Raw genomic sequence first — 72089 nt, 5'->3', positions numbered from 1 at the left:
TCTTAATATGCCTAAGGAGAATTGGATCAAGCATCATGAACCTTTTAAAGAGATTTGCAAAGAAAATGAAATTGTTAATGATATTTGCAACATGCATGATCCAATTCCTGATAATGAAGTTTTATATAAGCATGTTAATTTTTGTGGAGTGGATAGACCTTGTGAAAGGCCTATGATTAAAGAAGAGAAGTATTGTAAGCAACATAAGCATGAAAGAACAATCACTTGGGTTAGATATGTAAATGAAATTGCTAGAGAATTGTGTGACCTTTATCCTTTAACTTGTGAACTTGGTGGTATAGAGGTTTACTTTAATTTTCAATGCATGAATTTTCAAAACATAAGTGTTAACCAGTTGTGTGATAACATGATCACTTCTGATCTTTATGATGAACTTATGTTATTTTTGATGTGTGAAGAGTTATCACAAAAAACTTCTTGGCTAGATGATAAGGCCTTAGGAATAAACAACACTTTGCAAAAATGCCATCTCTATTGTGTTGTTAATTTCCATGAAAATGATTGCATAAGTAAGATTAGAAAGGAGGGAACTTTACCAAAGCACAAAAATGTCTCTTATGTTTCCACTAATAAAAAGGAGAGTTTCTCCCAAGTTTCCCCTTTTGTTTCTAATGATAAACCAGAATATTTGGAGAATCTTTCTCTCCAACCACTCCCTCCTAAGGTGAAGAAGAAGAAAAAGAAGAGGAGGAAGAGGGACAAGAACGAAGAAGAATGGGTATTAACCTGGCCTGAGCATATTCCTAGCATCAACTTTTATCCTAACAAACATAAATTTATGGAGGATGGTGAGCTTAATTGCATTGATTATTATCTTGATGATAAAGCCATAGGTACTATTGAAGATGATTTTGATTATGATATGCATGTTACTTATTGTGATTGGGAAGATGATGATAATGCTACTTATGATCTTGAAAATCTTTTTGGTACCAACTTTGAAAATGATGATATGGAAAGCTCTAAGATTGGGGATGATAGGATTGCAAGTCCTTTACCCATTAGTGATGTGATAATTGATAAATCTTTTGCTAGTAAGAATAAATACAACATGTTTACAAATATAGTTGCTAGCAATAATAATGTTTTTCTCTACCATGATGATGTTATAACTCCTATCTATAGTGATTCTAAAGATACCAATGACATAAGGAGAAATTATCCATATGAAACTTATCATAATCATGGAGGGAATTACTCCCTTGCTGAACACCAATTAATCTACAGTGTTCAGGTTGTTTATGATAGTCCTACTCCCACTATTACCAATGAGAAAGATTACGCTTATGTGGAGAGTAAGAGTACCTTTTTGCATGTGGATCATGGTAACAATGCTTTATGTGATACTTATATTGTTGGGTTCATTCTTGATCCCACTGAAAATTATTATGAGAAGGGAACATATGCTTATAGATATTTCAATAATATCAAGTTCCCTCTCTTTATGTTGAAGGTTTTGAAGTTGCACTTGTTTTGCCTTCCTATGCTTATTGCTTTGTGCTACAATGAATTATTCTATTGCAATATTCCTATGCATAGGAAGCATGTTAGACTTAAATGTTTTGGGTATTTTCTTCTTTATGCTCTCTTTTTTTCTACAACTCTATTCCTACGAGAGCTTCATTAAAATCTTAAGCTTATCTTTATGGCTATAAAGAAAGAGTTCTAGGGAGACAACCCTTGTTATCTTTACTTTGAGTTTTTACTTTCAGTTTTTAGTGGTCTTGATGTGTGTGTTACTACTGTAGCAACTTCACTGTATCTTTATTTTCAAGCTTTGTGCCAAGTTTTAGCCTCCGATTGCAAGAAAGTACAAAAGTTGTGACATGTTGTCCAGAAAGAAATTTTGTCTAATTGACGGAAAAATTCGCTAAAAATCACCAGATCATCTTTTTGATCTGAATATTTTTGACAGCATGATCTATATAATTGTATTTCTGGCTTTTGTACTGAGGTTTTTTATTTGACTTGCAGAAGTTCCCCGAAACAATTATTTACTACCTCTTGTTTTGTTTTTCACAGATTCTGCCACGTTTTGCGTTTTCATCGTTTTGCAAATCTTAAGCTTACTTTTTCCTTGCAAAAACTTTTTGGCAATCTTGAGAAACAGTAGCTCTTCATGAAAATATTTATTTCTAGTGGATAAAAATATATTTTATTATGGATATTAACCACTCTAATCAGCTTATGATGAGTTTCGTATGAAAGGAGTTTTCAAGCATGCGATGGAAGATGATGAAAGAAAATCCAGGAGTGTCAAACGCTCAAGCTTGGGGATGCCCCCACGCACCCCCTAGAAATATCCAAGGATACTCAAGCATCTAAGCTTGGGGATGCCCCCGTGCATTTCCTTCTCTACCAACAATCATCAGTTTGTCCATCTCCATGTTATATTTTTATCACTTCATATGTTATGTGCTATACTTGGAGCGTCCCGCTCTTTACTTTTTAGTTTGTTTTAGTTTTGCTTGCTGTTCATAACAAGTTTGAACCTAGCCTTCTTTGTTTGGGAGAGAAACACGCTCTGCTCCACGCTAGAACACAACATAGGTTCTCATGGTTATTTTTTGTGTGTTCTTTATCTTTTCATAGCTATTGTCATGCTTAGCTCTTATTTTTCATGCTTTATCTTTTTAAGAGCTATTATTTAGGTTGCTTTTGGAACTCTCTTGATTTATCATGCTTATCTTGTTTGGAGAGTTGGCTCGTTGGACTGAGTTGTGTGTCTTGCATGAGTAGGTAATTGAGGTTGCTATTTAAGTATAGTAGTAACTTGCAATAGTTTTGAGGTATTGATTTGAGTAATGTTTGGACTATTGGTACCAATAGATTGAGTCTATTAGTGATATATGTCGTATTTTGGGAAATCCATGTGTTTTTTAAGAACTAAAAAAATAGTTCAGAACTCTAGCTACTAGATTGATGGCTAACCTCTCGAGGGGTTGGAATATATAGAGTACCCTCACGTTACCATGGTTCGAGGCTGCGCAAGGATAACCAAACTCCCAAACACTCCTCCTCGGGGTGCTTGTATCTTTGTGAATCTCCTTACTAGATAGAGAGTTACCGATAATAAGAGTATGAGTTCTTCATACTAATGTGAGTATTCGATTGTTGACACTTCCACCATCCATATTTTGCTAGCCTCTTTGGTACCGTGCATTGCCCTTTCTCATCTTGAGAGTTGGTGAAACTTCGTCGCTGCACCAAAACCCTTGGCATGATACGCTCTGTCATCATAAACCTCATTATATCTTTCCTCAAAACAGCCACCATACCTACCTATTAAGGCATTTCCATAGCCTTTCCAAGATACATTGCCATGCAACATCCACCATCTCATGACTTGATCTTCATGTCATACATGCGTTTGCTTGATCGAGTAGCCGCATGGTAGTTGGGTCTTGCCCTTATTAATTCTACATGACGCGCTAGTTTCATTGCATATCCTGCTACACTAGCAGAGGCATACATTTGCATACATCATGATAGTTTTCATTTGCCTTTATGTTGAGTACTTCTTATAAAGTGTGATGATCTTCTTTTTATTCTTGTAAAACGTAGAGTGTTTCCCTTAAGTGAGGAAAAGATCCCAAAGAGGACAAATTAAAAAATCCCAAAGAGGACAAATTAAAAAACCCCAACTAGTTCCATTGGAGAGCTTACCTTAGCTCATATGTGCATCCGTTGCATGGCAATCCCTACTCCTCACATCATATCTATCAATTGCCTTTCTCTCGCCTATGATTTCCCTCATTTATGTGAGCCTTTCACACCTTTTTGTCTTCCTTCCCCATCATTATTCTCTTTGCCATCCTAAGTGCCAACATATTTTGCTTGCGCTCAACCAATGCATGAGTGCTCAAAGTCGAAAGGGAGAGGATCATTTTGACTTGTGCCTGACTAGTGGTCTGGGGATGAGTCAAAATAAGATTCTGAAGGAGACCAAGTGTGAAGTTTAGTAGATTGAGTTCTCAATTAAAAAATATGTTTATGCTCTAAACCCATCTCCCACTTCTTGCACGCAAACACCATTTGGAGACATTCGAGTCACGGACAGCGAGAGCTCTTGCACCTTCATGTTCTTACTTTGCTAATTTCAATACTAAATATAGACTCTTGCTTGTTATTGTCTTGACTTGAATTGCATGTCTTACTTGCTTTACTTTGAAGTTATTATATGTGTGTTAGCACGTCACCACAGAAATTATTTGTCTTACCATTTACCTACTCGAGGACGAGCAGGAATTAAGCTTGGGGATGTTGATACGTCCCAAACATATCTATAATTTCTGCTTGTTCCATGATCTTTTGGGTGACATTGTTATATGTTTTGCTACACTTCTGTACCTTTTCACACATATTTGGACTACCCTACTAACTCAGTGCAACCAGTGCCAGTTTCTGTCTGCTCGTGTCTTTTTTGCAGGGACTTTTACCCCAACTTAGCAACTCCCAAAAAATCCCATGAAAAATATATAAAAATCAGCATGACGAAAGCTTCCCCAGCACCAAAAGTGGGCCAGAGGGGAGCCAGGGCCTGCCCAAGCGGCCTCCCTGCGCGTCCTACCCCTGGTCGCGCCCACAGGTCGCTTGGGAGGGACCCACCTCCTCTGGTGCCCTACCTTGCCTCCTATTTTTACCCCCGTGGAGGAAATGCTCATTCCCGAACCTTTTTCTCCAGAAGCAATTCCGATCTCCGCCGACATCGCCAACAAGTTTCGGGGGATCCGTATTCCTGTGTCGGCACCCTGCCGAGACGGGGAAGTGCCCCGGATTTATCTCCATTGACGTTGCTTCCTCCCTCCATGAAGCGGGAGTAGTTCCTCCTCGGGGTTGAGGTCTTCTACAGTAGCTATGTGGTTAATTCTCTCTCCCATGATGTGATCTTGATTGTGATCATAGGCTATGTGAACCTAGGGTGATCCCATGATGTTTCCCCTTCTTTTATGTATTGGATTGATGTAATCACTTGATCTTAGCTAGTATAATCCCCGAGACCATGGTGACAGCGGTGTATTGGACATGGATTAGAAGAATATTTTCATGAGTGATTTCCTCTTTTGTGAATTGATTGAAGATTGAGAGTCTCTTGGTGCTTGTCTTTGACTATCCTTGAGATACGTTGTGGTGATTTTGGTACTCTCTTTGGATGGCCGCGGTGACATTGGGAAATCCATAGATGAGAACTACGAACTCTGAGGTGTTCTTTTCGAGCCCGGCATAATTCTCGTCCTCTCTTGGTCACAAAGGACTGACCTCTGAGTACGTCTCCATTGCATGTTTTAGTGGAAATATCATGTGGTTAGACTATGTTAATGTTGTTGGGAGTTTCCACTAGTGAAAGTATGAAGCCTAGGCCTTTCTCCTCACCATTGTTACACCATTTATGCTCACTTTTGTCACTTACTACCTTGCTGCCATTTTTATTTCAGATTTACAATACCTTGTTTTACCATCCATATCACTTGTCTTTTAACATCTCTTCGCCGAACTAGTGCACCTATACAACTGACAATTGTATTAGGTGTGTTGGGGACACAAGAGACTTCTTGTATCTTAGTTGCAGGATTGCTTGAGAGACAAATCTTCAACCTCTACTTCCCTGAGTTTGATAAACCTTAGGTCATCCACTTGAGGGAAATTGTTGCTGTCCTACAAACCTCTGTGCTTGGAGGCCCAACATAGTCTACAAGAATAGAAGTGTGCGTTGACATCAATTGTCCAATTAGACCGATTAATTAGTTGTCATACCAATTAATTGCTACTAGCTCATTAATTGGTGGGCAAACGAATCCCAAAGGTTTGGCACATAGCCCCTCCCAGCCCCTCTTGGTACTAAATACCTAAGGTTTGGCCCTGATCCCGCTTCCTTGTGCACCTTTATACCCTCCTAACCTGGATGGTGGCTAGCCAGGTCCTCACTGGTGCCAATCACCACACTTCACCTACAGGATCTAGTTGCTCCCCCATTCTGGTCGCCTCCTTGGACTCCACCCCCTTTGGCCACTCCCCATCCTCTCCCATGGGATGCTCAACAATATATTCCTCTAGGGCATCACGAGCACGCAAAGTACTACCATCTTCAGAATCCAGCATTGATATATTAGTAGATTCTGAATTACAATTTTGTAGATGAGTGGATTGAATTGTTGGTTTTGGTTGATAATTTTTGTATATTGTGTGATATATGGTCGCAAGTATATGGACAAGTTTAATGTTTAATTAATAATTTCGAATTTTGAGATAGATTTGGATGTATAATGATTATTAATTTCACCTCTTATTTATTTTTTATATGCCTACAATAAAATATTTTGGTATACTACATAGCTAGGTGCATGGAATTATGGTATACTACATAAAAATCTAGATATAAGCTAAAAAAATTGTATAATCTACTGATTGATTAATCCAGTTAATAGGACGATTCAACGATTAATCACTACTCCCAAGCCGACCGAGAAGCTACACGTTACCGATTTCTTAAACATTGGTTTTATGAATTACCTCTTATAAAGGATCCTAAAGCTAAGAATATAGCCACCCTTGTTCTTATGGATGAATTTAATCATATAGTACAACAAGCTTGGGAAATCTTTGGTTTTTATGGTATGAACCATGGAAAGCCGGTAGTAAATGAGATTCCCTATAATAGTGATTATGTTTTGATACATTTTCTCGGTGATAATCAAATATTTGTTGATAATCTTAAAAAGGACATTCATGTTTTAGATATGATCCAACAAATTTTCAACAATATTAATCAACAATATTCTTGGATTGTAGCCGGCAATCAAAGGGGATACGTAGATGGGCAACTTGATAATGCTAAAATTTGTACGGGTAACGTGTTTCAAGTTATTTTTGAGAAACCTCCTAATAAGAATGCATCTATGGAAACTAAGGATGACAATACCTAAATCTATGCAATATGCCTAGCTAGGGACATAAAATGATAGCGCTTGCTGGGAGGCAACCCAATGAATAAATTTTATTTTCACTTTTGCTTTTTGTTCTTGACTGTTTGCACAATTATGCTATTGTTATAATTGTGTTTTTTGGGGTTTATTTAGTGTTTGTGCCAAGTAAAGCCTTTGGGATCTTGTGGAGAGTTAGTTTCTTTAATCCTGTTGAAAAACATAAACTTTTGCGTCGAGTAGAAAATTTCCTAAAAATCACAGAAACGTCAAAAGTGTCTGATTTTTTTACAAAATTTATATACAAATTCCCTATGTTTTTATAAATTTTCAGAATCTTTGGAGTTACATAAGTATAAGTAAAATTCAAATCTTTACAAATTGTTCTGTTTTTAACAGATTCTGTTTTCTTTGTGTTATATGCTTGTTTTAATGATCCTATGGTTTATATAGGTGGAAATAATCCATGGTAAACTTAGAATACAATAGGTATAATAAAAAACAAAATTTTAATAGGTTTTCAACATTACTTATAGTAAAGTTCGGTTTACTTATACTAACGGATCTCATCATTTTTTTTAGTTTTGTGTGATTGAAGTTTTCAAGTTTTGAGTGATATCACGATGGATGAAGGAATAAGGAGGGATAAAAGCCTAAGATTGGGGATGGCCCATGGCACCCCAAGGCAATATCTAAGAAGTACCAAGCAACAATCCTTGGGGATGCCCTGGAAGGCATCCCCTCTTCCTTCTAAAAACCATCGGTAATCTTACTTGGAGCTATATTTTTTCGTCACATATCATGAGTTTTGCTTGGAGTGTATTGTATCATTTGTGTCTTTGCTTTATTTGTTGGTTAGTTTGTCATAACAAACCTTATTGTACACACCCATTTGAGAGAGCTAAATTGTGATATGATTTGTTAGAGTCGCTCTTTATGCTTCACTTAAATGTTTTGAGCCATGGAATTGCTCAAGTACTTCACTTATATCTTTTTGAGAATGGGGTGTTGTTATTTTGAAGAAAGTTGCTCTCATGCTTCACTTAGATTATTATGAGAGTTGCTGAAATTTTGAACAAATCCTCTCTTGCTTCACTTATAAAATTTTGAGAGTCGAAAATTTTAAAGAAACTTGTGCTCTCGTTCTTCACTTATATTTGTTGGAGAGCTTGTTATTTGTAATGGGAATTTTATTTAAATGACAATTAGTTCCAAAGTGATAAATATCCAGGAAAGATCTAATCAAAACTTTCATAAAGATCATTGTACATTAAGCTTGATTCTTTGCAATAGTTTTGTGATATGAAGATGGTAATATGTGAGTTATGTTGATGAGTTATTATGCTCTATTAAGAATATTGGTGTTAAGGTTTGTGATTCCCTATGCATGCACATGAAGTCAATAATTATGATATGAAATTACATCCTACTTGTGTTGCATTATTTCGTGTTAGTTATGTTTAATGTTCACTTATGATGATTGTTGTTCCTTGGTTGGGCGCTTCTTTATCTATTAGCTAGCCTTCACTTGTACTAAGCGCGAATACTACTTGTGCATACAAATATTAAACCCAAAGTTGTGACAAATGAGTCCACCATACCTACCTATTTGTGGTACTTCAACGCCATTCCAAGTAAATTTGCAAGTGCGAACTCTAATGTTCAAAATATATTCCCGTTTTGTGTGCCCGTATGATACGTCTCCAACGTACCTATAATTTTTTATGGTTCCATGCTATTATCTTGTCAAACTTTGGATGTTTTGTATGCCTTCTATATCTTTTTTGGGACTAACTTATTAACTTAGTTCCAAGTGCCAGTTCTTGTTTTTCCATGTTTTTGACCCTTTTCAGAGGAGAATGTTAAACGCAGTCCAAACGGAATAAAACCTCCGAAAAGATTTTTTCTGGAACAAAAGATGCGCAGGGAGCTTGAGAACCAAGGCACAGGGCACCAGGGGAGGCCACGAGCCCCCTAGGCGCGGCCAGGGGGCCGCGCCTAGCATGCTTGTGGGACCCGTGTGGCTCCTCTGCCCTACTTCTTCCGCCTATAAATCCCCGAAAAATCCAAAACCACGGGAGAGATCCACGAAAATACTTTTCCGCCTCCGCAAGCTTCTGTCTTCGCAAGATCCCATCTGGGGCACGTTCTGGTGCCCTGTCGGAGGGGGATTCGGATACGGAGGGCTTCTTCATCAACACCATTGCCTCTCCGATGATGCGTGAGTAGTTCACCATAGACCTTCGGGTCCATAGCTAGTAGCTAGATGGCTTCTTCTCTCTCTTGGATCTTCAATACAAAGTTCTCCATGATCTTCATGGAGATATATCCGATGTAATCTTCTTTTGCGGTGTGTTTGTATAGATCCGATGAATTGTGGATTTATGATCAGATTATCTATGGATCTTATTTGAGTTTCTTCTGATCTCTTATATGCATGATTTCATATCCTTGTAATCCTCTTTGAGTTGTGGGTTTTGTTTGGACAACTTGATCTATGATTCTTGCAATGGGAGAAGTGCTTGGTTTTGGGTTCATACCGTGCGGTGACCTCACCCAGTGACAGAAGGGGCAGCGAGGCACGCATAGTGTTGTTGCCATCAAGGGTAAAAAGATGGGGTTTATATCTATTGCATGAATTTATCCCTCTACATCATGTCATCTTGATTAAGGCGTTACTCAGTTTGTCATGAACTCAATACACTAGATGCATGCTGGATAGCGGTCGATGTGTGGAGTAATAGTAGTAGATGCAGAAAGTATCGGTCTACTTGTCTCGGACGTGATGCCTATATGCATGATCATTGCCTTAAATATCGTCATGACTTTGCGCGGTTCTATCAATTGCTCGACAGTAATTCGTTCACCCATCGTAATATTTGCTATCTTGAGAGAAGCCTCTAGTGAACACTATGGGCCCGGGGTCTACTTCACATCATATTTTCAGCCTTACACTTTTACTTTGTTGCACTTTCCGCCTTGAGATCTCACCTTGCAATCAATCGTGAAGGGATTGACAACCCCTTTGTAGCGTTGGGTGCAAGTTTGCTGTTTTCGCGCAGGTACATCGGTGCTTCATCTTGATACTCCTAGTGGATTGATACCTTGGTTCTCAAACTGAGGGAAATACTTACTGCTACTGTGTTGCATCACCCTTTCCTCTTCAAGGGAAAAAACCGACGCAAGCTCAAGAGATAGCACCGTACCGCTCATGAAGCGGCGAGGGGTGGCCGGTATCTTCCATGTTAAATAGGTTATTCTCAAGATGAGTGTTTATTCACTTATCATTGCATGAGAGTATGGCGGTAATATGTATGCCCAGTCCCAAGAAGAAAAAAATTATGTTGTGAAATAATAAATTCCTTGGGAAATGTTGGTATGGAAGGTACCCATGGATACGGCTAGCCGTGGAATGTGAAAGAATGGTGGAAAAAGGAATAAACTTTATTTTAAGTTTGCGAACCGCCTATAATTTGTTTAGCGTGGAGGATATTGTAAACTCTTTGTCGTTCTCATTGATAGGAAAAGCATGCCACCCTAAAAAAGTATCTATAAGTTTTTCACTTTGAGCTCTCGCACCTCCACAAATCCCTGTTGCCCTCTACGAAGGGCCTATCTATTTACTTTATGCAGTTTTTATTTTCGAATTTGAGTCTGCATCTTCTCTTATAAAGCACCAACTAAGGAACACCATTATCATACTTGAGCATTGGATGTAGTTAATATTTGAGTGTGTTGCATGAATGGATCAATGATAGAGCATGATGGGCTAGGAATAACGTTCTTTAGAAATGATATTTTGAATGACTTGGTTGCTTGTTGATATGCTTGAGTATTGAAATATTCATGTCAAACAATAGACTATTGCTTTGCATCATCTATAAGTCCATACGTCCTTGCTGAAAGAAAAAGAATATGATGAACATGTGAGGCAACATTCCACATCAAAAATTCTGTTTTTATCATTTACCTACTCAAGGACGAGCAGGAATTAAGCTTGGGGATGTTGATACGCCTCCAATGTATCTATAATTTTTTTATTGTTCCATGTTGTTATATTATCATTCTTTGATGTTTTATGATCATTGTATAGCAACTTTATATCATTTTTCGGGACTAACCTATTCACATAGTGCCTAGAGCGAGTTGTTATTTTTTGGTGTTTTTTTCCTTTGCAGAAAATCCATATGAGATGAGGTCCAAATGCCATGAAACTTTACGGATATTATTTTGGACCAAAAGGAAACTTCGGAGCCAAAATGAGCGGCAGACGAGGCCCACGGGGGCAATAGACATCAAGGCACCCAGAGGCACCTGGCGCGGCCTCGTGTCCACTGGGCCCTCGGGCACCTCCTCCACCACCTCTCAGCTCTATAAATACCCCAATATTCATAAAATCCTAGAGGAGTCGATGAAAAATCATTTCAGCCGCCGCAAGTTTGGGAGACACGAAATCAAATCAAGAGCTCGTTCCCGAGAGGAACACGATCACGGAGGGGTTCACCATCCTCATTGGTGCTCCTCCAATGATGCATGAGTAGTTCATATCAGACCTACGGGTCCGCAGGGAGTAGATAGATGGATTTCTCTCTCGTTTTGTTTCTTAATATAATGGTCTCTTGGAGATCCATATGATGTAACTCGTTCTTTTGCAATCTGTTTGTTGGGATCCAATGAATTGTGAGTTTATGATCAGATCTATGAAAACATGTTCATGCTAAATTATTATAGCCTCGTATTTCTTCTCCGATATTTCATTTTTTCTGGCCAACTTGATCTTTTATCTTGCAATGGGAAGAGGTGCTTTGTGTTGGGTTCGATCTTGCGGTGCTTTGTGATGGGCTCGATCTTGCATGTATCGTTGCTACCAAGGATAAAACGATGGGGTCTATTCCTACATGAATAGATCTTGTCTACATCATGTCATCGTTCTTAAGGCATTACTCCGTTTTTCCATGAACTCAATACACTAGATGCATGCTGGATAGCGGTCGATATGTGGAGTAATAGAAGTAGATGCACGCACAAGTCGGTCTACTTGTCTTGACCGTGATGCTTATATACATGATCATTGTCTTGAATATCGTCATAATCATTTGCTCTTCAATAAATTTCCCAATAGTAATTTGTCTACCCACTGTTTGCTATTTTCTCGAAAGAGCCCACTAGTGAAACCTACGCCCCCCGAGTCTACTTCGCATCATCTATTTGCAATCTCTACTTTGCTATTTGCATTTCTATTTTATTTGCTCTTTTGTTTTCGGATCTATATTATCAAAAAAACCCAAAAATACCTTAGTGTGTTGCATTTGCTATCACTCTTATTTGCATCTATCAATCTATCCTTACTTCACCCACGAGGAATTAACAACCCCTCCACGCGTTGGGTTGCGAGGATTTGCTATTTCTGTGCACGTGTTGCTTACATAGTCTTGTGGATCTTCCTACTGGGTTGATACCTTGGTTTATTAACTGAGGGAAATACTTGTCGTCTATGTGCTACATCACCCTTTAAGCTTGGAAGGAAACCAACGCATGAGCGAGGAGTAGCAGTTATCCATGCTATAATTCTACTGATTGGAAACTCGGATACATGTTTGGATACATAGACAACACAGATTCCCTAGTAAGCCTCTACTAGACTAGCTCGTTTGTCAAAGATGGTTAAGGTTTCATGACCATAGACATGAGTTGTCATTTTATAACTGGATCACATCATTAGAAGAATGATGCGATGGACAAGACCCATCCATAAGCATAGCATTTGATCATATGTACAAATTTATTGTTGTTGCTTTCTGCATGTCAAGTATCTATTCCTAAGACCATGAGATCAAGCAACTACCTGACACCGGAGGAATGCCTTGTGTGTATCAAATATCACAACGTAACTAGGTCATCATAAAGATGTTGTATAGGTATCTCCGAGGGTGTCTGTTGGTTGGCATGGATCGATACTGGGATTTTCCACTCCGTATGACAGAGAGGTATCTCTAGGCCCTCTTAGTAATACAACATCACAAGAAGCTTGCAAGCAATGTGACTAAGGATTTATTCACGTGATCTTTTATTAAAGAACGAGTAAAGAGACTTGTCAGTGCCGAGATTGAAGTAGGTATCAAGGTACCGACGATCGAATCTTCGACAAGTAACATACCGCTGGACAAAGGGAACTGCATACGGGATTGATTGAATCCTTGCCATCGTAGTTCGACCTATAAAGATCTTCATGGAATATGTAGGAACCAATATGGTCATCCAGGTCCCGCTATTGGTTATTGAAAGTACAGGTGTCTCGGTCATGTGTGCGTAGTTCTCGAACCCGCAGGGTGCGCAGGCTTAATGTTCGATGACGGGATAGTATTGTTGAGTTATATATGTTGGTGACCGAAGTTTGTTTGGAGTCCCGGATGAGATCTTGTACATGACAATGAGCTTAGGAATGGTCTAGAGGTAAAGATTCATATATGGAAAGTTGGTATTCGAGTTCTCGAAGAGTTCCAGGATTTATTGGTTTTGTGATGGAGGTGCCGGAAGTGTTCCACGGGTCCACCAGGAGGGTCCACGTGCCCTAGAGGGCCCCGTGGGTTATGAGAGGAAGCACACCATCCCCTGTTGGTCTGGTCATCCCTCCCACCAAGAGGCCCATGCGGACAAGGGCTAGGGCAAGCCCAAGGTGGGGCGCCACCCCTTGCCTTGGGTGGCAAGGCTCCACCTTGGCCGCCGCCCCACCTTAGGGGACGGCCTCCTCCGCCCCTCCCCCTATATATATGAGAGGACAGGGAGGCAGCCTACACACCAAGCCTTGGCGACACCCTTCCTCTCTCTCTCTCTCTACATAGTCTTATCCTCCGCCACCAGGCAAATCCTTGCTGTGATTGCACCACCAGCACCGTCACCATGTTGTCGGGCTGCGAGAAAACTCATCTACTAATCCTCCTACGCTCGCTCGATCAAGGAGGTGGAGATATCGTCGAGCCGTATGTGTGTTGAACGCGAAGGTGTCGTCCATTCGATGCTAGATCGATACAGGTCGTGGTTGGATTGCGAAGACGTTTGACTACATCAACCACGTTTCTCAATGCTTCCGCTTAGAGATCTACAAGGTTATGTAGATGCACTCCCCCTCTCATAGCTATACATCTCCATAGATAGATCTTGGGTGCGTGTAAGAAATTTTTTGTTTCCCATGCAACGTTCCCCAACAATGACATTATGAGCTAGGTCTATGTGTAGATGATATGCACGAGTAGAACACAAAGTGTTTGTGGGCGTTGATGTTCAGATTGCTCACTTCCTTATTCCTATCTTGATTCGGCGATATTGTGGGATGAAGCGGCTGGGACCAACCTTACTTGTCCACGTACAAGATACCGGTTCCATCGACTGACATGTGACTTGGTTGCATAAAGGTGGCTAGCGGTTGTATGTCTCTCCCACTTTAGTTGGGTCGGATTCGACGCAGGCAGTCCTTGTAGAAGATTAAATAGCAACTTCAATATCACTATTGTGGCTTTGTGTAGGTAAGAACAGTTCTTGCTAGTTTCTCATAGTAGCCACGTAAAACTTCCAACAACAAAGTAGAGGACGTCTAACTTGTTTTTGCGATGCATGTTGTGATGTGATACGGGCCAAAGACGTGATTTGATATATGTGATGTATGAGATGATATGTTTTGTATAGATTATCACTACTTGCATGTCGATGAGTACGTCAACTGCTAGAAGCCATAGGGTTATCTTTAATTTATGTGTCCTATTTGCTTTACTTTATCGCTATGAGTTAGCAATAGTTGTAGAAGCAATAGTTAGCGCGACAACCACATGATGACATGATAATGGAGATCATGGTGTCATGCCGGTGAAGATGAAGATCATGTCGGTGCTTTGGTGATGGAGATCAAAAGCACAAGATGATGGTGGCCATATCATGTCACTTATATGATCTGCATGTGATGTTTATCTTTTATGGATCTTATTTTGTTTAGGACGACTCTAGTATTATAAGATGATTCCTCACTAAAATTTCAAGATAGAATTGTTTTTTTCCAAAAGTGTGCACCGTTGCGAAAGTTCGTCGTTTTAAAGCACCTCGTGATGATCGGGTGTGATAGACCCTATGTTTGTATACAACGGGCGTAAGCCAGTTTTGCACATGCACGGCACTTGGGTTAAACTTGATGAGCCTAGCATTTACAGACATGTCCTCGGAACACAGGAGACCAAAAGGTTGAACATGAGTCATAGTAGATATGATCAACATGGAGATGTTCACCATTGAAACCACCTCATCTCACGTGATGATCGGACTTGGGTTGGTGGATCTGGATCATGTTACACTCGAACAACCCGAAGGATGTTGATTTGAGTGGGAGTTCTTTAGTAATATGATAAATTGATATCATTATCATGAACATAGTCTAAAGATGTCTTTGCAAATTATGTTATAAATCAATAGCTCATGTTGTAGCTCCCCTGTATTTTTGATACGTTCCTAGAGAAAATTAAGTTGAAAGAAGACGGTACAAATTATGTGTACTAGGTCCATGATCTGAGGATTGTCCTGAGTTGCTGCACATAAGGCTTATGTCCTTGATGCACCGCTCGGTGCGCTACCCCCTAAAGCGTCATCTGTGGGTGTTTAGAACATTAGACACACATGTTTTGATAACTACTTGATAGCTCAGTGCGTCATACTTTACGACTTAGAATTGAGGCTCCAAAGACGTTTTGAATATCATGGAGCATATGAGATGTTCTAAGAGCTGAAATTAGATTTTCAGGCTCGTGTCCGTGTTGAGAGGTATGAGACCTCCGACATGATTCTTTTCCTGCAAGATGAAGGAGAATAGCTCAAATAGTGAGCATGTTCTCAGATTGTGTGGGTTCTACCATCGCTTGAATCAAGTGGGTGTTGATCTTCCAAATAGGATAGAAATTGACATAGTTCTCCAAGTCACTGCCACCAAGCTACTAGAGCTTCGTGATGAACTATAACATGCCAGGGATGGAGAAGATGATCCCTAAGCTATTCGCGATGTTTTACACCGCGAAGGTAGAAATCAAGAAGGAGCATCAAGTGTTGATGGTTAGTAAAACCACTAGTTTCAAGAAGGGAAAGGTCAAGAAGGGAAACTTCGAGAATGGCAAGCCAGTTGTCGTTCCAATGAAGAAACCCAAGGTTGGACCCAAACTCGAGACTGGGTGCTTCTGTTGTGAGGGGAATGATCACTGAAAGTGGAAGTACCCGAGATACTTGGAAGATGAGAAGGCTGACAATGTCAACAAAAGTATATTTGATATACATATTATTGACGTGTGCCTTACTAGTGCTCGTTGTAGCCCTTGGGTATTTGATACCAGTTCAGTTGCTATTAGTAACTCGAAAAAGGAGTTGTAGGATAAAGGAATACTAGCTTAGGGCAAGGTGACGATGTGTGTTTGAAGTGTTTCCCAGGTTAATGTGATCGCCATGACATGCTCCATCTACCTTCGGGATTAGTGGTAAAACTAAATAAATGTTATTTGTTGTCTGTGGTTAGCATGAACATTATATTTATTTTGTTTATTGCAAGACAGTTGTTCATGTAAGTTAGAGAATAATGGGTTATTCTATTTACATGAATACTATCTTTTATGATCATGCACCCAATGTGAATGGGTTATTGAATCTCGATCTTAGTGATACACATGTTCATAGTATTGATAACAAAAGATGTAAAGTTAGTAATGACAGTACAACTTACTTGTGGCGCTGTCACTTCGGTCATATTGGTGTAAAACGCATGAAGAAATTCCATGTTGATGGATTCTTTGTACTCACTCGATTTTGAATCGCTTGAGGCATGCGAACCATGCCTCATGGGCAAGATGACCTAGACTCCGTTTTCCAGTAAGATGGAGAGGGCATGTGACTTATTGGAAATAATGCATTTTGTTGTATGCAGGACAATGATTTGAGTAGATATGGTTATATTTACTTGACAAAACACAAGTCTAAAATGTTGAAAAGTTCAAACAATTTCATAGTGAAGTTGAAGATCATCGTGACAAGAAGATAAAATGTCCATGATATGACCGTGGAGGTGAATATCTGAGTTACGTGTTTCGTATACATTAAAGACAATGTGGAAATTGTTTCACAACTCATACCACCTGGAACACCATGGTGTAATGGTGTGTCCGTACGTCATATTCGTACTCTATTGTATATGGTGCGTACTATGATGTCTCTTACCAGTTTGATACTATCGTTTTGGGGTTATGCATTAGAGACAACCACATTCACTTTAAATAGGGCACCATATAATTCTGTCAAGACGACGCTGCATGAATTATGGTTTGGCAAGAACCCTAAGCTGTCATTTCTTAAAGTTTGGGACTGCGGCGCTTAAGTCAAAAGGCTTCAGCCTGATAAGCTCGAACCCAAAGAGGAGTAGTGCATCTTCATAGAATACCCTAAGGAAACAGTTGGGTATACCTTCTATCTCAGATTCGAAGGCAAAGCCTTTGTTGCCTGGAATGCATCCTTTCTAGAGAAAGAGTTTCTTTCAAAACAATTGAGTGGGAGGACGGTTGAACTTGATGAAGTAATTGAACTGTCACTTGAATTAGAGAGTACCACAACACAAGAAGGTGTTTCTATGACGCCTACACCAATTTAAGAGGAAGCTAATGATGATGACCATGAAGCTTTCGATCAAGTTACTGCCAAACCACGTAGGTCGACAAGGACACGTACTTCTTGTGAGTGGCACGATAATCCTATCTTGGCGGTCATGTTGTTGGACAACAATGAAACTACGAGCTATGGGGACGTGATAGTGGGCCCGTATTCTAATGAATGGCTAGAGGACATGAAATCCGAGATAGGATCCATATACAAAAACAAGGTATGGACTTTGGAAGAATTACCTCATGGTCGTAAGGCTACTAAGTACAAATGAATCTTTAAGAGGAAGACACACGATGATAGTAAATGTCACCATTTATAAAGCTCGACTTGTCGCAAAGAGGTTTTCGACAAGTTCAAGGAGTTGACTACAATGAGACTTTCTCACTCGTAGCGATGCTAAAGTCTATTGGAATTATGTTAGTAGCTGCTACATTTTAAAATTATGAAATTTGGCATACGGATGTCAAAACATCGTTTCCTTATCGGTTTCCTTGAGGAAAGGTTGTATGTGATACAACTAGAAGGTTTTGTCGATCCTAAGGATGCTAAAAGTCATGCGAGCTCCAACGATCCATTTATGGACTCGTGCAAGCATCTCGGAGTTGGAATAAGCACTTTGATGAATTGGTCAAAGTTTTTGGGTTTATACAAAGTTGGAATAAGCACAAGAAAGTGAGTGGGGGCACTATAGAATTTCTGATAAATATGTGTGGATGATATATTGTTGATCGGAAATGATGTAGAACTTCTAGAAGGCATAAAGGGTTGTTTTAAAGGAGTTTTTTCAAACGAAAACCTGGATAAAGCTACTTAAATATTAGGCATCAATATCTATAGAGATAGATCAAGATGCTTGATAAAACTCTCAATGAATACATACTTTGCCAAGATTATGAAGGAGTTCAAAATAGACCAGTCAAAGAAGGAGTTCTTGCATGTATTCTAAGGTGTGAATTTTAGTAAGACTCAAAGCTCGACCACGACAGAAGAAAGAGAAAGGATGAATATCGTCCCCTATTCCTTAGCCATAGGCTCTATAGTATGCCACGATGTGTACCACACCTGGTGTGTGCCTTGTCATGAGTTTGTCAAGGGGTACAAGAGTGATCCGGGAGTGGATCACTGGACATTGGTCAAAATTATCCTTAGTAACTATAGAACTAAAAAAATGTTTCTCGATTATGGAGGTGATAAATGAGATCATCGTAAAGTGTTACATCGATGCAAGCTTTGACACCAATTCGGATGACTCTGAGTAGCAAATCGGATTCATATAGTGGAGCGGTCATTTGGACTAGCTCCAAGTAGAGTTTGGTAGCATCTACAGTATGACATAGATATTTGCAAAGTACACATGAATCTGAATGTTGCAAACTCGTTGACTAAAACCTCTCTCACAAGCAAAACATGATCAAACCTGAGAACCCATTAGTTGTTAATCACATGGTGATGTGAACTAGATTATTGACTCTAATGCAAGTGGGAGTCTGTCGGAAATATGCCCTAGAGGCAATAAAAAATTGGTTATTCTCATATTTCCTCGTTCATGATAATCGTTTATTATCCATGGTATAATTGTATTGATTGGGAACTCACATACATGTGTAGATACATAGACAACACAAAGTCTCTAGTAAGCCTATACTAGACTAGATCGTTGGTCAAAGATGGATAAGGTTTCCTAATCATAAACATGAGTTTTCATTTGATAACGGGATCACATCATTAGGAGAATAATGTGACGGACAAGACCCAACCGTAAGCATAGCATTTGATCATATGACTAAGTTTATTGCTATTGCTTTCGGCATGTCAAGTATCTATTCCTAAGACCATGAGATCATGCAAAATCCTAACACCAAAGGAATGTCTTGTGTGTATCCAATGTCACAACATAACTAGGTGATCATAAATATGCTCTACAGGTATATCTGAGGGTGTCTGTTTGTTTGGCATGGATCGAGACTAGGATTTGTCACTATGTATGACGGAGAGGTATCACTAGGCCCTCTCGGTAATACAACATCACAAGAATCTTGGAAGCAATGTGATTAAGGAGCTAGTCACGGGATCTTGTATTACAGAATGAGTGAAGAGACTTGTCGGTAACGAGATTGAACTAGGTATGGGGATACCGACGGCCGAATGTCGGGCAAGTAACATACCGCTCGACAAAGGGAACTGCATACGGGATTGATTGAATCCTTGGCATCATGGTTCGACCGATAAAGACCTTCATGGAATATGTAGGAACCAATATGGGAATTCAGGTCCCGCTATTGGTTATTGACTGTAGAGGTGTCTTGGTCATGTGTGCATAGTTCTCGAACCCGCAGGGTTCGCACGCTTAAAGTTTGATGACGAGGTAGTATTGTTGAGTTATATATGTTTGTGACCGAAGGTTCTTCAGAGTCCCAAATGAGATCCTGGACATGACAAGGAGCTTCGGAATGGTCTGGAGGTAAACATTCATATATGGGAAGTTGGTATTCGAGTTCTGGAAGAGTTCCGGGATTTATCGTGTTTGTGACGGAGGTGTCGAAAGTGTTCCGGGGGTCCATCGGGAGGGTCAACCTTCCTGAAGGGCCCAATGGGCTATGAGAGGAGGCACAATAGCCCTTGGTGGGTTGGTCGCCCTCTCACCAAGAGGCCCATGCGGCCAAGGGCTAGGGCAAGCCAAGGTGGGGCGCCACCGCTTGCCTTGGGTGGCAAGGCTCCACCTTGCTGTCGCTCGACACTAAGGGAAACCCTAGGGGACGGCCTCCTCCACCCCTCCGCCTATATATATGAGAGGAGAGGGTGCCATCCAACACACCAAGCCTTGGTGGCGCCCTCCTCCGTCGCATCGCGGTAGCGCTTGGTGAAGCCTTATTGTGATTGCACCACCACCACCATCACCACGTCGTCGTGCTGCCGGAGAACTCATCTAATACTCCATCTACGCTCGCTAGATCGAGGACGCGGAGACGTCGTCGATCCGTGTGTGTGTTGAACACGGAGGTGCCGTCCGTTTGGCGCCAGATCAGGACATATCGATTGGATCGTGAAGACATTCAACTGCATCAACAGCGTTTCTCAACGCTTTGGCTTAGCAATCTACAAGGGTATGTAGATGTGCTTCCCCTCTCATAGATATACATCTTCATAGATAGATCTTGGATGCACGTAGAATTTTTTGTTTCCCATGCAACATTCCCAACACAAGCTGCACCACCACGCACACCAACGACCAGAGATGGGGAGCAGTCCTTGATTATCACACAGAGAGAATGTTCGGTGTAGTGACCACAATTCCGCAACCCTGAATAATGTTTCGATAGATATTTCAAAAAAAACGTGTTATATTATATATGAATTCTCATGCTGACTAATATATACATGGCTACATATTGCTAGTGTCCGGTGCATGTTCAAGTTTATATGTCAATTGAATAGCATATGTATTTTGTATGGTCCGTGTCATTTGTAATGATATTATGAGGTCACTATCTATTTGGATGTATGCAAAATCAAAGTATATCATTGAATAGCATATGTGTTAACTATGAATCATCTATATTGTCATAATTTTCCTTTGCAAAATTATTGTTTCATCACTTAACAATGTATAGAGTGCCGCTTTATGGTCCATTAGCACATAAGCATATTCACTCAGGTCTCAGGGGCATTACATACAATTATATCGAAATCTACAGTTTTGCTTCATGGTCCATTAGCACATAAGCATATTCACTCAGGTCTCAAGAGCATTTCAGCCAAACAGCTTCCAACTTTTCAACAACTAAAAGTTTAGAACATATTTTTCACAGCTCACATATTACAACAGTATTTTCAGAATCTGCAGCTCAACCAAACACAGCCTAAGTGTGAGGGGTTTGTTGGATGTCCGTGCTGGTGGTGCCTTGACGAAGGAGACAATTTGGACAAGGCACGGCGAAAACACCTATGATGATTGGCAGCGACGACGATTGTGCTTGTGGTAGCGGTGCAATTTAACCGATGAACATCACATTTTCACATAAGCTGGCCTCGTCCAACAAGTGTCTCGCTTTGACACTCCTGCACGACCCACTTGGCGAGCGCCCCTAGCTTGATTCCCTCTCGCTAGCTCCTAATCCTAGTTATGAGCAAACTTGAAAAGATGGCCTTCTTACATTTTATGTGCAAGACATTTTCCCACATCTAGAGGCTAAAGCATAATGACGCCCTGCCGCGTTTGTGGCCATGAAAAAATGTATGAGACGACAGTAAATAATTTTAAATTTTCATCATTTTTAAGTTACTTTAGGTATTATCACTGTGATAGGAAAAAACATTCTTGTTACGTGATACTCTCTTTATTTTATATTTAGTACATCTATGTTTCTTGAAATTTAAGTGTGTGTAAAAATTATATCAACGTTATGATTAAATTTAAATCTTAAAAAATAACCGCATTATATTATGAAACGAAGGGAGTATTACGTATCACATTGGAAAAAGGAAAACAAGTTTTAAATCATGGATCAGACACTCGCAACGGGAGAAGGTGACCGACGCCCACACCCACTTCATCACTAGAAATGGTCGTTGCGCGTCGCGGGTGGATCCTTCTGGTCCTCATCGTACTCTGCTATAGTGACACGTAGATATCTCTCGAGATCAGTTACGCAACGGCCAACTCTGGATTCAAATGCTGCAACGAACCTACCAAATTGACCGAGTCAAACGTGGTTTGCCTTTTTTCGGCTGACATCCAACTGAACTGACATGCAACGGCTAGTGCAGCTCATGGAGTCATAGTTGTAGAGAGAGGAGTTGGCAATACAATAGTTGATGTATTGATGGGTGCCAAGGGCACGTATATATGGAGTATAAGTTGACCTCTATCTCAACTATACAAGATTAGAAGACGGGCCAGACTATACACAATATACATGCAACATATGTTCAACAATAGTCAAGAGGTAGCGTAGCATGCATACCGCCGCACGCCTGCACTGCACACCAGGGAGGAGGCGAGTAGCCAGCGGCCTGGCCGCCGAAGGATCTCTCGCTAGTCGCTACGACCTTGCATGCATGGAGAGGAATGGTGGCGGACGCGGCTTCGCCATTGTGGTGCCACTTATCGCCTTGGTCGTCATCGCGGCGACGGCCGTCGTGCTGCCGTCAACTGTCTCCAGAGGTGGAAGAGCAGGGAGCCATAGAAGAGAGTACGGGTACCGGTACCATGAGCACTTCGTGCAACACATCCCTGGCGAGCCCTAGAAAGCGGGGCAACTGCTACCCACGACTATTCAGGCCGCCAACAAGAAGCAATCTATTATAGCACACGCGCGTGCATGTACAACATGTAGTGGCGGTGATGAACTATTTGCTAGCTAGGTAGAGATGTAGGATCTCACATTGCATTTATATAGGTGGTTGATGACGAGATGACCTATATACTTCTCGCCCCTTGTTGGATACCCCAAGTGTAAGGTGGAGATGTAGTCAGCAGCAAATTTCCCTCACACAGAGAGTGTAAGGTTTATCGAACCAGTAGGACTCCTAGGATCAACAAGTAGGTGTCTTTCACCCTGGCGCTAGCAAAAGACGTGGACCTGCACACACAACAAATAACTTTCCTCCCAGCGAGTACAGAGAGGTTATCAATCTCTCCAGCCTTGTAGTTTGCAAAGGATCAAAACACAAGCGGGAAGGTAATAGTGATTGCAACGGAAGAAGTAAATGAAAGCGGTAAATGATAGAGGTGTAAACAATGATGGTGATATTGACCGGAGTCACATGATGTTCACTAGTGATGTCCCTCTCCCAAAAGACGATAAATAACTATGCTAGGGTAAACAAATCACAGTTGGGCAATTGACAGAATTATGATCGCACCGCAATGCTAATTATGCTCCTTGATAGTTAGAGGTTCAATAGTAATGGGCAGTACGCCAAGACAAGTAGACCGTTTATTCATCAGCATCTACTTACTAATCATCCACCTTGAGATATCTATCCAGAACATCTCGCCGGTATTAAGTTGCGAGCCCCACCCAAAGTGTAAACTCAAAGCAACGGACAACTGCATTAACGAACTATGCGTAAGGTAAACAATCCTTGCAACCATGCTCACAAGCACCGTTGTTTTCTCCCTGGTGGCAACAAGCACATCCCGTAGTCTCATGTTTCTGTCACTCAAGCTAGACATTGAGGGTCCCGAACCCACAATCATGCATAACGCTCCCTCTTGGAGTTACAATCTACTACTTGGCCAAAGCAATAAAAAGCAACGGAGAACATGCAAGAATCACTAAGAAACATAATATAAAAGGATAATAAAATATATAACTCATAACAATCTGAACATAATCTCATAATCCATCGGATCCCAACAAACCGAGCATAGCAATAGCAAGAGAATTACATAGATGCCTTGATCATGTAGGGTAGCTCACAAGGACTAACCATTGAAGCGCAAGATTGGAGAGAAGACATCACATAGCTACTGCTCACCGACTCATGGTCCAAGGAGGACTACTCACGGCATGTCCGGGAAGCGTCCATGGTGGTGGAGAAGCTCCCGGAGGTCAATCCTCCCTCCGGCAGGGTGCCGGGAAGAGGTCTCCTGACGCTCCCGATCTCGGAAGCGCTGCAGCGGCGGAACGGTGGAGAAATTCGCGATTCCAGAAAGTCTGTGAGGGTTTCCTCATGGATCTCTAAATATGGGCCAACGGAGGACACCGGAGGAGGTGGGACCCACCCAGGCGACCTCTTGGCGTGTCCTAGGGCCTGGCCGCGCCAGCAGGCCGCCTGGGAGGCCCCTCGCCCTCCTTCGGTGATCTCGAAGCTTCTGTTTCGCGGATTTTTTATATATTTTTTCTGGATTTTTTTGGGCTTCGGAGAATTGGGTAAAAGCCCCTACAAAATAGACATCAGCAGACAGAAACTGGCACTTGTTGCACCGAGTTAGTAGGTTAGTCCAAATATGTGTAAAATGATATAAAGTGTAGCAAAACAGATAACAATGTCACCCAAAAGATCATGGAACAAGCAGAAATTATTGATACGTTTGGGACGTATCAACATCCCCAAGCTTAATTTCTGCTCGTCCTCGAGTAGATAAATGATAACACAATAATTTATGTGGTGACACGCTAACACACATATAAGAACTTCAAAGTAAATCAAGTGAGATATGCAATTCAAGTCAAGACAATAACAAGCAAGAGTCTATATCTAGTAAGAAATAAAGGTGCAAGAGCTCTCACTGTCCGTGACTCGAATGTCTCCAAATGGTGTTTGCGTGCAATAAGTGGGAGATGGGTTCAGAGATAAAATATATATTTTTAGTTGAGAACTCAATCTACTAAACCTCACACTTAGTCTCCTTCGGAATCTTATTTTGTCTCATCCCCAGACCACTTGTCAGGCACAAGTCAAAACGATCCTCTCCCTTTCGATTTTGAGCACTCATGCAATGAATGAGCGTAATCAAGATATGTTGGCACTTAGGATGGCAAATAAAATAATGATGGGGAAGGAAGACAAAAAGGGTGTGAAAGGCTCACATCAATGAGGACAACCATAGGCGAGAGAAAGCCAAATGATAGATATGATGTGAGGAGTAGGGATTGCCATGTAACAGATGCACATATGAGCTAAGGTAAGCTCTCCAATGGAACTAGTGGGGTGCATCCAACTTGTTTGCTCATGAAGACCTAGAGCTCATTTGAGGAGGCTCATCATTGGAATATGCAAACCAAGTTCTATAGTGTAAGGGTCCCCACATAGTTATGCATGAATGATGATCTCTATGTAGTACTAATATAGTAATGGAGTACAAGTGTGGATCTTTCAAAAGGAGTAGTAGTGTTTCCCCCTTCTCTATTTTTATTTCTTTTTTTCTTTTTCTCTTTTTTGTGGCCTCTTTGGCTCTTTCTTTTAATCTCTCATTTGTCCTCTTTGGGATCTTTTGTTTTGTCCAAATTGGGATATTTTCCTCTCTTCAGGGAAGAACTCTATGTTTTACATGAATAGAAAGAAAAATCATCACACTTTATAAGAAGTACTCAACATAAAGACAAGTGAAAACTATCATGATGTATGCGAATGTATGCCTCTCCAAGTGTAGCAGGATGTGCAATGATACTAGCATGTCATGTAGCAGTAATGAGGGCAAGGCCCAACTAGCATGCGGCTCTATGATAAAGCAAAAGCATGTATGACATGAATATCAAGTCATGAGATGATGGATGTTGGATGGCAATGTATCTCGGAAAGGCTATGGAAATGCCTTAATAGGCAGGTATAGTGGTTGTTTTGAGGAAAGATATAATGAGGCTTATGTATGACAGAGTGTATCATGTCATGGGTTTGGATGCACCGGTGGAATTTGCACCGACTCTCAATGTGAGAAAGGGCAATGCACGGTACCGAAGAGGCTAGCAAAATATGGATGGTGAAAGTGCCAACAATCGAATACTCACATTAGTCTGAAGAACTCATACACTTATTATCGGTAACTCTCTATCTAGTTAGGAAATTCACAAAGAGGCAAGTGCCCCGAGGAGGAATGTTTGGGGGTTTGGTTATCCTTGCGCATCCTCAACTCATGGTAACGTGAGGGTACTCTATATATTCCAACCCCTCCAGAGGTTAGCGATTGTCGTGGGTATAAGTCTGACAGTAAGGGTGTAGGGTACGAAAGGATGGGCAGAGCCTTAGCTACGGCGAGGTTGTATGAGTTCAGGCCCCTCTACGGTGGAGGTAATAGCCCTACGTCTCAGTGCTCTGGGAGCTTGTTGTCGAGTGGAATATGGATTACAGTGAATTGCCAACCCTTGCACCAGTGGGGGAGGGCGGCTTATATAGAGTGCGCTACCCTCCACAACGGTTTGGTGCACAGGGGTGGAGTAGTGGCGCATAAATGCCTACGTTACAGGTAACGTATGTCTTAAATGCTAATAAAGGCACATGGAAACGTACGACCGTTTCCCTCCAGGGGGGTTACGATGCACAGAGTGGAATCCAGTCGGTTAGTTTGTTACACTCCGAATGCTCATCTCCGACTGGATGGTGGAGGATTTGTTACCGACTGGATGATGGGAAGTCCATAAGACAGTTGGAACTGACTAAGGATCTTATCCCTTATGAAGGGTAGCCCTTGGGTAGGACTTATAGGGCAGGCCTATGACCCTACCCTAGGACTATAACCCCATCATTAGTCCCCGAATGGATTGGGGTTGGAAAGACGAAGCGATGTTTGAAGTATGGATCCGACTGGTACGGATGCGACTTTGGCGTTGCTTGCCTCGATACATTTTGTCTTCTTTGTCCAACGATCCGAGTGGAAGTATTTGTGAAACGAACTGTCGGGAACCGAGTGCTTCTGTGGTATCTTCTGACGTGACCAGTCAACTGACAGCGGCGGATTTTCCGGGATCCTCAAATTTCGGTTGCCGCGCGCTCAGCGGGGATGACGACATCGCGCTCGAGTAGTACCTGACGCCTCGATTCCCGTGCCTTCATATTCTCCACTGATATCGCCGCGACCGGTCGGGGGATAAGATTTCGGGGCCACTTGCCAGTGACCCAGTCGGAACCTTATTTAAACCTCAGCGGCGAGGGTTTTTTCATTACACTCGCCGGATATCTAGCACTTGCCTGCCCCGCTTCTCTCGCCACCTCCTGCACATCCCAAGCTCCTTCCTTCTTCTTCTCCCTCGCAGATCCGCAGCCTCCGCCATGACAAAGGTGCAGAATAGCAAGCTAGAGGCGAAGAAGAAGAAGGGGAAGGCGGTGGCTCCTGCCCAGCGGCGGCAGCGAACGCTACCGGCGGGGTGGACCCAGGGGGATTTCCTCCCCTCCACGATGACGGAGGAGAACCTGCTGGAGTTGGTGGAGCATGGGATGATTGCGCACAAGTCGTGGAGGTTGCCGGCGGAAGGCGAGACCGAGCCGGCGCCCCGGGAGGGGGAGCGTGTCTTGCTGTTGAGCCATGTGTACAGAGGTTTCTCTCTGCCTCCTCACCCCTTCTTCAAAGGTATCATGAACCACTTCGGGGCGCAGCTCCACCATTTTCCTCCCAATGCCATAGCTCATCTCTCTGCCTTCGTTGTGCTGTGCGAGTGTTTCATCGGCTATCCTCCCCATTGGGGGCTTTTCAAACATATCTTCTCTGCTAGATCCCAGACCATCAAACAGCTTAGCCAGTCGGATGACAAAACCCACCTTCTCCAGCTCTGCGGAGGCTTAGGCTTCCAAAAGAAAAGTACAAGTAGCTATCCTGCTCTGCAGTTGAGTGAATCTGTTAGGAACTGGCAGTCGACATGGTTCTACTGCCAGGACGTTGCTTGCCCGAATGCTACCACTGGACTCCCTCCTTTTAGCTTAGACCGACCGGCTCCTCCTAGGCAGCTCGCGCTCACGAAGGCGGAGAAAACCCAGATCCAGCCTCTGGTCGATGCGCTTGTAGAGGTCGTCCGAAGGGGGGTCATTGGCATAGATTTGCTGGAGGTTTTCCTGGGTCGGCGTATCCAGCCTCTGCAAGCTCGAGACCATGCCATGTGGCATTACACAGGGCCTGAGGACTCCACTCGGACTAACGTCGAGTGTGCGACCGGGGAGATGGTGGCGTCGTGGGTTCTCAACATCACTGACGCCTGCGAAAACCCTAGAGGAGCTCGGCGAGTGAAGGCCTTCCGGGCGGACAACCCTCCTCCAAACGCAGTGAGTACAACTTGTCAAGTGCACCCAATTGTCTTAGGTTTATTGCTTTCTTGAATCATCGTCTGACGTCTGATGTCGTCGACTATATCTTGTGCAGGAGTGGACTAACTGGTTTTCTCCCGTCTCGAACGGGAATCCGGCCGAGGAGGAGGAAGGCAGCCAGGAGGGCAGCGTGGAGAGCGGCGAGTACGTCTCCGACAGTGGGGAGACGGAAGAGGAGTCCGCAGAAGAAGAAGAGGCAGATGAGGAGCAGACCTCGCCACCTCCACCGCCAGAGCCTCGGACTAAGCGTCGTCATGAACATGTGGCTCCTTCAGCTCCTCCAGTATCCTCGAGTGTGCCGCCAGCTCCGCTAGCTACTCCTGTGGTACCGAGTGCTTCGCCAGCCGTTCCCGTGGCTCCGAACGTTTGGAGCACAAAGAGGTCCACGGACTCTGCTGCTGAACCTGCGGGTCAGCCCTCTAAGGTGGCTAAACCGAGTGGATCTAAAGCTTGGAAGGTTCTGCCGCGGATGAGGGTCACAGTTCCCGTCACCTCAACGTAAGTGCATGGTTCTTCTATCTTCTTTCAGTATTTGATCGAATCTCTGCTTATTGGTCGAATGAATGGCACTCGACAGAGCTGCTACCTCTGCCACCTCTCCGGCACGCGGAGGGGACGGTCCCATGGACATGGACAATGTTGTCACATCCCAGCCAGGTGCGTCGCGGCGATTTCAAGACTTTATATTACTAGATCATGAATTCTGTCTTTGGTCTTGTCTTTTTCCTGTGGTCTCACGCCGTTCGGTTGGGTTTTCCTCAGAGGTGACCTATGTGGAGGAGGGCGACCACTGGAGGTCCGAGCAAGCTGCGGTGCCTGTCATTGAGGCTGTTCCACCGGTTACCACTCTCGCCATGGACGCGCCGCCGACTAAGACGATGCCGTCGACTGAAACGGCGCCGATCGTTGCTGAACCGACTGGAGCAAGCCTTGGGATGCCCAGGAGCCTCCTACGATGCCAGGCCCGTCGACTGTCGAGTAAAACGTCCAGCGCCTCCCAGAAGATCAAGTGGGAGCTGCCAAGGGGGCCATGGTGCAAGCGGAGCTGATGGCTGGAGAGGCCAAGAAGGCGTACGACTCCATCACGTCCTTGTACAAGCGAAGCTTGGAACTGCGGGACGATATCCAAGTAAGTGGGATAGTAAGTATTTACTTTCCTCTTGTAACCCAGTGGGTGTGCTCGGATAGCGTATGATTTTTTGCAATGGGTTCACTCGTAGTGAACCCAGTGGGTGTAGTCCCCGAGACTTCTGTCGAGTGCTTGCACCGGCAGTTGTCTTTATATATGTTCTTTAACTTGATTAGATCGAAAATTAATCTGTTCGAATGTTAACAGTTGGGGCACTCGGAGTGCACCTACTGGATGAGTCCCCGAGAGTAATTTTACTCAAGTCGGGTAGTAGTAGCCTCATAGGCTTATTTGTTGTCATGTAGCTCAATAGGGCGGACCTGTTTGAGTTTCATGCCAGTGGAGTCACTCTTAGTGAACCCACTGGGTGTAGTCCCCGAGACCGCTGTCGACTGCTTGCGTCGGCAGGGGTCTGAAGAACTTAGAATTTTTATTGTTGTCCTTGTTGAATTTGTATGATCGTCTCTTGGCGCTGACTTGCAGAAAACTTGCGAGATGGGGACAGCGTACGAGACTCTGAGGGCTGAAAAGGTTCAGTTTGCTGGTGAACTGGATGCAGCAATGGTTGCAATGGCTGGTATGAAGGATGTTTTGGTGGAACGAGAAAAGTCCTTGGAGCAGGCCCGTGAGGCAAACAAGGCATTGACTGCTGAAGTGGAGAAAATGGGGAAACAAAGGACGGAGCTGATGGGGCAGATGAAAATGTTGAACAGGCGTTGCATAGCATAGGAAAATTACGTCAGTGACTGGGCCCGGAAGATGATAGCGCTTCTGGGTGGTAAGTTCTGTTTTTCCGAGTGCTTGTGGACTGTGCATTTCATTCGGCGCTTGGTGGTTGCTCGTCCTGTCTTTGCAGACTTTTGCATGGACGCTGAGGTTGAAGCAGCTAACGTTGAGCGGTCGATTCTTGAGAACATTCCACTCGGCGAGGACGCCAATCGAGACCTGCTCCGAGCGCACATTCGTCTGGGCAAAGTTGGACCTTTCATCGGTCGACTAAGAGAAGTCGTTGGCCGAATCGACAAGGAGCTTTGGCCTGAAGACGAGTCTCGGCACGAGATGGAAGGCTTGATGACTCGGCTGGAGGAGGTCCCGAACCGAGTGCAGTCATGGAAGAAGTCTGCGGCTCGCTGTGGTGCGGACGTCGCTCTGTCTCTGGTCCGAGTGCATTGCAAGGAGGCGCGCGAAGAGAAGCTGAAGGCGTTGCAGGTCGCCAACACGAAAAAGCTTCGATTCGAAGACTTCATGGAGACTTTCCTTGAGAGCGCCACCCGCATCGCCGACGGGATCGACCTCAAGACGTTCGTAGAGCCTGCCAGTCCCAGCGCCAGTCCTGACGACGTTCGAGAAAACTTTTACCTCGGTATGCCGAGTGCTGGTTGTAAGAAACTTTGGCCACTGCTGTTGGCCGTCACATTCTTGGTTCGGTGTGGATAAGCTTGATCTACACCGAGCCAACTATTCTTAGGTGAACTTTGAATTCGAATCGAATCTTTTGCTCTTCTTTTGCCAAAGAGTTGTTGATACGATTTTGGCTCGTGTTTTTTGTTTGGCGTTTCTTGGTGAAGCCAATGGCAAACATGCGAAGCGTGTAATTGTCAGTTGTCTTGACATCTGCATGAGCCTCAATGAGGTTCTGCTACTCATGTATTTGTCAGTGGTCTTGACATCTACATGAGCCTCACTGAGGGTCTGTTGAGTCCCCGAGTGTATCTGTAGGATAAAGTCGAAGGCATTTGAGTACTTAGGCGATTCGTGATCACGGCTAAGTCTTCGAGTGCGACTGTCAAGTCGTACTCGGAGCGAGTTATTACTCATGTAATTGTCAGTGGTCTTGACATCTACATGAGCCTCAATGAGGTTCTGCTACTCATGTAATTGTCAGTGGTCTTGGCATCCACATGAGCCTCAATGAGGGTCTGCTACTCATGTAATTGTCAGTAGTCTTGACATCCACATGAGCCTCAATGAGGGTTTGCTGAGCCCCCGAGTGCATCTGTAGGATACAGTCGAAGGAAGCTTTCTATTTAAGCGATTCTTGATCGCAGTTAAGTCCTCGAGTGCGACGGTTAGTGCACGCTCGGAGAAAATTTGTACTTAGGCAATTCTTGGTCGCAGCTAAGTCCCTGAGTGCGACGTGAAGTGCACACTCGGAGAAAGTTAATACTTACGAGATTCTTGATCGCAGCTAAGTCCCTGAGTGCGACGTTTAGTGCACACTCGGAGAAAGTTAGTACTTAGGCGATTCTTGATCGCAGCTAAGTCCCCGAGTGCGACGTTTATTGCACACTCGGAGAAAGTCAGTACTTAGGCGATTCTTGATCGCAGTTAAGTCCCCGAGTGCGACGTTTAGTGCACACTCGGAGAAATTTAGTACTTAGGCGATTCTTGATCGCATCTAAGTCTCCGAGTGCGACGTTTAGTGCACACTCGGAGAAAGTTAGTACTTAGGCGATTCTTGATCGCAGCTAAGTCCCCGAGTGCGACGTTTAGTGCACACTCGGAGAAAGTCAATACTTAGGCGATTCTTGATCGCAGCTAAGTCCTCGAGTGCGACGTTTAGTGCACACTCGGAGAAAGTCAGTATTTAGGCGATTCTTGATCGCAGCTAAGTCCCCGAGTGCGATGTTTAGTGCACACTCGGAGAAAGTTAGTACTTAGGCGATTCTTGATCGCAGCTAAGTTCCCGAGTGCGACGTTTAGTGCACACTCGGAGAAAGTTAGTACTTAGGCGATTCTTGATCGCAGCTCAGTTTTTTTTTTTTTGAGACCGGAGTCTGCGACCGCAGAAGAATTTTGAATCTGCAAAAACTCAATCTGCTTAGTATTATTTCACCAATACTTGTTCTTTACATTGCTTCAGTCCACGGTCACGTGTAGAAGCGCTTCAGGAGATCTCCGTTCCATGCTCGCGGCTCGTCTGTTTCCCTGTCGATGTTGTAGAGTATGTATGCTCCGTTGTTCAGCACCTTGGAGATGATGAAGGGTCCTTCCCAGGAGGGAGCCAACTTGTGAGGTCTTTGCTGATCCACTCGGAGCACCAGGTCGCCTTCTTGGAATGTACGACTCCTGACGTGTCGCGCGTGAAAGCGCCGCAGATCTTGCTGATAAATCGTTGAGCGAGTCAGTGCCATCTCGCGCTCCCCCTCTAGAAGGTCCACTCCATCTTGCCTTGCTTGTTCTGCTTCAGCTTCGGAGAAGAGTTCGACTCGTGGAGCATTGTGAAGCAAGTCACTCGGAAGGACCGCTTCTGCTTCGTAAACGAGGAAGAACGGGGATCGCCCCGTAGATCTATTCGGGGTTGTGCGGAGACCCAAAAGCACTGAAGGTAGCTCGGTGACCCATGCGCCAGCGGCATGTCCCACCTCTCGCAGGAGTCGGGGCTTCAAACCTTGCAGAATAAGTCCATTCGCCCGCTCTGCTTGTCCGTTTGTTTGAGGATGCGCCACAGATGCAAAATCCACTCGGATACCTTGGCTTGCACAGAAACCTTTGAATCTGTCCGAGTCAAAGTTTGTCCCGTTGTCTGTGATTATGTTGTGAGGTACCCCGAATCTGGAGATGATGTTCCTGACAAACTTGATGGCCGTTAGGGCGTCGAGCTTCTTGATGGGCTTGGCTTCAATCCATTTTGTGAACTTGTCGACTGCCACCAACAGATGTGTGTATCCCCCTTGACCTGTCCTGAATGGACCAACTGTATCTAATCCCCATACTGCAAACGGCCAAACAAGAGGGATTGTCTTCAACGCAGATGTTGGCTTGTGGGACTTGTTGGAATAGAACTGACAGCCTTCACATCGGTCGACCATATCTTTAGCAATTTCGTTCGCTTGCAGCCAGAAGAAGCCAGCTCTGAATGCTTTGGCGACGATTGCTCTTGAAGAGGCGTGATGACCGCAGGTTCCCGAGTGAATTTCTTCCAGGATTAACTGTCCTTCCTCAGGGGAGATGCATCGTTGAAGAACGCCTGAAACGCTTTCCTTGTACAACTGGCCATCAATGACAGTGAACGACTTTGACCTGCGGACGATCTGCCTTTCCTGGACTTCGTCTTCTGGTAATTCCTGCCTCAGGATGTATGCAATGATCGGCACAGTCCAATCGGGGATGACAGCAAGAATCTCCATGATCAAATCAACCATAGCAGGTACGTCGACTTCAGTCGGATCTGTTGAGCTCTTTGGTTGTACTGGTTCCTCTGTGAAAGGATCTTCTTTAACTCAGGGAAGGTGGAGGTGCTCGAGGCAGACGTCACTCGGGACTGGTCTCCGAGTGGATCCGAGTTTTGCCAACTCATCAGTTGCTTGGTTCTTCAGTCGCGGAACTTCTTCTCGAGATTCCTCACTGCATTGCAGTATGTGGTCATGGTGGGGTTCCTGACATCCCACTATTTCATCACTTGATTAACCACCAAATCCGAATCGCCATAGACCATCAAGCGACGGACGCCGAGTGCGATGGCCATGTGCAGTCCATAAAGGAGAGCTTCATACTCTGCCTCATTGTTGGAGGAATCAAAGTGTATCTGCAGCACATACTTGAGTTTGTCGCCCTTTGGCGATACTATCACAACGCCAGCGCCAGAGCCATTCAACATCTTGGACCCATCGAAGAACATTGTCCAATGAGCCGAGTAGATGTGGGTCGGTTGCTGTTGTTCTACCCATTCTGCTATGAAGTCAGCCAGAGCTTGAGACTTTATAGCTTTCTTGGCCTTGAACTTGATGTCACAGTACAACATCTCCATTGCCCACTTCGCCACTCGGCCCGATGCGTCCCGATTGTGGAGGATTTCCGACAACGGAGCATCAGAAACGACAGACACCGAGTGGTCTTGGAAATAATGAGCCACCTTCTTCGCAGTCATGTAAATCCCGTAGATAAGATCTCGATAGTGGGGATACCTCTGCTTGGAAGGAGTCAGGACTTCGGAGACGTAATACACTGGCCGCTGAACTTTGTATCTTTGCCTTCTTCTTCTCGTTCGACTATGAGAACAGTGCTGGCGACTTGATTTGTAGCCGCGATGTACAGAAGAAGGGGCTCTTTACTGAGCGGAGCAGTAAGAACCGGCTGGGTGAAAGTAGGACTTTGAGGTCGTCAAATGCAACTTGGGCTTCATCTGTCCACTCGAAAGTATCTGATTTCTTCATGAGTCGGTACAGAGGAAGTGCTTTCTCGCCGAGTCAACTGATAAACCTGCTCAAAGCCGCTAGGCAACCTGTGAGCCGTTGAACATCGTGTATTCTGACCGGCCACTCCATTCGGACGATGGTCCCGATCTTTTCGGGGTTGACATCGATCCCTCGTTCGGAAACGAAGAAACCGAGTAACTTTCCGCTGGGAACGCCGAATGAACACTTGGCGGGGTTGAGCTTGATATCGTACCTACGAAGGTTGGCGAATGTTTCTGCCAAGTCAGTCAGCAGGTCGGAACCTTTGTGTGACTTGACTACGATATCATCCATATACGCCTCCACATTCCGACCGATCTGGTCAAGGAGGCATTTTTGGATCATGCGCATAAAGGTTGCTCCTGCATTCTTCAAACCAAATGGCATAGTGATGTAGCAGAAGCACCCGAATGGGGTGATGAAGGCGGTTTTTAATTCATCGGGGCCATACAGACGGATCTGATGATAGCCCGAGTAGGCATCAAGAAATGACAAATGCTCGCAACCCGCAGTCGAATCGACAATTTGATCGATGTGGGGGAGCGGAAAATGGTCTTTCGAGCAGACCTTATTGAGATGCTTGAAGTCGATGCACATTCGGAGCGACTTGTCCTTCTTGGGCACCATGACAACATTGGCGAGCCACTCGGAGTGGTGTACCTCGTGAATGAAGTTGGCTGCCAAAAGCTTGGCCACTTCTTCTCCGGTTGCCTTCCTCTTGTGCGCGGCGGACCGACGCAGGCGTTCTCGGACAGGCCGAGCGGTGGGATCCACATGCAGTCGGTGCTCAGCCAACTCCCTGGGTACACCTGGCATGTCAGAAGGCTTCCATGCGAAGATGTCGCAGTTCTCACGGAGGAATTGGATGAGCTCGGCTTCCTATTTAGGATCGAGGGTGGTTGAGATGTTCGTCGGGGCAGCGGTGTCGTCCGTCGAGTGGATGCTGACCTTCTTCGTCTCTCCCGCCGCCTGGAATGCGGACTCTGAAGCTGGCTTCTTCGAACGCATCAACTCAGCGGGGTCGACCGTTTTCTTGTACTCGTCAAGCTCGAGGACAGCCATCTGCTGATCGGCGATTCTTGATCCCTGCTGCAGACACTCCTCGGCCCGCTGTCGATTGCCTGTGATAGTGATTACACCTTTTGGGCCTGGCATCTTCAACTTCAGGTACACGTAACATGGGCGGGCCATGAAACGCGCATACGCCGGGCGACCCAGAATTGCGTGGTAAGCGTTGTGGAAGTCCACCACCTCGAACGTCAGCTTTTCCTTGCGGAAGTTCTTGTCGGAGCCGAAAACGACGTCCAACGCGATCTAGCCGAGTGACTTGGCCTTTAGTCCAGGGACGACTCCGTGGAACTGCATGCTACTCTCGCTGAGTTTGGACATCGGAATGCCCATCCCCTTGAGAGTGTCAGTGTACATGATGTTCAAACCACTGCCACCGTCCAAGAGGACTTTGCGCAGTCGGACTCCTTCCACCACCGGGTCGACGACCAGAGCTTGCCTCCCTGGGGTGGGCACGTGTGCTGGATGATCCAACTATTCAAAGGTGATCGCAGTCTGAGACCATTTGAGGAACGTGGGGTTGGTCGGCGTGGCCATGTTCACCTCCCTGTTCACCAGCTTCAGTCGACTCTTTCTCTCAACGTCAGCAAAAATCATCAGTGTTGCATGGACTTGGGGGAACGGATCCTCCTTGTCCTCCTCATCTTTCTCATTGCCCTTTTCACTCGGTTGCCCTTCGCCGAACCCCTGGATCAGGAGGCGACATTGCCGAGTGGTATGCTTCGGATATATGGCATTGCCCTCTTCATCTATCTTTGTGTGAATCGTACATGGCTGGTCCAGGATGGGGTTGTTGAACTGCTTCTTCTTGGGGGTGAACTGAGCCTTCCCCTTGCCCTTGAACTTGGCATTGGTAACAGCTGCGGCTTCTGCCTGCGGAGTGGACGGAGCTTTCTGCTTCTGCTTCCGAGTGTTATTCCCTTCTCCGTCGGCGACTGTTTTGTGCTTGCCGCTACGGATGCGGTCCTCTTCTTTTCCATTTGCATAGCGTGCCTCTATCTCCATCATCTTGCTCATGGAGATGTCGCCTGTTCGATCGAACTTCACGTACAGATCCCGGTACCGCACGCCTGCCTTGAAGGCGCAGACTGCTTGGTGTTCTGTGACGTTCTCCACCGTGTGGTAGAGGGTCGTCCAACGTTGAATGAAATCGCGCAGGGGCTCATTCTGCTTCTGGACACAGTGCTGGAGCTCCACGAGGCCAGCAGGGCGCTTGCACGTCCCTTCGAAGGTCCTGATGAACACTCGGGCCAGATTTGCCCAGCTGTAAATGCTTGACGGGGCCAATTGGTTCAGCCACGCTCGCGCCGAGTCGTCGAGCATCAGAGGGAGGTGCTTCATGGCGACGTGGTCGTCCCCTCCTCCGATCTGGACTGCCACTCGATAGTCATCCAGCCACGTTTCTGGCTTGGACTCTCCTGTAAACTTGTTGATCCCCATCGCCAATCGGAAGTTGGGAGGGATGTCTGCCAAACGGATGGCTCGACTGAAACACTCGGGACGAGAAACGATGGTCCTGCTTCCACTCGGACGGTCAATATCATGACCATCGCGATGGGCTCGGCCCCTGTCGACCCTCCGCTGGGCGATATGCCCTCTCGTGTCGGGCCTTGGATCGTAAGTGTCACCGACTGAACGCCGATCATCATGATGTCGGGGCCCGTAGGGCCCACCCCGCGGAGGGGTGCGTGAACGGCGACGATCTTCGGGGTTCATGGAACGACTGCCTCCCCTGGGTCGCTGATGAGAACCAGGGCTGTGAACTGACCGATGCGTGTTCGCATGGACATAACTATTGTGGATCCTGTTGTGCGACTGGGAGACCGCCGAGTTTTGCTGCTGCGTCATGTGCAGCAGGGCGCGGATTTGCTCGATCCCCCTGAAAGCCTCTGAATCAGTCGGCTGAAGGGAATCGGCTATCTTGGCAGCGGCAGCCAAGTTGAGGATGGGTGTGCGGAACAACTCCACGTTGCTCCGCCGAGTGTGCCGACTGGCAGAACGGCGAGGTGGACGGCGAGCGCCGGATGTTTCGCCGATCTCGTGCTCGTTCCGGCCAGTTTGGCGGGGACTTTCGTGGGAGTTGGCCATGTGTACTTCTGCTGCAGGCCCGCGACCCAAGTACTCGGAAGGAAACTCAGTCGGAACCGAGTCCGAGCGCCGGGACGGCGGGGCAACCACAACCGACTCTAGGACCGCCACTTGTGAAGAAGCGTTCTGGCGCGCCTGGGCGTGTTGCACCCAACGCTGGAGCCGCGGACGGCGGGACCGCTTGTTGCGACGCGTGATGGCGGTGTAGGTCGACACCGGAGCTGACTGCTGGAGAAGAAGAATGCCACGGGCGCCGGCACGGAAGTGCGTAGCTCCGCGACGGGGAAGCGCCTCGACGTCGAGAGGGGCGTCCCGAAGCCATGCCGAATCATCGACGATGAAGGAGAGAGCGCCGAAGAGGATCCCGTGACCCATGCTCGAATCTCCACCAGATGACATGACGAAAAGATGTAGTCGCAAACTCGCCGAAAGTCGCTTCGATGCCTGCCCCACGGTGGGCGCCAACTGTCGTGGGTATAAGTCTGACAGTAGATGTGTAGGGTACGAAAGGATGGGCAGAGCCTTAGCTACGGCGAGGTTGTATGAGTTCAGGCCCCTCTACGGTGGAGGTAATAGCCCTACGTCTCAGTGCTCTGGGAGCTTGTTGTCGAGTGGAATATGGATTACAGTGAATTGCCAACCCTTGCACCAGTGGGGGAGGGCGGCTTATATAGAGTGCGCTACCCTCCACAACGGTTCGGTGCACAGGGGTGGAGTAGTGGCGAATAAATGCCTACGTTACAGGTAACGTATGTCTTAAATGCTAATAAAGGCACATGGAAATGTACGACCGTTTCCCTCCAGGGGGGTTACGATGCACAGAGTGGAATCCAGTCGGTTAGTTTGTTACACTCCGAATGCTCATCTCTGACTGGATGGTGGAGGATTTGTTACCGACTGGATGATGGGAAGTCCATAAGACAGTCGGAACTGACTAAGGGTCTTATCCCTTATGAAGGGTAGCCCTTGGGTAGGACTTATAGGGCAGGCCTATGACCCTACCCTAGGACTATAACCCCATCAGCGATCAATTTAGTAGCTAGAGTTCTCAGCTAATTTTTTGTTTTTGAAGAACACACGGATTTCCCAAAATACGACACCTATCACTAATAGGCTCAAGATCTTGGCACCAATAGTCCAAACATTACTCAAATCAATACCTCAAAACTATTGCAAGTTACTACTATGCTTAAATAGCAATCTCAATTACCTACTCATGCAAGACACACAACTCAGTGCAACAAGCCAACTCTATAAACAAGATAAGCATGATAACTCAAGAGAGTTCCAAAATCAACCTAAATAATAGCTCTTAAAAAGATAAGCATGAAAACTAAGACTTAAGCATGACAGTAGCTACAAGAAGATGAAGAACACACAAAAAGGATAAGCATGAAAAGCTATGTTGTGTTCTAGAGTGGAATGGAGCGTGTGTGTCTCCCAAACAAGGTAGGCTAGGTTCCGACTTGTTATGACCAGCGAACGAAACTAAAATAAACTAAAAAGCAAAGAACGAGATGCTCCAAGCATAGCACATAACATATGAAGTGATAAAAATATAGCATGCAGATGAACGAACTGATGATTGTTGATAGAGAAGGGGATGCACAGGGGCATCCCCAAGCTTAGACGCTTGAGTCTCCTTGAATATTTCTAGGAATACATGGGGGCATCCCCAAGCTTGACCGTTTGACACTCCTTATCTTCTTTCATCATCTCTCCCATCGCATACTTGAAAACTCCCTTCATACAAAACTCATCATAAGCTGATTAGAGTGGTTAGTTCCCTTAATAAAATAATTCAATACCTACTGGAAATAAAGATTTTCATGAAAATCTACTGCTTCTCATGATTGCCAAATGGTTTTTGCAAATAAAAAGCAAGCTTAGGATTCGCAAAACAATGAAAACACAAAACATGGCAGAATCTGTGAAAAACAGAGCATTAGGTAGTAAATAATTTATTAGGGGTACTTCTACAACTCAAATCAAAAAACTCAGAACAGATGCCAGAAATTCAATTATATAGATCATGTTGTCAAAAAATCAGATCAAAAATATGATCTGGTGAGTTTTGGCGAATTTTTCTGTCACGCAGACAGAATTTGTTTCTGGACAGCATGTCACAATTTTTGAACTTTCTTGCAATCGGAGGCTAAAACTTGGCACAAAGATTAAAAATAAAGATACAACAATGTTGCTACAATAGTACCACACATCAAGACCACTAAAAACTGAAAGTAAAAACTCAAAGTAAAGATAACAAGGGTTGTCTCCCTAGAGCTCTTTCTTTATAGACATAATGATAGGCTTAAGATTTTAATGATGCTCTTGTAGGAATAAGAGTTGTAGAACAAAAGAGAGCATCGAAAAGCAAATACCAAACACATTTAAGTCTAACATGCTTCCTATGCATAGTAATATTGCAATAGAATAATTCAATGAAGCTCAAAGCAATAAGCATAGGAAGGCAAAACAAGTGCAGCTTCAAAACCTTCAACATAAAGAGAGGGAACTTGATATTAATGAAATATCTATAAGCATATGTTCCCTTGTCATAATAATTTTCAATGGTATCATGAATAAACTCAACAATATAAGTATCACATAAAGCATTGTTACCATGATCCACATGGACTTCATGAAGAGGATAAAACTTGGACTAAAAGAGAGACTGAATCTCATCCCAATCCCATAGGTGAGAATGATCTAGTAGCCTATACCATTCGAATGATTTTCCTTTCAGTGACAAGGCAAATAATTTCCTCATGACTCCATCTCTTGTCAAACCTGAAATCTTAAACAACTCACAAAGTTCTATAAGTTTCAACAAATGAATACTAGGATTGACTGTTCCATCTCCTGCATAACAATCATTCCTAATTATTTCAATTATCCCAAGTAGTACTTTGAAAGGGATACATTCAACAGGTGGCGGAAACTTATCTACCACGGGTGTGCTAGAGTGGCCTTCCCCAAGCGTCGAACTAAGAGTGCAATTTTTCATAAGCCTAACTAGTGAAGTCACACAACTTAGTCTTCATAGTGGAACCCATAGCAGCAGCAAAAAGCAAGAACAAAGCAACTAATTTTTTGTTGTTTTTGGTATAAGACTCTAAAGCAAGAACTAAAAAAGCAAACTAACAAGACTAAAAAGCAAAGCTAAAAGATAGCATGCAACTCCCCTATCTTGAAGAATGGAGTCCCCGGCAACGGCGCCAGAAATTCTCTTGATGACGAGATGATGTATATACTTCTCGCCCCTCGTTGGATACCCCAAGTGGAAGGTGGAGATGTAGTCAGCAGCAAATTTCCCTCACACAGAGACTGTAAGGTTTATCGAACCAGTAGGACTCCTAGGATCAACAAGTAGGTGTCTTCCACCCTGGCACTAGCAGAAGACGTGGACCTGCACACACAAGAAATAACTTTGCTCCCAACAAGTACAGAGAAGTTGTCAATCTCTCCGGCCTTGTAGTTTGCAAAGGATCAAAACACAAGAGGGGAGGTAATAGTGAGTGCAACGGAAAAGTAAATGAAAGCGGTAAATGATGGAGGTGTAAACAATGATGGTGATATGGACCGGAGTCACATGATGTTCACTAGTGATGTCTCTCTCCCAAAAGATGATAAATAACTATGCTAGGGTAAACAAATCACAGTTGGGCAATTGACAGAATTATGATCGCACTATAATGCTAATTATGCTCCCTGATAGTTAGAGGTTCAATAGTCATGGGAAGTACGCCAAGACAAGTCGACCGTTTATTCATCAGCATCTACTTACTAATCATCCACCTTGAGATATCTATCCAGAACATCTCGCCGGTATTAAGTTGTGAGCCCCACCCAAAGTGTAAACTCAAAGCAACGGACAATTGCATTAACGAACTATGCGTAAGGTAAACAATCCTTGCAACCATGGTCACAAGCACCGTTGTTTTCTCCCTGGTGGCAACAAGCGCATCCCCCAGACTCATGTTCTTGTCACTCAAGCTAGATATCGAGGGGCCCGAACCCGCAATCATGCATAACGCTCCCTCTTGGAATTACGATCTACTACTTGGCCAAAGCAATAAAAGGCAACGGAGAACATGAAAGAATCACTAAGGAACATAATATAAAAGGATAATCAAATATATAACTCATAACAATCTGAACATAATCTCATAATTCATCGGATCCCAACAAACTGAGCATAGCAATAGCAAGAGAATTACGATGCCTTGATCATGTAGGGCAGCTCACAAGGACTAACCATTGAAGCACAAGATTGGAAAGAAGACATCACATAGCTACTGGTCATGGACTCATGGTCCAAGGAGGACTACTCATGGCACGTCCGGGAAGTGTCCATGGTGGTGGGGAAGCTCCCGGAGGTCAATCCTCCCTCCGGCACGGTGCCAGGAAGAGGTCTCCTCACGCTCCCGATCTCGGAAGCGCTGCAGCGGCGGAACGATGGAGAAATTCATGATTCCAGAAAGTCTGTGAGGGTTTCCTCATGGATTTCTAAATATGGGACAAAGGAGGGCACCGGAGGAGGTGGGGCCCACCGAGGCGACCTCCTGGCGCAGCCTAGGGCCTGGTCGCGCCAGCAGGCCGCCTGGGAGGCTCCTGGCCCCCCTCTGGCCCTCCTTCGGTGATCCCGAAGCTTCTGTTTCGCTAATTTGTTATATATTTTTTCCGGATTTTTTCGGGCTTCGGAAAATTGGGTAAAATCCCCTACAAAATAGACATCAGCAGACAGAAACTGGCACTAGGTGCACTGAGTTAGTAGGTTAGTCCAAATATGTGTAAAGTGATATAAAAGTGTAGCAAAACATGTAACAATGTCACCCAAAAGATCGTGGAACAAGCAGAAATTATAGATACGTTCGGGACGTATCAGTGGTCGGAGGCTTGATCGAGGAAGGATTGGCTCGGTTTGTTAGAAATATAGGATTGTGGTCTACCCCTATTCCTCTGCGCTTATCCATGGTGTCGTTCACAATTCGCATATGTGAGGTTAGGGGGTAGGGACCTTCTTATATTGTCTTTTCAAAGAGTCCACCTCTTATACAAATAAGTTTCCTAGTCTTTTTAACTAGTTTTCTGGACTAGATTCCAGAGCAAATTACCAACCACGATCATATTTATATGTTAACGAATTCTATCCGTTTATGTCCTCCGAGCACACGCTTGTGAGCAACGTGTCATAATAGAGTGTATATTATCTAAATATGTAGATCAATACTAGGGTTGTACTCTAACTATACGATCTAGCTCCTTCCGATATCATTGTATCAGGGTAGTCTTTCCAATATATATAAATAGTATATTGTATTTCAGTGATAATCGACCAGCTTCCTTAAGCATATAACTTAAGTATGTTCCAACAAGTGACAATTCCATGATAATCATGTAAAATAATTCCATGTATAATTACATAATGAGGTATTCCGAATATTAGCAAATCCTGTTAATTTGAATATAGTTGCAGGACACATAATTCCAACATCTCCCACTTGTCCAAAACGATCATTCAAATATTCGTAAACCCATAGCCTTAATATGATTACCAAATACCTCATGACTAATAAGCTAAGTCAAGGGACCATCAATCATATTAGCACTACGTTGAAAAATCCCACAAAAATGTGATACTTTCCCTGAATATGTTTCCTTGTTGTGAGACCTAAGATCATTAGAGACCTTAGTTTCCGCCTAATTATTCCAACATAGCTGTCCTCGGCTTCTCGAGTATTATTTCCTCGAGTGCAATTCCACCTTTACACGCACCTTGAGTATTGTGTTTCCTCAAGTAAAATTCCGCATCATTTATTTCTAGTCACATATATCAATAATGTGAATAATTCCACATTGAGTCAAAATATATGATAACCATGTTGAATAAATTTTCAGAAACACATAAATATCAAATCCAATCAGTAAATGAAGTGTCATGTGTAACCTTGTTTTGAAAGAAATTACTGACTTTAGTTAGTGCACCTGCACCATATTAGTACTACAAAAATAAAATTGAATATGCGTACCTGGACTTATTTCTCATCTCGTAGATACAATAATAGCTTCCTCAATGTGTTTAACAAGTGACATGTTGTGATGTACTTTCCACAATCTAATATGATGTGTGACATTCTCTTAGCTTCTTGTCTTTCCTTCCACTACTTGAATGCAGCTATAAATTCTCGAAGCTAAGGTATGATTGTATAACGAAGATACAGTAAATTTCAACACCATGTATTATCCTTTTTTCCTCAGGAGTTCAAACGTAATTCCTCACTGAGTTTGGTTTCACGTACTTTAACAAGTTTGCAATTTTCCAAAGAAAACATTGCAAAAACATGTCCTATGTGGTTCCACTCCTAAAATATTGGAAGCTTCAAATGTTCCTTTCATACGAAAATTAGAAAACACGACCAAGCTTTCACTTCCATCAATGTGTTTTCGTCATTGCAAACAACAAAACAATTGTCAACGTATACAATAATAATGCAAAATATTTTACACTTACATTTGTAGATGACCTCCTTGCTTTATTTAGAAAACCATATGACATGCTATTCCATTGATGTGAAGCTTGTTATAAAACCATACAATAATGTATTCAATTAGCAAACTATGTTATAGTTCCTCTTTTCCAAAATTCCAGGAGAGAGAATTTCCACAAAGTATATTTCCCTTTGTGTGAAGAATTGAATAACAAGAATGATGTCATAACATTCCACTGAGCCAAATTTCCTCACAAATGAATAAAAAAACACTTACAAACAATGGGCTTGCAGTTTCTTGGTACGATAATAAGTTCCCAGACTATATAATTCCTCATTGAGTTTATTCCTTCCCGCATTTCCACCCCCTATAGTTGAAACTCGTGATTTTTTTAGCCTTCTTAAGAGACTTCCTCTAAAATATAGAGTGAGTTTTCCCCCAAAACACATAACAATTATCCATAGATGACATTCCAAGTTAATTCCTCCCACTTATCCTAAGCATGTCGGTCTTGGGAGTGTCACTTGTAGATTCCTTGAGGTCAAGATTATATTCCGGTGTGATTGTCAACAATTCCACCCTTGATCATATAAATAATTGTGTTCCTACTCTCCACCAGTTTTTTTATTTTTCATTTAACAAATAAAACATCCTTTGAACCAATAGAATAACAATGAAACATTGTTGGTGTTTGCTTTGTAGTATCTAATAATTTCCTGTCAAGATAGAATATTTCCTTCCAGTCTAAAAGACAAATAATGGTTGTGCTAGATGAAGAATGATAACAACAAATGGCAGTTTGCTATGCTCCTTCAAAAATGGAATATAAAAGGCATTCACTTCCCCCACTCAATTGTGGAGTGTGCAGTATATTACAATGATGAACAATTCCATGCTCTTTTCATGTTCAATTGATATATTCCTAAAGCGTACTTTTCCCCACCAATCATTTGTTAAAACTTTGATATATTTTAATCAACTGATTTTCCACTTCAGTACGTAATGTGACAAGCACAATAAAACATTCCGACTTGTATTTCAAATAGTATAAACATAACCATATCAAGTGCAGTTATCAATGAATGTGATAAAATAAATAATCTAGCCTCTAGTGAGAGTGGGAAAAAATACCGTAACTATATAAAAAAAATATGATGTGAAGTTTCCTTTTGTAATCTCCTTCCACCTTAATAAAAGGTGTGCCGGTAAAAATGTCCAGTATATATGCTTCACAAAATACCAAAGTCCTCCCACTAAAGTTTAGAATTTCAGAATAGATAAGCCAATCCATCTAGTTCCAAGATATGTGTCCAAGTCGTTGATGATGTAGATAATAAAATTACAAGCATGTGTTCCCATTGTCGGTATTCCCCCATATAGAGTTATCTTTTCTAAATAAACAAATTTGTTTGCCAACTTCCAATGGACATCAAGAAAGATAGACCATTGTGTGAGAATCCATAATGCACTAATTTAACCATTGAGCAATATTTTCGCTCTTTCTTTTCCAAATAGTATGTCATAATCAATAGATTACAAGATATAAAAAATAAATCAAATCCCTTCTTACGGAAGTTTCACAGAGTGTTGTATAACAATAATAGTTTTCCTTCACAAGGAAGTTTCATGGCATAATTTCCAATCCAAAGTACATCAATTTTCTTTGAGATTGTTGCATGCCAATAAAGTTACTATGATATTCCAGCAGTAAATGATGTATATGAACCAACATCTTAATTCAACTATTTGAAAAAGTGTCCACAAATAATATATATAATGCAAATATTATCATTTGACATACCAGCAAATGAAAAGCAAATTTCTTTGTCCTCGGAGTGGCTCTTGTATTCCTCCGTACACAAGTATTGCTCAATAATAACAGTTGTCGTGTGCAGTCCATCCAAAAATTCAATCCAGAGTTCCTGCTTAATTTCTTCCAAGGATATGTATTTTCCTTGTCCTCGGGTACCATTAGACTGGTCGTAATGGGAGTATCATAAGGTAGTATCATGCATACCAACTAGGCATATTTGATGAGGTGACATGAAATTAAATGAAAAAAGAGATGGTTGAGTATCATATTAGATATTATGATACTATGTGCCATGCATGACAATAAATGAACTGTTTTATAATAATAGCACATGATACTATGCATTACGGATGTAGTATCATACACTAGTATCATATGCATGATACTGGTATATGATACTCTCCATTACAACCAGCCTTAGCAACCATGCAAATTAGAGCATCAGTTAATAATCTAATAAATAAATCAATGGAATGATGCAAGAGTATTCCCTCCTTGATAACATGTGCACAGGTGCTCGGCGTTCATGTAGATTCCTCCGACGAGCAAAAAAACAGTCAAAGTACAAACGGCGGGCGGGGAAGTCTCAGCTACGGATGCAGTGCCTTGGACATCGAGCGGCAACATCGGAAGTAGTAGTCAGCCGCCAAGGTATACTAATGTATACGGTCCTGCGTGATTATACGCCTAGCCAAAAAACTTGCTTGTATTCTGGTCGAAAATAAATAAATAAATCCAAGTACGATCACGATTCCAATCTTTACGAGATTTCCGTGGTTTACTACTACTCCTGCGTGGATTTCCCTGGTTTACGTGGTGAAGGACTTCCTCCTTGGAACACGTAACAAGCGACATGGTAAATCAGCCTCCGGCATGCATGCAAGCACACATGCAACGCGGCATTGAACTGGAACGTCTTTGGTCGATTGGAGAGGCACGGGAGCCCACGGGATCGGCGTGGCTGCCACAGGAGTCACGACGTCCGGCCCAATGGAGCCGATGGGCGACCAACCACGTCGATGGTTTGTTTCGCAGTCAACTGGCGGTAGAGTACGCACCGGATCCGGATTATGAGCAACTCGGCAGAGTTGCACAGCGGATAGGTAATTCGGCGATTGCACCGATGATAACACTATCGCGTAGGTGTTGACGAACGAACCTTGCTTTGGTTAGGCTGTGGTCTACCCCTATTCCTCTAAATTTATCCGTGATGCCGTTCATAATTCACATATAGGTTGGAGGATAGAGATCTTCTTATATTGTCTTTTCAAATAGTCAATCTCTTATACAGATAAGTTTCCTAGTCTTTGTTAATTAGTTTTTTGGGATAGACTTCAGAGCAAATTACCAACCATGATCATATTTGTTTGTTAACGAATTCTATCCGTTTACGTCTCAGAAGCACACGCTTGTGGGACGTGTCATAATAGAGTGTAAATTCCTCTAAATATGTAGATCAATATTAGGGATGTACTCTAACTATACGATCTAGCTCCTTCAGATCATCATTGTACCCGGTAGCCTTTTCAATATAAATAGTATATTACATTCCAGTGATAATCGACGTCCTTAAGCATGTAACTTAAGTATGTTCCAACAAGTGACAATTTCATGATAATCATGTAAAATAATTTCATGTAAATATAAATGTATAATTACATAATGAGGTATTCTGAATATTAGCAATTCATGTTAATTTGAATATCGTTACAGGACACATAATTCCAACACGATCTTGGGCGGCCATCCGTCGGGCGGCTCGCGCGCCCAGGGATGAGAGCGTCCGCCGGATCGGGAGCTTCAGGGACGTCGCCGACGCTTTTGCGCCGCCGAGGTGCTATCTACCGCAATGCCATGGTCTTTGACAGGTATGTGCGTACGTCGTACATGTGTATCTAGCATTTTTTGTCGTCATTTTATAAAAGAATTAGTTAAGCGACTGATGTTTTTGCGATGGATCACTCAGGAGCTACGTGGAGATGGAGAGGAGGATGAAGATATGGACGTACGAGGAGGATGAAGATATGGGCGTACGAGGAGGGGGGGCCGCCGCTGGCGCACCTCGGCTCGGGCACCGACATCTACTCCATCAAGGGCTAGTTCCTATACGAGATAGAGGCACTACGGGACTGATGGGCTACGCCACGGCCTAAGGCTGCCGACGTAGGTCTATATTGCGCCGGGGTAGGACCGTCGGGATCGCAAACGTCGGCATATGTGGCCGCTTTCGTCGGCATAGGAATGTCGTCGGCATAGACACCTACGCCGACGGTCGTCGTATAGCCGTCGGCATAGATAGACCGTCGGCAACCGTTGCCACACGATGACAGATGACGGCGTCGTCGGTGGACGCCATCAAAACCAGAGCGAGACGCGTGGCGTACCTATGACGGCGGTGGAGGGCGTCGGCGTAAAGAAGCCACGTGTCGACTTCTGGTACATGGCTACGCCGGTGGCCGTCGGCATACCCCCTCCACGTGGTGCTTGCCTGTTCTTCCTTGCGCATGGCTACGCCGACGGCTATATCCCCTCCACGTTGCGTCTTCCGGTGCTTACTAGCGCATGGCTACGTCGACGGCCTAGCCGTCGGCATACCCCTCCATGGGGCGTCTTCATGTGCTTCCTGGCGCATGACTACGTCGACGCTGACTGTTGACCACACGAATCTACCCCTTTGACTTTCACCGGACGGGGGTTGATCGAGGGATATTTTCACCTAGATGTGATAGGCCACACCATAGGTACACTTCGGATCAAGGTCCGGACCCAACCCACCGCAAGATTCCCTCTGTGTCTCCCCGACGTGGCCGTTTCCACCCTCCGTGTGACGACGGAGCCACGTCCGTGAGGAGGGTCACACTACGGAGCCGCATGTCGGGTGCTTGCACCGGCCACCACACTTCCAGAGGCGTAAGAGGGCCCTGACACTGTTGACCGGTTGGATCTACCACTTTGATTTTCACCGGACGGGGTTTGACCGAGGGACGTTTTCACCTGGCTGTGATAGGCCAGCCCATAGGTAGACTTCGGATCAAGGTCTGGACCCAACCCACCAAAGATTTCCTCTGTGTCTCCCCGACGTGGCCTTTTCCACCCACCGTGTGACGGCGGCGACGACGTCCGTGAGGGGGTCACGCTACGGAGTCGTGTGTCGACTGCTTGCACCTACCATCACACTTCCAAACGTGTCAGAGGGCCCACCCCAAGACCTGGCGGCATTGCCACCTCCCAAGTACCTCATCCCATCTAACCCTGACACTGTGTACCGGACGAATCTACCCCTTTGACTTTCACCGGATGGGAGTTGACCAAGGGTTATTTTCACCTGGATGTGATAGGCCAGCCCATAGGTACACTTCGGATCAAGGTCCAGGCGCACCCACCGCAAGATTCCCACTGTGTCTCCCCGATGAGGCCGTTTCCACCCTCCGTGTGACGGTGGCAGCTACGTCTATGAGGAGGGCACACTACGGAGCCGCGTGACGGGTGCTTGCACGTGCCACCACACTTCCAAATGTGTAAGAGGGCCCAGCACAAGATGTGGCGGCATTGCTACCTCCCCCCCCCCCCCAAGTAACCCGTCCCGTCTAACCCTAACTCCGTTGTACATGACCTAAGTAAATGAAATTTTAATAGACTTTTATATTACATGGACATGTGATATAGACTGAAGTTGTCTAAACGGTTGTACATGCCCTAAGTAAATCAAATTTTAATTTAAGCAGGAAGAAGAAAATGTGCATGCATAGATATGCCGACGGCTATGGCCCGGATGTCGCGGATCAATGACATGGCACCTGACGTGGATTGATGACGTTGACGAAACAAGGTATGTCGACGGCTAAGGTATGCCGACGGCTAGGCCGTCGGTGTAGATACGACCCGGATCGGGGAATGGCGTGGATCGATGACGTGACACCTCCCCGCGGATTGATGATGTGGACAAAAATAGCTACGCTGACGGGGTCCGTTAGGGCCGTCGGCATATGCTTGACGGCGTCTATACAGTCTTGAACCGTCGGGGGCCATGCCCACATCTATGCCGACGGGGTGGCTATGCCGACGGCCATCATCGGCGTAGATGTAGGCGTAGCCGTAGCTATGCCGACGACCCAGCATACACCGACGGCGGCCGTAGGAAAAGAGGAAGGTACGCCAACAGTTGTATGCCGACACTTTGTTTGGCGCGTCGACATACGTCCATGTATGCTGACGGTGGCCGTCGACATCCACGCTTATTTCGGTATTGAGGACCCCCAGAACCGCTTCGCCGCGCGCCGCCTTGATGAGGCCAACGTATTCCTGCTACCCATCAGCGTGTGCAACCTCGTCCACTACGTCTACCGCCTCAACACCACCGCCTACCTCGCGCCACTGCGCCGCCTGGCTGCCGACTACGTCCACGTTATCGCCCAAAGGCACCCGTACTGGCACCGCTACGGCGGCGCCGACCACGTCCTCGTGTCATGCCACGACTGGGCACCGCTGGTCTTGGAGGGTAACCGGCAGGTCTACGGCAACGCGATCTGGGTCCTCTGCAACTCCAACACTTCGGAGGGATTCAGGCCGAGGAAGGACGCGACACTACCGGAGGTGAACCTCGCTGACGGCGTCCTCCGCAGGCCGACATTCGGCCTGCTGCCCGAGACCCGGACCACGCTCGCCTTCTTCGCCGATGCGATGCATGGCCACATACGCAGGGACCTCCTGCAACACTCGGTCGGCACAGACCCGGACATGCACGTTCACGAGTACCTCACGTCGGGCAGGACTACAGCGTGCTCATGGCCAGGGCGCAGTTCTACCTCTGCCCCGACAGCTTTGAGGTGGCAAGCCCGAGGGTGGTGGAGTCCGTCTTCGCCGGTTGCATGCTGGTGACCATCTCGGAGGGGTACCCGCTACCCTTCAGCGATGTGCTGAACTGGAGAAAGATGTCGGTGGCGGTGTCGGCGGCTAGGATATGCTAGAATTTTGTCTATTTTGTGCCATCCCAATAACAATTTGAGAAATTCCTAATAATACCTAGAGGCCCAGGTAGCCCATTCGTACAAGGCAAGAGGTGGAACCAAAGTTTAGTCCCGCATTGCTAGTTTGGTGGGAGTTCGACCTCCTTATAAGGGAGGTTGTTCCCCCACATGTATGAGCATGAGAACAAGAGGGGCATTCATGTGAGCTCCTCCTCCACCGCCCGCCTCTCCACTGGTTCCAATCTCCAAAACTCCATCTCTTTGAGTCCGGGTGATAAGAGTTTTGGGGAGCGCTCCGCGCGACTACTGACTTCTTCATCACGAACGCCCCGGATTCCGACAAAAACTTCTTCCCCAACGTCGACAACCTCTTTGACGACATGGCTGGCGAGAACACCGACCCCAAGACCAGTGCTTCTACCGATGTTCCGTATGTCTTTGTGTTCTCTGTGTTTAATATCTTACCTCAGTTTCTTGCTCTACCATTTCTGGTTCTAGCCTCTGTTCTACATATGTTCTCTCCTAGTTCATATGTGCACATGCAATTTGTTGTCTCATCTTTATATTACATGACTTGTTTCATCTCTATTATGATAGTCATGTTTTATCTACCTTTTCTGTTAATAAAATCCTATGGTAAATTGCTCATATTTCCTACAATCCAACAACCTTATTATAGGCAATTTACCCCGAGTGGTTTTGCTGCTTCCATGAGACCTCCTATGTTTGAGGGTATCCACTATAAGAGGTGGTGTGTGAGAGACATTCTATGGTTTCAAACCATGAGCTGCTATGACGCCACTCCTGGCAAACCTGAAGGAGATTATGATGCTCAACAGGAACAAGCTTTTTAGAAAATGGATACCCTGTTTAAGGATGCTCTCTTGAGTGTTCTTGGTGAGAACATAGTTGATGCTTATGCGTCAATTGATAATGGAAAAGATATGTGGGATGCACTCGAGGCCAATTTTGGGGTCTCGGATGCTGGCACTGAATTGTACATCATGGAACAATTCTATGACTACAGGATGACTGAAGAGCGCTCCGTGGTTGAGCAAGCTCACGAGATACAATCATTTGCTAGAGAACTTGAGCACTTCAATTGTATGCTACCGGACAAGTTTGTTGCTGGAGGCATCATCACTAAGATTCCTCCTTTGTGGAGGAACTTTGCTACCTTACTGAAGCATAAGTGGCAGGAGTTTTCCTTTCCGGATCTCATTGGTACTCTTCATGTGGAAGAAAAGGCGAGAGCAAAATACACATGTGCTCGAGGTATTGAGGGAGGATCTAGTGCCAATATAGTACAGAAGAAAAACTTCCAGCCCCACAAGTTCAAGAACAAGGGAAAGTTTGATGGTAAAGAAAAGTTTGATGGGAAGAACAAGGTTGTACAACACACCAACTTCAAGAAGAAGAATGACAAGAACAAAGGTGTTTGTCATGTGTGCGGATATCCTGACCATTGGGCTCCTAGTTGCCCTAATCATTATGACAAGCATCATCTTGGGAAAGGCGGCAAGACCGCTAATGTTTTCATTGGTGACACTGACATGAAGGATGTTGGGTATGGTATATTTCCCACTATTCTTTCAATATGTCATTCTCCCAATTGGTTGATTGACACGGGTGCTAATGTGCATGTATGCGGTGATATTTCCATGTTTTGGTCTTATCAAACCGCAGGTCCACTGTGCTGATGGGAAACGGTTCAAGTGCTTCTGTTCGTGGTGTTGGCACGGTCGATCTAAAGTTTACTTTGGGGAAGATCATGTGGCTGAAGAACGTGCATTATATCCCCTCCGTCAATAAAAATCTTGTCAGCGGATCTCTTCTGTGTAGAGATGGCTACAAGCTTGTCTTTGAGTCAAATAAATTTGTAATATCTAAGAATGGAACTTTTGTTGGTAAGGACTATGAGTCAGGAGGCCTCTTTCGTTTATCCTTGTCAGATGTTTGCAATAAAGTTGTTAATCATGTTCGCAACAATAGTGAATCAAATGTGTGGCATTCGCGTCTCTGTCACGTTAATTTTGGTTGCATGTCGCGACTAGCCAAATTGAACTTAACCCCTAGTTTCACCGCTGTCAAGGGATCTAAGTGTCCAGTCTGTGTGCAAGCTAAGCAACCTCGTAAGTCTCACACGATTGCCGAAACAAGAAATCTTGCACCACTAGAGCCCATACATTCAAATCTATGTGAAATGAATGGTATTTTGACAAAAGGTGGAAAGAAATATTTCATGATGTTAATTGATGACTCCACTAGATACTGCCATGTGTATCTTCTGAAATCTAGGGATGAGGCTTTGAACTATTTCAAGATCTATAAAGCTGAAGCAAAAAACCAACTTGATCGAAAGATCAAGAGGCTTTCGTCCGATCGTGGTGGAGAGTATTTCTCAAATGAATTTGATTCCTTCTGTGCGGAACATGGTATAATCCATGAGAGGACGCCACCCTATTCACCTCAGTCAAATGGTGTAGCCAAAAGAAAGAACCATACTCTAACTGATTTGGTGAACGCCATGTTAAACACATCGGGTCTCTCCAAGGCATGGTGGGGGTAAGGCAATATTGATTGCATGTCATGTCCTAAACCGAGTTCCCACAAAGAACAAGGAGATAACTCCATTCGAGGAATGGGAGAAGAAAAGGTTAAAACTCTCTTATCTACGAACCTGGGGTTGTTTGGCGAAAGTCAATGTGCCAATTCCGAAGAAGCGCAAGCTGGGACCAAAAATTGTGGATTGTGTTTTCCTGGGATATGCTTTTCATAGCATTGGCCATAGATTCTTGGTTGTAAAATCTAAGGTATCTGACGTGCATGTCGGTACAATTATGGAGTCGAATGATGCGACTTTCTTTGAAGATACCTTTCCCATGAAGGATATGGCTACCTCATCTAATCAGGAGATGCCTAGTCCATCGAATCATGAATTAGTTACAATTACTGAACCTACCATTTCTATGGAACACTTTGAAAATTTTCTGGAGGAGAACAATGAAATTCCTACCAGGAGCAAGAGACACAGAACTGCAAAGTCCTTTGGTGATGATTATCTTGTGTATCTCATAGATAACACTCCCAGCTCTATTTCAGAGGCATATGCATCTGAAGATGTTGACTACTGGAAGGAAGCGATACGTAGTGAGATGAATTCCATCTTGGCAAATGAAACTTGGGAGATCACTGATTGTCCTTATGGGTGCAAATCTATAGGATGCAAATGGGTATTCAATAAGAAGCTTAGGCCTGATGGTACTATCAAGAAGTACAAGGCACAGCTCGTGGCTAAGGGTTATACCCAAAAGGAAGGTGAAGACTTCTTTGATACTTACGCACCTATGCCTCGGTTGATCACTATTTGAGTAATACTTTCACTAGCCGCCTCACATGTTCTTCTCGTTCATCAAATGGATGTTAAGGCTGCTTTCCTAAATGGAGAGTTGGATGAGGAAATTTACATGGAACAACCAGATGGGTTTGTAGTAGATGGTCATGAAGGAAAAGTGTGCAAGTTGCTGAAGTCTTTGTATGGACTTAAGCAAGCACCCAAGCAGTGGAATGAGAAGTTTGAAAGAACTTTAACAGCTACAGGCTTTGTTGTAAACGAAGCTAATAAATGTGTGTACTATCGCCATGGTCGGGGCGAGGGAGTTATCCTTTGCTTGTATGTTGATGGCATACTGATTTTCGGAACAAATCTGAATGTTATTAAGGAGGTCAAGGATTTCTTATCTCACTGTTTTGAGATGAAGGATTTAGGAGTGGTTGATATCATTATGAACATCAAGTTGTTGAAAGACGGTGATGGTGGGATTACATTGCTTCAATCTCACTATGTGGAAAAGATCTTGAGTCGCTTTGGCTATAGTGACTGCAAGCCCTCTCCAACACCATATGATGCTAGCGTGTTGCTTCAAAAGAATCGAAGAATTGCTAGAGATCAATTGCAATATTCTTAGATTATTGGCTCGCTTATGTACTTAGCCAGTGCTACAAGACCTGACATCTCTTTTGATGTTAGCAAACTGAGTCGGTTTGTCTCAAAACCAGGAGATGTGCATTGGAAAGCTCTAGAGAGAGTTTTGCGTTATTTGAAAGGCACCGCAAATTATGGAATTCACTACACTGGACACCCAAAGGTGCTTGAAATGTATAGTGACTCAAACTAGATCTCAAATGTTGATGAGATAAAGGCCACGAGCGGATATGTATTCACTCATGGAGGCGGCGTTGTTTCTTGGAAGTCTTGCAAGCAGACCGTCTTAACGAGGTCAACAATGGAAGCAGAACTCACAGCACTAGATACGGCTACGGTCGAAGCATATTGGCTTCGCAAACTCTTGAATGACTTGCCGGTTGTTGAGAAACATGTATCGGATATCCTTATGAACTGTGACAATCAAACTGTGATCATGAAAGTGAGCAGCTCAAATGATAACATGATGTCATCAAGACACGTTCACAGAAGGTTAAAGCCTGTCAGAAAAATGAAAAACTCCAGAGGTATTGCATTGGATTATATCCAAATGTCTAAAAATTTGACAGATCCTTTTACTAAGGGTCTATCACGTAATGTGATAGATAATGCATCAAAGGAGATGGGTATGAGACCCACAACATGAGTTGTTCACAATGGTAACCTAGTCTATGTGATCGGAGATCCCGTGAATTAGATGTGGGAGACAAGTTTGTTGATCAACTAAGAGGAGAGTATCCTTACTATTAACAATACCACTCCATGAAGATGCAATACTCTCCTAATCTGTATGGCAGGTTGATGTATATCTTAATGTGTTCTAAGTGGCTCATTTAAAGGAGAGATATTATCCTGCAGAACAACTTTTGAAGAACACACTTATATGAGTCTGATTGTGAAACATTGCAATCTATGAGAGTAGGGTTCTCTCTAGTATGACGCATAAGCTCCACCCGCGGGGAAGACCCACGGTAGCCAAGTATCGGTCAAGGCTTTGTGTGAAGCTAGATTCGCAAAAAACTTGCAGTTCAAGACCTAGTCCACTGTTCAAATTGTTTACTAGTGTAGCATAGAGTTCTAGGTGGAAGTTCAACTTAACAGTCTCCACTGCAATACCAGTATGTAAAATAGTGTTTTGGAACCAAATGCAAATTTTGTGTGCCTCTGGGATCTGGTTGGGGATTGCTGGAATTTTGTTTATTTTGGGCCAGCCCAATAATAATTTCATAAATTCCTAACAAATCCAGGAGGCCCACGCGGACCATTCGTGCAAGGCAAGAGGTGGAATCAAAGTTTAGTCTCACATTGTTAGTTTGGTGGGAGTTGGACCTCCTTATAAGGGAGGTTGTTTCCCCACATGTATGAGCATGAGAACAAGAGGGGCATTCACGGGAGCTCCTCCTCCGCCGCCCGCCTCGCCACGCCATGCCTTGTCACGACGCGCCCCTTCGGGCGACGTGCACCGTAGGTCGAAACAATAGACCTCCGAAACTCCACATTTTTGAGTCATGTACGAGAGAAGGATGATACGGTTTTTGGGGATCACTCCGCGCGACTACTAACTTCTTCATCACGGACGCCCCGAATTCCAACGACTACTCCCCTGACGTCGACAACCTCTTTGACGACATGGCTGACGAGAACACCGGCCCCAAGACCAGTGCTTCCGCCGTTGTTCAGTATGTCTTCGTGTTCTCTTTGTTTAATATCTTACCTCAGTTTCTTGCTCTACCGCTTCTGGTTTTAGCCTATGTTCTACATATGTTTTTTCTAGTTCATATGTGCACATGCAATTTGTTCTCTCATCTTTATATTACATGACTTGTTTCATCTTTATTATGATACTCCCTCCGTTCCTAAATATAAGTCTTTCTAGAGATTCCATTAGTAGACTACATACGGATGTATATAGACATATTTTAGAGTACAGATTCACTTATTTTACTTTGTATGTAGACTCCTAGTAATATATTTTAAAAGACTTATATTTAGTAACGAAGGGAATAGTTATGTTTTATCTACCTTTTCAGTTAATAAAATTTTATGATAAATTATTCATATTTTCAATAGGATACCGGAGCTGAAGGCCATCCTGCGGGGCGTGTCGGAGAGGAGGTACCGTGTGCTGCGTGCCAGGGTGCTGCAGGCGCAGCGGCACTTCGTGCTCCACCGGCCGGCGAAGCGGTTCGACATGATTCACATGGTGCTGTACTCCATCTGGCTCAGGAGGCTCAACGTCAGGCTACCGTACTGATTCCCGGTGTCTATACCTGTGTGTACATCTATTGTGTGTATTTGATTCTGGAGGAATTTTCGGTTCAAGAGGAAGATAGTTTGTCACAGTGCTATTGCATGAAATTGAATTGAATACTACTCGTTCTGTACACGATGACAGATTCCAGCAATTTACAGATCGAGATACTCCCCCCGTTCAAAATGCGAGTGAGATTCGCTGACTTTACCTCAACTGACTTAGGCCGACTGACATGTGGAGTCATGAACATGCTGGTCCACTGGTCAGTGGCCCAAGGTAAGGTGACATGACATCAGCCAATCTGACCCCTTCAAAATATAGGGCACATTTTGTTTTGGGGTCTGCTACGCATCCACCGGTGGATGTTTACTAAACATCAACCATTTGGAGGGCCGTCCGATCTACACGTAGCCGTCCGATCTGCTCCAGCCACGCACCTCATAATTCCTGAAACGATGGCTGAGTTGCAGAAACTTTCGTTTTGTTGCAAGAAATAAAATTTGGACCCGTTAATTCCTGAAACAACGGTCGAGTTTCAGAAACAATTTGCTTGTTGCGGGATTTTTTTTTCTTCGTCTTTCTGCAACATAGGTACTTTTGCGGGAGAATTTTTTGCAACAAAGGTCATGTTTCAGGAATTTTTGCAACAAAGGTCAAGTTGCGGAAATTTTTTGCAACGTTCATGGGCGGCATGGGTGGCTGGCGGTGGCCGGATGCCCGGCCGGCGTCGCGGTCGAGCGGCCACGCTCCCTCTCCGCCTCCTCCCCTCCAGAACCCCACTCCTCCACGCCGCCGCCTTCCTCCCTGCGAGCACCTCCCTCTCCTTCACCGCGCCCGCGCCCCGCAACTGGCGCATATTCGCCCGCCGCCGAGGAGGCTCCCGCTCCGATGGAAGCCGAGGTGGAGGAGGTGGTAGAGGATGCCGCGGTTCCGGAGCTGCGAGGAACGCCTGACACATGCCCACGTGTCGATCGAAGGAGGTGACGGATGTCCTCTGCTCGATCTGCGGGTTGAGGGATAGACTTTTCCTTTTGTTTTTTATTAGGGAAAAGATTAGAGGCAGTCGGCCGATACGCATGCATAGCCATTAGATACGAGTTTGATCAGCCCCGCACAATCAGCTAGGACCTCCACGATACAGTTTTTTCTGTAACATTATATGTGTTGCAGAAGTCCTTCCGCAACAACATCCATGTTACAAAAAAGTTAAGACAACAAAAATCTGCAACTTCATCTATGTTGCAGAAGTCTTTCCGTAACAACACTCATGTTGGCAAAAAGTTAAGACATTACTTTTTTTTTGCAACATCATCTGTGTTGCATAAGTCCTTCCGCAACGAAACTCATGTTTCAAAAGATTCAGACAAAAAAACTTTGGAACAAAGGTGTTTTTACAACAGGAGCTCTGTTGCAAAGGTGGGGAAGGGGCCGGGCCGCTAGATGACCCCGATCAAAGGGATGCGGAGGCGGCAGATCTTTTAAAAAGATCCGCCGGAACGCATAGCGTCCCCTTCTTTTTATTAAAATCTAACATGTCTATGCTTAACCAAGTTAAAGAAATAATAATAGACATGCAAATAGACAATTCGTACCATTAGATTAACCGTGGAGAATTAATAAATTAAAAAAGGATCTTGAGAAATTGAGGCGTGGACCGTTATGTGCAAAATCCCTGTCCCGACAGAAGGAAATCATAGTACTTATTGAGAATCTGTTGGATCAAGAGGAAATCTTCTGGCTACAAAAAGGTCGCGCAAACTGGTTGATGCATGGGGATCTTAATACTTCTTTCTTCCACAGCGTCAGGAAGAAAAGAAATAATATAAAGCAACTTCTTGATGATTTTGGAATTTAGAAAAAAGAGGGTGAACTAAAGGTTCAAATTACAAATTATTTTTCAAAACTCTTCACTTCAGAGATTGTGCATCCGAATCAAGAAGTTTTGTCTCTCGTACGCAGGAGAGTGTCTACTGACATGAATAACGCTCTTCTGGCCCCTTATACCGCGGAGGACGTCCGTAAGGCTATGTTTGATATTGGGGATTTAAAGGCTCCGGGACCAGATGGACTCCATGCTATATTCTACAAAAGTTTTTGGCCCATGCTGGGAGAAGACTTAGTTGAAGAGATCTTACAGGTTAATGCGCCTGAGAGGGTGACCCGGTTTAGGCCAATTAGTCTTTGTAATGTGGTTTATAAGATAATTGCCAAAATGGTGGCGTCTAGGTTGAAGGTTTTTCTCTTCGAGATTATTAGTCCTAGGCAGAGTGTCTTTGTGCCTGGTAGATTGATAACAGATAACATTCTAGCGGCTTATGAGTGTTTTCACACCATCAAGAATAAAAGAGAAGGTAAAGAGGGATTGTGTGCTATTAAGCTTGACATGAATAAAACATATGACAGAGTTGAGTGGCCTTTTCTGAAGGGGATTATGTTGAGGCTGGGATTCTATCAAGACTGAGTGAATCTTATTATGCAATGTGTCTCAACTGTCAAATATAAGGTATGAATTAATGGGGACGAGAGTGAAAGCTTTACAGCAACTAGGGGTTTGAGGCAGGGTGATCCGCTATCGCCTTATCTTTTCCTTTTATGCACATAAGGTTTGAATGCATTACTTACACATGCTGAGGAGAATGAAAATATGTTGGGAGTGAAAGTATGTAGAGATGCACCACCCATCACAAACCTCCTCTTTGCGGATGATTCGTTGATTATTATGAAGGCCAATAATCAGAGTGTGATAGCCCTCAAAGCAGTACTAGATTCATATTGTGCGACTTTGGGACAACTGGTTAGCGTAGACAAATCTAGCATTTTCTTCAGTCCTAATACGAAGGTGGAAATTAGAGAACAAGTATGCACTACTTTGAATATTTTGACTGAGGCCCTAAATGATAAATATCTGTGCTTGCCAGCACATGTGGGATTAGACAAAACAGATTGCTTTCAATTTCTGATTGAACGGATAGTTAAAAAATTAGTGGTTGGAAGGAAAAACTTCTTTCTGCTGGAGGAAACGAGATCCTGCTCAAGACTGTTGTCCAAGCCATACCCCACCTATGCAATGTCGGTCCTTAAAATTACTAAAAAAATGTAAAGGAATTATTGACGCGGTAGGGCATTTCTGGTGGGGGACGAGGAGAACCAGACAAGGATGCATTGCATGGCCTGGTGGAAGATGTGTGTTCCAAAAAACCAAGGAGGAATGGGATTTCGTGATATTCACTGTTTTAATTTAGCAATGCTCGCGAAACAGGCGTGGCGCCTCCTTGATAGCCCTTGATAGCCTCGTGATATTCTTTGTGTACTACTATCCTTAGGGCCAAATACTACCCTCACGGTGACCTCGTGAATACCAAGTTAAGGAAAGATTCTTCCTTCACGTGGCAGAGTATTATAGCTGGGGTGAATTCCCTAAAAAATGGTTATATCTGGCGTGTGGGGAATGGACAGAACATAAGTATTTGGGATGATGCTTGGATTCCAAATTGTGCAAATAGGAAAATTGTAACACCAAAGGGTAGACTTCTATTATCTAAAGTGGTTGATTTGATTGATCCTGTTACGAATAACTGGGATAAAGATCTTATTACACAAACAATGTGGTCCATTGATGCTCAACAGATTCTCTCAATTCCACTGCCACAAAATGACATGCCAAATTTCATTGTGTGGAGTCATACGAAGAATGGTATGTTCTCAGTTCTGTCTGCATACTTGGTGGAATGGGATCATCAACATGGAAGTAAACTGAGACATTCTAATGGGATGGGTCGTTCAGCGGTAAATCCTATTTGGAGAAAGATATGGAGGTTATCTTGCCCGGTAAATGTTAAAAAAATTATCTGGCGTACGCTACATGGCACTCTTCCTTGTCGTGTTACGCTTGCAAATGGACATATGAAAATTTCACCAATTTGCCCTACGTGCTCTGAGGGTCTTGAAGATACTAAGCATTTGCTTTTACTGTGTTCTAAAGCAAAGGAAGTTTAGAAGAGATTAGGGATGGATGATATTATCAAAAAAGCTTGTGGGGTTGATCGGGCTGGTGAGGCGGTGTTGGAGTATCTAATTCTTCTACCAGACCCAGAATTGAGGATTATGGGACGCCATAACGTCCGTGAAATGATTGCTATCTCAACATGGTATTTATGGTGGGAAAGGCGAAAACTGGTGCGTAAAGAGAAAACTCAGAATGCTCATATGATCTCTATGGGAACTTTAGCTCTAACAACAAATTTTGTCAATACATCATCCCCAAAGGCCTCAATGAGAAGGGAGGGATGGTCTCATCCCCCTAGGAGTTTTGTAAAACTTAACGTCGATGCTTCTTTTGACCATGATCAGTTACGGGGCACGATGGGGGCGGTCCTTCGAGATGATAAAGTAAGATTTATTGCTGGAGGAAACAACAAGATTGACCACTGTGCGGATGTATTGATGGTTGAAGCACTGGCGCTCAAATTTGGCCTAACTCTGGCGCAAAAAGCGGGCTGTAATCGTCTCATTATTAACTCGAACAATTTGGAGGTCATCGAGACAATGAAGGATGGAGGACGATCTGCGGGTGCGGCGGCGGCAATTTTTTATGACTGTTTCCATTATGCTTGTGATTTTGTAGCTACTAGATTTGAACAATGTAATAAAGAAGCAAATAAAGTTGCTCATGAGCTCGCTAGATTAGCAAGATTTTCTCAGTCTTCTAACTGGTTTGAAGAACCACCGATTGAAATTGTAACGTTACTCATAAACAATGTTTTGATTATCTCTAATGAATAAAGTTCATGTTTTCCTAAAAAAAACATGAAGTGTACATTTATATTTTATTTATTTTCTGTTCCAAATTTTGATAGTTTATTCTAGAAATTTAATCAAACATTGAAATAATTTGACTTCTAAAAAACCTAATATGCACTACGTTGTGGTTTGTGGAGCATAGGGCGGGGCACGGAGTAAATTAAAACAAGTGAATTTTGATTATTTTTTAGATGTTTATGTTAGTGTAACAAGCGTGCTTACCATTTTTATGCAAAACGGGATAGCAATGTTTTGTCCGTGAAAAAATAAATGTGTATACCATTTGAAGGTAACATTTGCCATTCTTTTCTTTTTTTGGACATGTTAACATGCTTAAGCTTTTCCTCCGAAAAATTTGCAAGTACCATTTGAGTGTGACAATGAACACATCTATTTAACAAAAACAAATTGACATTGGCAAAAGACATTTTTGACCCCCATGAGCATACTCCCTAGAGCCAAAAGTAATATCTAGTACTTCCTCCATCCCAAAATTCTTATCTTAAGTTTGTTTAGAAACGGATGTATCTAATTATTAAAACATGACTAGATACATTCATATCTAGACAGATCTAAGACAATAATTTTGGGACGGAGGGAGTATTTGACAACCCAAAAAAGCGTTAGTAGACTATCTAGTGAACAATTCTTGCATGTTAGTCTAGTATAAGCCCTTGCCGTCTTCTACCTTTGGCAAAGTATGTAAAAGGTATTGGCATGAGAACACAAGCGAGAACTTGGCAGGAAGTAAACGAGGTTCAAAGTCACAGGTTCATTACATCAGTGAAGGAGATATCTGTCAACTGAGCCCTTGGGCCAGAACAGAATTGTGTTATTTACAGCTACTACATAATTGGACAACTTTGATCCGCAGGACAATATGTACAACAAGATCGTGTCTGCTGACCTAGCGGTTTGTTGTATTCGTTCTCCAGCTCCTGCCATGACCAAAACCATCAGAGACACCAGCTATGTATGCAAGTGGAATGTTATGCGACAGAAGCAACTAACTTCATATATGTTGAGCATGGCCTACGTACGTCAAATAGAGAGTGGCCCAGGGCGACAGACGGCTAGTCTTGTTAGTATCAAGATATATTCTACTGAAACAGCATCTGTTGAAAAGAACACTTCGTACAGTTCAGCCAGCAGGAGAATACCCCCATTAAACCTGGAGTAGTGGGCTGCCGAATATTGCTTTCCCGTCTTTGTAGTGCCCTCAAGAACTCCTCTGAGCTTAGGTTCCCATCACAGTTTGCATCAAACACATGGAAAATGACATCCACCACCTTATCAGTCAAGTCCACCCCACAAACCTATAAGACAGAATCATGAAAACAATCAAAAATCCGAACTAATAACCAAGTGAGTAACTAGGGCGTATCAGCAATAACTGTCGAGCTAGCACAAAATGGCTACACGGTTGGAAAAGGCCAGTGATTATCGCTATAAAGCTTAAGCGAAACAATTCTACTGAAATTAGGTATTTCAGACTACGTCTATAAGTACAATTATGGAAGGCCGTACATGAGTTGCAGCACGTTTTAGATCCTGCTTTGTCAACAAACCATTTACTTTTCCATAGCTGAAGATAGCCATTGCAAATGGTTCCAATCTTCGCCGCAGATCAGCAAAAGCCTTGAACTCCTGAATTTCCAAATAACATCAATGATCTTTTAAAACATGGCTGGCTCAAGAAATATACCAGGAAATCGGGATAGCAAACTGTTAAACCTCAAAGGTAATGCGCAAATCCTTGACATCAGGAGATTCATCAAAATCGTCAACTCTGTCAAGTAGCTTGTTTATGTGATTCATGTCAGCAGAAGCAACCATGGATAATGCAAAGTCCTTAGCAGATATTGTCTTGGATGATTTTATATCATAGTGATTGAACTCCAAGCGAACAATCTGAAGATGATTGAACAAAAAAAATGCTATCAGACCAGAGAATCCACCGATTAATTAGGAATTTTCATACAGAAAACGTTCAACCTTTTACTCGGCCCATTAACAGGGTTTATAGATCTGGATTTATGTCTCTATGTGGGGGTTGGTCACTGTGTGGATATTAGAAGGTAGAATAAATAAAAATGCTTCACTAATTTCATAGCTAGTGCAAAATAAAATTGATGGATAGTACTAGTCGTCAAAATTTCGACTATCACACGGTTTTATGCTTCTGACTTCTGAGACAACACATCAAGCAACACAAAAACAAGTTCAGTACAGCTTGTGTTTGACTCTTTGTACTAAGTATGCAATTTAAAGATGTGCCCTACTTGTGTTTATCACTATTCCTAGAGACAACCATGTAGCTTAGGCTACTTCCAATGCATTGGTGCTAAGAAGAGGTGCTAAGCACATTTAAAAGTTTAGCAACCAAAGCCCCCAATGCATAGGTGCTTAACTTGTTGTAGCTAAGCATACTCTATTTAATGATTTAGCTATTAAAGTTCTTCATGCATTGGTGGGCTTTCTTTCATTTAAGTATTTTGCCTAGGTTCACGCGCTTGACACCGTTTCTTCCTGGGGTCACCACATCCATCTCTCTCCTCTTAAATACCATGCCACATCAGATTTTTTGTCTACATGGCAGTCTTAGCACCTGTACAAGGTGGAGCATTGGGAGGGGCCTTAAAAATTGAGTTTGGCATATATGTTCAGGATATGATGGACTTTTGGTTGACTTGAACAATATCCATGAATACGGGCACGCACAAAATGGGTTACATGACCCACAACACAGGACTACAGAGAAAGTTGCATCAGTAATAAGATGCTGAAACATAAATATTTCAGCAACAAAAGATTAAAAAGGAAAACAAATCACCTCATCATGTAATTGCTTCAAAAAATCAGAGAACTTTTCATAGTGTAGATGGTCACTGCCATCCTTGCCAAAAAAGTACTCAAGCAGTCCACCTTCTTCCACTGGCTGACCAACCTTAAGTCCAATACGTAACCCATCCCTGTGGGCAGATCCTTGCCTATTATAGGACCGCATCAACGCCATTACTTTCTTAAACTCTTCTTTATCTATTTCCCTGAGAATGATAAATAGCAGATGAGAATACTGAGAGAACAGAGAAAATTCTTGCCAAATTTGGTTCATACCCTTCAGCATCATGAAATAACAAGTGAGATGATCGAACACGGATCAGAAAGCAGGTCTTTTTCTGCACGCCAATGGTGACATGTAAACAACAATAAAGCACAAACACGGAAATATTTAAATGGATCCTTGCGTAGATCCCATAGAAAAGAGGAAAGCATACATTTAACGGTTACAGTGAGCTTTAAATTAAAAATAAAACAAATGCAGAAGTCAAAGAACTACCACTTAGGAGTGCCACATCTTTCTTTCTCCTGTCAGAGTTTATTCCACGTGGACTCTAAAGCATGCAATTCTAACAGCTATATTCTTAGATACTTGGTCTATACTGTCTATAGGCTTAAATTGACTCAGTGATCTGCTTGCGCAACACTTCATTAATTTATTTGCAGGACTCTTGAACTCAAGGTATGGTCTATGTTCTTAAGAAAAAAGAAATTAAAATAGAACCACAATACAGACTTGATAAACCTAACCGGCTAGATTTCTTACTAAGAAAAGCAAAATGGATAATAGGTCAGCCCCACACATCTAATGTATGGTTTCCGCATGGATACGGTACTTTTTCAGTTGGCATGTGCTTCTACTGAACTAAAGCTAAAGTATAGAGTCATATCAGAGACTCCAATCACCAAAACTTATCAAGTACATTCAGAGGAAGCATAATAAGGTGACATAAGCGGGCTATAAGAGTTGCCACATCAGATTTGAGATGAGTTGGAGGAGAGAGGGAAAGAGAAAGGAGTGGGATGTAGATTAGTAACTTTGTGAGAGAATGAGGTGGGCCATACATTAATGACATACTAGTATATATCTATGCCTAACTATTACATATATGAGTAGCAGAGTAGGCTATTAGATGATGGGAAATGATGTGGCAATGAGATAGAGCCAGCAAGTGGTTCTATTATTAGCCATGCTCTCAACAGAAAAGAAAATGCAGGAATATTTATTTCCTTCACCTGTCACTAGCTACAAATCAACATCATAGTTAATCTGAGATAAGACTATTTGGAGAATAGAGGCATATCAATCTCAAGAGTGCAATGATACAATTAAATTGGTTCCAGCGGCTGTAAGATAGCTTACCCATTGTGGTCAAGGTCAAACATCTTGAAAGCTATACTGAAGCTCGACTCAGGAATGCTAAGCAATGTTACAAAAAAGATATACCTGCACAAGGCAACACGAGCAGTTTAAGAAATGCATTTAGTTGACAGCACTAATGGTTGCAGAAAATATAAAACCACACTTGTAACAGACTAAAAGGGTAGAGGCATGCAAATGCTGATAGCCTAATACCATAGTTGCACCTATATACATACATGTATTATTATCTATAAGAAAACATGCATGCTCGTTGAGGAGATTCAAGCTCAATAGGCATTACCGATGTAATATCTATGTGGCAGCTTTGTTAAGTACTCCCTCCGTTCCTAAATATAAGTCTTTTTAGAGATTTTACCGGGAGACTACATATAGACATATTTTAGAGTGTATATTCACTCATTTTGCTTTGTATGTAGTCACTTAGTGAAATCTCTAAAAAGACTTATATTTAGGAACGGAGGGAATATTACATTACAAATTGTATGATAATAGTTAGACAAACTACAAAAACCTTCCTAACGGATAGAAAATTGGATACCACGTCAAGTGGAAAATATGCTAGGCATTTCAGATGAAGCAAGAAGCACTTACTCGGCAAAGGAGATGAGCCCATCGCCGTTTGTGTCGAACAGCATGAAAAACTCAGAAGGAGCACACTGTAGCTCACCAGGGTTGCGCTCCCCTCTGAGTCTTCCTTCCCTGACAACATTAGATTCGGATGGAGGGAAAACGGGAACAATAGCCCTCATCAAGTCCGCAGGTAACATGTAGACTTCGCCCTCCGGGTTCCGGATGGACGCAAAGTACTCAAAGATCTACCAGGAAGAACACCACAATTAGAACAGTATAGTAATCTATTGAATCACAGTGCATGCAGCACGACGTGGTTACCTTCTCAGGAGGGCTGCGCGTCCGAATGCGCTTCTCATAGTTGAAGAACACCCTTCTGCGATACGAGTCTGCAAAGCGAAGCGGAGAAAAAGGACGGTGAGCAATTGCGCCGCTTCCAGGAATCCGTCATGTGAGCGTTAGGATTGAGGAGAAGAAATGGCGAGAATGTTGGCTCGGCACACGATCGGAGGAAGAGCCCTATTCGTCGAGTGGCCGATCCATACGAAAATCGTTTCTCTGTCCTCACAAAACTCAAGAGTAACAGAAACTTGGCTCACAAAATTGCAAACGGAAACTTGCTTCGCAAAATTCCACATGAATTGTTTGACCAGGTTATAAAGCTTTTGCGAATTATACTCCATGCATGGGTGCAGCCGTACGTGAGATCAAAAACGAAGGGCACGCACCTCGGAAGAGGAACCTGCGCTTCTCCTCCTCGGGCTCCTCCACGGCGCCCACGTCCCCAAAGCCCGCCTGCGCCACGGCGAAGTCCCCCTGGCCAGAGTCCGCGAGCGGCTGCGGCGACGGGGGGAGCAGCCAGATCCCCAGCCCCGACCCGGCAGCCAGCGCGGCCGCCGCTGTAGCCCTCGCGTCGCGGCGGGGCGCGGCGCCCTCGGCGGCGGCCGTGGAGAAGGCCCGGAGCCGTCGAACGGCGGATCGGAGGAGCGAGGCGCGGGCCAGCGCGGCCATGGCGGTGGTGGGATTGACGTGCGTTCTCGGAAGGGAAGGGAAGGGGAAGGGAAGGAGAGGAAGCGGCGATGCGGGGGCGCACGGGTGGGACGCGGTGGCCTGGCTGGCCGAAATGTGAGGCAAGGAACGGGAGATTAGCGTGGGGCTAAAAGCTGCCATTATTGGGGCCCCTTTTATGGTCGGTCGCGAGACGACGACCCGACCGGTTTTCTAGCGCCATCGCCTCGACCCATGCGACACGAGCACGACCCAACCAAGTTGCTGCTGCTGCTGCTGCTGCTGCTGCTGCTTTTCCATCGGTTCGTGAGGAAAACAACAGAGGAAATGCTTCTTCTTCCTGCTGCAACTCCTCCGCTTGCTGTGCCGCATCCCGTTTGTGCTTTCTTTGGCTACTAGTACGGCTATCACGTGGCCACCCTCCTCTGATCTGCGCGCCGATGAAGTGGCGTGCTCGCCCATGGAATCGGGTTCGATCTTCAGACATATAGCACGGCATTCACATGCGACGTTCGGAAATTCATCCCCATCGGCAACATGCCAACATGTACGAACGGGGAGAAATTAATTATAATCAGCGGTCGAGGATTGATTGGTAACAATGGGACGACCAAAACACCAAATATTTTCAAAACAGAGCTTCTCATACGAAAAGGAAAAAACACAGTTAAGGCCCTGTTGCAAGAGGATGGATGCAAATGCACCACTAATGAAGAGATGAGTTCTTTGGCAGCTACTTCCTCCATAAACTACTTTAGTGATCTAAATATTTTTATATTAGTTTATAAAGAAAGTACCTTTTATAAAAAAGCTTTTTACATTAGATGGTTCAAATTAGATGGACAGAGTGATGCAGCATATTGAGAGAGAGTTTCTAAGGATATGAATAATAAGTCATCACGGATGATGAAATTGAGCGTGCACTTTTTCAGATGGGGCTCATAAAAGCACTGGGTCCTCATGGACTCCCTTCTCTATTCTACCAACGCCCCGGAAAGTTGGTCAGGGCATGTTCAATGCGTAGCCTCAAGGTGATGCTTCGTATTCCATGTAAGATCGGATGCGAGAAAAAGTAGATTCAGATGAGGAAACAGGATTCTTTGCAGGAGTCACGTGCTTGAAGAGAAAAGGTATGATCCGATGTAAAAAAGTTGAAAATATTAGGATGAAAAGTAGAGATGCATGTGTATTAGAGTCTTTATTTTCTATTTTTTGCTCAGGCCCACTAATGATAGCTTGCATTGGGGAGAAAAAAAATCAACATAAATGCTTCAAACTACTTTTTGTCATGGGACATCTGTATTCATATGTCATCATTGTGCATGCCCTTAGAGGGGATGCATGTAAGGTAATCAGAGATTTTCTGGACGGTTCAGCTACTCAGGACGGTTTTAATGATATTGTTATAGTAATGATTCCAAAGATTAACTCACCGGAGTTAGTTTCTCAGTTTCGACCGATCAGCTAGTGCAACGTGCTTTATAAAATACTTGCAAAGGTGTTAACAAATAGGCCGAAGGGTGTGCCGACAGTTATGATCTCAGAGGAACAAAGCGCTTTATACCGGGCAGGCTTATCACTGGTAACATTTTAGTGGCGTATGAGTGTGTGCGTGCGTTGGGGACTCGGAAAAGGAAAAAAAGGCCCAGTGTGCGATTAAGTTGGGCATGATGAAAGCATATGATAGGGTAGAGTGGATACTCCTTGAACACATGTTGGCGCGTTTTGGCTTTGTAGAGTCATGAATATGGATGATCATGCGGTGTGTCATGATGTCTACTACGCAACCTTCTCCTTGTAGACGTTGTTGGGCCTCCAAGTGCAGAGGTTTGTAGGACAGTAGCAATTTTCTCTCAAGTGGGTGACCTAAGGTTTATCAATCCGCGGGAGGCGTAGGATGAAGATGGTCTCTCTCAAGCAACCCTGCAACCAAATAACAAAGAGTCTCTTGTGTCCCCAACACACCCAATACAATGGTAAATTGTATATGTGCACTAGTTCGGCGAAGAGATGGTGATACAAGTGCAATATGGATAGTAGATATAGGTTTTTGTAATCTGAAATTATAAAAACAGCAAGGTAATTAATAATAAAAGTGAGCACGAATGGTATTGCAATGCGTGGAAACAAGGCCTAGGGTTCATACTTTAACTAGTGGAAGTTCTCTAAACAATGATAACATAATTGGATCATAGAACTAGCCCTCAACATGCAACAAAGAGTCACTCCAAAGTCACTAATAGCGGAGAACTAACGAAGAGATTATTGTCGGGTACGAAACCACCACAAAGTTATTCTTTCTGATCGATCTATTCAAGAGTCCGTAGTAAAATAACACGAAGCTATTCTTTCCGTTCAATCTATCCTAGAATTCGCACCAGAATAACACCTTAAGACACATATCAACCAAGACCCTAATGTCACCTAGATACTCCATTGTCACCTCAAGTATCCGTGGTCATGATTATACGATATGCATCACACAATCTCAGAATTATCTATTCAAACAACACATAGAACTTCAAAGAGTGCCCCGAAGTTTCTACCAGAAAGTCAAAATGTGTGCCAACCCATATGCATAGGTTCTCGATGTCACGAAACCCGCAAGCTAATCACCAAAACATACATCAAGTACTCACATGAATATCCCATTATCACCACAGATAGACACGTGCAAGACATACATCAAGTGTTCTTAAAGACTCAATCCGATAATATAACTTCAAAGGGGAAACTCAATTCATTCGAGAAGGGAGAGGGGGAAGAACATCATAGGATCCAACTATAGTAGCAAAGCCCGCGGTACATCGAGATCATGACATCTCAAGAACACGAGAGAGAGAGATCAAACACATAACCACTGGTACATACCCTCAGCCCCGAGGGACAACTACTCCCTCCTCGTCATGGAGATCGCCGGGATGATGAAGAAGGCCACCGGAGATGGATTACCCCTGTGGCAGGGTGCCGGAACGGGCTCCCAATTGGTTTTTGGTGGCTACAGAGGCTTGCGGCGGCGGAACTCCTGATCTACGTTTCTTTTGGGGGGTTTCTGTATTTATAGGAATTTATGGTGGTGGAATTACGTCAGTTGGGCCCACGAGGAGGTCACGAGCCTGCTAGGCCCTCCCGGGGGGTAGGGCGCGCCTACCGGGCTCGTGACTCCCTCGTGGCTCTTCTGGCCTTCTTCCAAAGCTTCGGGGGTCTCTTTTGGTCCCAAGTAATCATCACGAAAGTTTTATTCCATTTGGACTCCGTTTGATATTCCTATCTGAAAAAGGCCAAAAACAAGGAAAAAACAGAAACTGGCACTGGGCTCTAGGTCAATAGGTTAGTCCCAAAAATAATATAAAATAGCATATTCATGCATATAAAACATCCAAAGTTGATAATATAATAGCATGGAACGATCAAAAATTATATATACGTTGGAGACGTATCATGTCACATCTGCAGTGTTCTGTGTTAAGCGTAATGGTGGTCTCTGATACGTCTCCACCGTATCTATAATTTTTGATGGTTTCATGTTGTTATCTTGTCAAACTTTGGATGTTTTATATGCCTTTTATATCTTTTTTGGGACTAACCTATTAATTCAGTGCCAAGTGCCAGTTCTTGTTCTTTCCATGTTTTTGACCCTTTTTCAGGCGGAGTCCAAACGAAATAATTCTTTTGCGATGATTTTTATGGAAAATATAAAAAACGGAAGAAAAAGATACCAGAGAGGGGTCCCGAGGAAGCCACAAGCCCTGTAGGCGCGGCCACCCCCCCAGGCCGCACCTACCAAGCTTGTGGGCTCCTGAGGGGCCCACTTGACACAACTCCACCGCCATCTGGTCCTATAAATACAGAAACCTCCAGAAAGAAACCTAGATCGGGAGTTCCGCCGCTGCAAGCCTCTGTGGCCACCAAAAACCAATCTGGAGCCCGTTCCGGCACCCTGCCAGAGGGGGAATCCATCTCCGGTGGGCATCTTCATCATCCCGGCGATCTCCATGACGAGGAGGGAGTAGTTCTCCCTCGGGGCTGAGGGTATGTACCAGTAGCTATGTGTTTGATCTCTCTCTCGTGTTCTTGAGATGTCTTGATCTTGATGTACCACGGGCTTTGCTACTATAGTTGGATCTTATGATGTTCTTCCCCCTCTCCCTTCTTGTA

At 44.0% G+C, this 72089-nt stretch overlaps 1 protein-coding gene and 1 pseudogene across 2 annotated transcripts; one reads left to right on the top strand and one right to left on the bottom strand.

Moving 5' to 3' along the window:
• Positions 1–22673: 22673 nt before the first annotated feature.
• LOC123401255 lies at positions 22674–57328 on the top strand (annotated as a pseudogene).
• Positions 57329–62865: 5537 nt separating this feature from the next.
• On the bottom strand, positions 62866–68108 carry LOC123403264 (calcium uptake protein, mitochondrial-like). 2 transcript variants are annotated; one of them, XR_006611443.1, is made up of 9 exons: positions 67652–68108; positions 67245–67312; positions 66945–67168; positions 66333–66416; positions 64962–65175; positions 63863–64039; positions 63656–63775; positions 63169–63444; positions 62866–63066 (listed from the first exon to the last, which is right to left on the bottom strand). XR_006611443.1 is itself a non-coding variant. In XM_045097208.1 (8 exons), exons 1-8 carry the CDS (start codon positions 68091–68093, stop codon positions 63229–63231), a joined length of 1545 nt encoding a protein of 514 aa, XP_044953143.1. In that variant the 5' UTR covers positions 68094–68108; the 3' UTR covers positions 62866–63228. The 2 variants fall into 2 exon arrangements, 1 of the variants encoding a protein (XP_044953143.1); XM_045097208.1 differs by having other exon boundaries at positions 62866–63444.
• Positions 68109–72089: the final 3981 nt, after the last annotated feature.

This window comes from Hordeum vulgare, chromosome 6H (genome assembly GCF_904849725.1).
Source record: "Hordeum vulgare subsp. vulgare chromosome 6H, MorexV3_pseudomolecules_assembly, whole genome shotgun sequence".
NCBI lineage: Eukaryota > Viridiplantae > Streptophyta > Magnoliopsida > Poales > Poaceae > Hordeum > Hordeum vulgare.
The sequence above is the reverse complement of the archived record's forward strand: the minus strand, read 5'-3'. Positions and strand labels throughout refer to the sequence as shown.

Coding starts and splice junctions, on each gene's coding strand:
- LOC123403264 (XM_045097208.1), bottom strand. CDS start 68,093: ATGGCAGCTTTTAGCCCCACGCTAATCTCCCGTTCCTTGCCTCACATT. Junction 66,417..66,944: donor GGGCTCATCTCCTTTGCCGA/GTAAGTGCTTCT, acceptor TGCCTTGTGCAG/GTATATCTTTTTTGTAACAT. Junction 64,040..64,961: donor TGAAGCAATTACATGATGAG/GTGATTTGTTTT, acceptor AATCATCTTCAG/ATTGTTCGCTTGGAGTTCAA.